Source organism: Miscanthus floridulus, chromosome 10 (genome assembly GCF_019320115.1).
Source record: "Miscanthus floridulus cultivar M001 chromosome 10, ASM1932011v1, whole genome shotgun sequence".
NCBI classification, from domain to species: Eukaryota; Viridiplantae; Streptophyta; class Magnoliopsida; order Poales; family Poaceae; genus Miscanthus; species Miscanthus floridulus.
In genome coordinates, this window is record NC_089589.1 from 41,583,834 (window position 1) to 41,655,922 (window position 72,089).

Consider the following 72,089-nt stretch of genomic DNA (forward strand, 5'->3'; position numbering starts at 1 on the left):
TTTGCTTGCATTTCGGCGAAAAAATCTTCGCAGTTTCAATCGTGACGCGATTATGCGTAGTTCAAGTAGCGTCCAAATAGTTGGTTTGCTACTGATCCCTATGGCCTTGGCCTGCCCATAGTCCATAACATTGAGCGCGGAGCCCGTGCACGTGTAGGAGTACCAGGCGTGACCCAGGAACCATAGCCGACCACCCATGACACAGAGCGCGGAGCCCATGGCACGTGTAGGGAGAGATCGGTGGCTGGGTCTTCTCCATAAAAAATAGTGAACGTGTGTTGCTCGGCGGTTGTTGTACGAACTTGGAGATAAAGGTAGCATAAGCGGCGTCCGAGCAATGTATTCTATGCTAAACTCTCGGCCTTGGCTGACCCATAGTCCATAACATCGAGCGCTGAGCCCGTAGACGTGTAGGACAAATAGGTGTGACCAAGGAACCGTAGCCGACCACCCATAACACAGAGCACGAAGCTCGTAGCATGTGTAGGGAGAGATCAAAGACTGGGTCTTTTCTAAAGAGAACATAAAAGAAAGTATGTTGCTCTCTGATCGGCGAAATATCCTGGAGATGTGGAGAAAAGTGTTCGGCAATTTGGAGAAAACATGTTCGGCAATAACGTTTGGAGAAATCGTGTTCGGCGCTAACGTTTGGAGAAATCGTGTTCGGCGCTAATGTTGGAGAAAATGTGTTCGGCGATTTTGGAGAAAATGTGTTCGGCGATTACGTTGGAGAAAATGTGTTCGGCGATTTTGGAGAAACGTGGTCGGCGCGGTTATGGCGATTACGTATTGGAGTTCATTATGAAGTAGCATGGAGCTCGGCGACCGCGAGTGGATGTTAAACCACAATAGAGACAAAACGGAGACAAGTTATGGAGACCAAAACTTTACTCAATATAAAAGTGGAGAGTACATATCTGGAGTGTTTCAAGGATAGAAATGTATAAGGTGTTCGATGTGCCACGAGTTGGGAACATCGACTCCTTCTAAGTCACTTAGGCGATAAGACCCTGGTCGAGTAACCTCTTTGACAACATAAGGCCCTTCCCAAGGGGAAGAGAGCTTGTGCATCCCTTCAGTTTTATGTTTTCTGCGGAGAACGAGATTGCCGACAGCAAATGAACGACCTTTGATGTTTCGGTTGTAGTACCTTTGGAAGCCTTCTAGATATTTAGCTATGCAGACATAGGTGATTAGGCGTTCTTCCTCGGCCCTATCGACGTCCTCTGACCGAACAGCTGCGACCTACTCTTCATCATAGTTTTCCACCCTAGGTGCTCGGAAAGTAATGTCCACTGGTAGTATAGCTTCTGAGCCATAGACCAAGAAGTATGGAGTCACATCATTGCTGCGACTAGCTTGAGTACGCAGTCCCTAGACTACAGCTAGAAGCTCCTTGAGCCATCTGCCTAGGTGCTTTTCTTCTTTCTGATATAGTTGCTTTTTGAGGGCATCAAGGATCGTGCCGTTCGCCTATTTGACCTAGCCATTGGCTCTTGGATGGGCAATGGAGACATATTTGATGGAGATGCAATGGTCTTCGCAGAAGTCCCAGAAGTGATGGCCAGTAAACGTTGTTCCGAGATCGGTGATGATGTTATTCAGTAGACCAAATCTATGGATGATATCTTTGAAGAGCTTGACAGCTTTCTTTGCAGTAGCCGAGACGAGTGGTTTATATTCAATCCACATGGAGAACTTGTCGATGGTGACATATACATACCAGAAACTACCTGGTGCTGGTTTGAAAGGCCCGATCATGTCTAGTCCCCAACATGCGAAGGGCCAGGAAGCTAGGATGGTTTGCAGCTCTTGCGTCGGCACGTGTATTTGCTTAGCGAAGAATTGGCATCCTTCACAACGTCGGATGAGGTCTTCTGCATCAGTGATGGCTGTGGGCCAATAAAAACCAGCTCGAAAAGCCTTACCGACCAATGTTCTTGAAGCCGTGTGGTTGCCGCAGGAACCAGAGTGAATTTCGAGAAGTAGCTTTACTCCCTCCTCTGGGGTGATTTATTTCTATAGTATCCCTTCCTTGGCACTTTTCCTCATCAAGTTGCCATCCACCAGCATGTAAACCTTGCTTCGATGAACTAGGCATTCAGTTTTAGTCTTGTCGGCGGGTACTTCGACGCTGGTGAGGTACTTGATGAATTGCTCCCTCCAATCGCCGACCGGCGAAGGTACCGCAAGTACCAACTGCTCAGCAGGGGGAACTTCTTTGACTTCCTTATCTTCTTTGATGGATGGCGCCAAGAGATCTTGAACAAAGACCCCCGACAGGATCACGGCGTGAGAAGAGCCTAGCTTGGATAAGTGATCGGCGAGTTGATTTTGGTCGCGTACCACATGGTGATACTCGATGTTGTAGAATTTTCCTTCGACCTTCCTGATTTTGGCGCAATATGCATCCATCTTCTTGCTGGAGCAAGACTAGTCTTTGTTAAGCTGGTTATTGACCAGTGCAGAATTGCCGTACACCATGAGGCATTTGATGCCGAGCTCAATGTCTATACGGAGTCCATGGAGACATGCTTCATATTCAGTGGCGTTGTTGGAGGCCAGAAAGTGTATCTAGAGAACATACCGGAGCTTATCCTTGGTTAGCATAATAAACATAATGCCCGCTCCAACACCATTGATGTTAAGGGCGCCGTCAAAGTACATCACCCAATGCTCAAGGCAAGTGGCAGCGATAGGCTCTTGAATCTTAGTCCACTCAGCGATGAAATCAGCGAGCGCTTGTGACTTGATGGTAGGCCTACTTCTAAATTCGATGGAGTAAGTACCGAGCTCAACAGCCCACTTGATGATGCGGCCATTGGCCTCCTTGTTGCAGAGAATGTCCCCTAGAGGGAACTCAGTGACCACGGTGATCTTGTAATAGTCAAAATAATGTCAGAGCTTGCGCGACGTAATCAGGATTGCATATAATAGCTTCTGTACCTGAGGATAACGAGTTTTGGGCTCATTAAGTACCTCACTTATGAAGTACACTGGACGTTGCACCTTGTAGGCGTGCCCGGCTTCCTCGCATTCGACGACAATAGCTGTGCTAAGAATGCGGGAAGTGGGAGTGATGTAGATCAATAGAGTTTCATCTGGTCATGGCGCTGTCATGATCAGAGGCTTTGTTAAGAACAACTTGAGTTGCTCGAAAGCTATGTCTGCTTCCTCCGATGAGGAGAAGCGCTCGAAGGCCTTGAGGTGCTTAAAGAAAGGTAGCCCTTTTTCGCCAAGGCGTGATATGAAGCGGCTTAAGGCGGCCATGCAGCCTGTAAGCTTCTATATATCCTTGACGCATGTTGGCCGTTTCATGTTGGTGATGGTGGAGACCTTGTCAGGGTTAGGTTCGATGCCTCGAGCACTGACAATATAGCCCAACAGTATACCGGATGGAACTCCAAAGATGCACTTTGAAGGGTTCAACTTCCATCAGTATTTGTTCAAGTTGGTGAAGGTTTCCTCAAGGTCGACGATAAGATTATCAACGGCCTTGGTTTTGACAACCACATCATCGATGTAGGCTTCGACATTGCGGCCAATCTATTAGTCAAGGCACATCTAGATGGCCCTTTGATAAGTTGCTCCGGTGTTCTTGAGTCCGAAGGACATAGTTTTGTAGCAGTAAGCACCGAAGGGCGTGATGAACGATGTCTTGATCTGATCTTCTTCCTTCAGGGAAATCTGGTGATAGCTGGAGTAACAATCAAGGAAGGAGAGTAGTTCACAGCCAGCGGTGGAGTCTACAACCTCGTCTATCCAAGGTAGGCCGAAGGGGTCCTTAGGGCAATGTTTGTTAAGATCAGTATAATCAACACACATTCTCCATTCTGTATTCTTTTTTCGAACGAGAATAGGGTTTGCTAACCAATCTGGATGATACACTTCTTTTATGAATCCGGTAGCTAAGAGCTGTTTTATTTCTACCCTAATAGCCTCCTTCTTGTCTGGCGTGAATTGGTGGAGTTTCTGCTTGATCGGTTTGGCGGTCGGTGAGACATTCAAGGAGTGCTTGATCTTCTCCCGTGGTACCCCCGGCATATCTATAGGTTTCCAAGCAAACACGTTGGTGTTGGCACGTAGGAAGGAGACGAGCATGCTTTCCTATTTGGGATCAAGGTGAGCCCTAATCTTCACGGTCTTGGAGGGATCATCGAGGCCGAGGCTGACCTCCTTGACTTCCTTTGACTTGGTAGAGGCATGGAGAGGCTCAAGCTCTAGGATCTCCAAGTCTTTGGCAGGCACTGTCTTGGCTTCGGTGACCACGCTAGCCATCTGGATGGAGAGGTTGGTAGCTTCGACGAGAGCAAGACTCTCCATCTTGCAAGCATAGGCGATGGTGAGGTTGGCCCACAGGGCCAAGACTCCAGCAGGCGAAGGCATCTTCAGCACCAGATAGACGTAGTGCGGCACGGCCATGAACTTGGCCAGAGCTGGCCGACCAAGTATGGCGTGGTAGGCGGTGTCGAAGTTGGCGACGTAGAAGTTGATATGTTCGACGCGGTAGATGCCTACCGTGCTGAACTGAACTAGTAGGGTAATCTCTCCAAGCGGTTTGGAGTCCCTACCTAGCACCACACCCCAAAAGGTGGAGTCGAAAGGTGTGAGATCGGACAAACCAAGGCCCAGCTCTTTTAGGGCTCCGACAAAGAGGAGATTCAGAGCACTCCCACCGTCAACGAGCACTTTTCTAAAGAGCACATTCTATATGGTTGTGTCGAGGACAAGGGGAAAACACCCCATGTAGGGAATATCCACCCACTGGTTAGCCCTGTTGAAGGTGATGGGGACCTCAGACCATGGGCGATAGCTGGGGTTAGCGGTGGCGTCTTTCATAGTAACGGAGAGCACCCGCCGTGCTACAAGCTTCCACTCTCTTCTACTCTTAGTGGAGGCGAGGCCCCCGAAGATGGTGGCGACCACCTTATCGTGGTCCTAAAAGGCATTGTTGTTTCCCCTAGGTGGTCGGCGACCTCTAGCTCCATCGTTGGTGTCGTCATTGAGCCTCTTGTCCTAGAACTCCTTAGCCAAACCAATGCAGTCCTTCATCTTATGTTTGGCGTTCTTGTGAAGAGGGCACGGGCCATCGAGGATCTTTTAGTACTATTCATCGTAGTTGCGCTTGGCGCGAGGTTGACTGACGGCGGCGATGATGTGTTCTATCCAGCGGCGGTGATTTTGGCCAGGCCTGTGTCCTCATGTCCGATCACGGCCGCTGTCGCGATGGTAGCTGCGGTCGTCGGGGCGATGGTCGCTGTGGCGCTGGTCATCGGGGCGGTCGTCGTAGCAGTGAGACGGGCGATGAGTGCCTACATCCTCATTGAAGCGCACCTTGGCTTCCTCAGCGTCGTCATACTAGTTGGCCATTGTGATCATCTCTCCGATACCGGTGGGCGGCTTGCGGTTGAATTTGGAGCGAAGCTCGCGATGGTGGAGTCCTCGGATAAAGGCGGTGATGACTTTAGCTTCCATGATGTTGGGAATAGAGTTCCTCATCTCAGAGAAACGTCGGATGTAGCTACGGAGGAGCTCGAATGGCTTTTGGTTGATGCGGCTGAGATCATGCTTGGTGTTAGGTTGAGTACATGTGTCCATATAGTTGTCGGTGAAGACTTTCTTTAGCTCTTCCCATGATTCAATGGAGTCTGGCGCAAGGCTGGTAAACCAGTTCATGGCAGGTGGCATGAGCATGATGGGGAGATAATTTGCCATGATGCTGGTGTCTCCTCCGGCGGCGCGGATAGCAGTGGCGTAAGCCTATAGCCACTGTGTCGGGTTCATTCTTCCTTCATAGGGCTTGACCCTAGTGATCTTAAAACCACGGGGCCACCGAAGTGTTTGAAGCGCCCTTGTGAAAGCTGGTGGCCCCTCAAGGTTGTTGACACCGTCATCTGCGGCGTTGCGGTCAGGGATAGGCTCGAGGGCTGAGTTCGGGTTGCCATACTCCTAGCGGCGACGCACTTCGTCTTCTTGGAGGTTGTCGTACTCCTAGCGGTCACACATCTCGGAGGTTGCTGAGATGCACTCGAATGTCCTGTTCGACCTCCTGGTCGTGTTGGTGATTGTGTTTGGGCGATGGCCCCTGGCTCCCCCCAAGAGAGGTAGCGACTGGTCGATGAAACGACTTTGACTGGGGCGGCGATTGGATCTTAGCGTAGCTGATCGGTGAATTGTGCTCATAGAGCATGATGGTCTCTGATCCTCGCAAATCTCATTGACCTGATAGTGAGCTGCTTTAAGCATGGCGGCGATCTTGGTGAGCTCGGGTGTTTGAGGGAAATGAGCGAGCTCGTTGGCAGCGACTGCCAGATTGGCGCTTGGAGTCTTGAAGATGTCGTGGCCGTCGACGTGGAGAAATTCTTCATCGAGGTTGCGGTGAAGCGGGAGCGGTCTTCCTTGTGAATCAAGCTGATTATCCCAAGCAGCCTCGGCCCTTGCAATGGCTGCCTCATTTTCTCGGCGCTGTGCATGGTTGATGTTCCGGTTCTCCCGAGCAACGCACTCCTCCTCAGTTTCGCCGTTCCAAGGAGGGCTGTCGATGTTGACGTTGAAGATCACACCACCCCGGAAGGGTGGAAGGAGGAGTTGCTCAGAGAAGGTTTCGGCGAGGGTCTCCATAGAGCCCTGAGACTTGGAGGCTAGAGTTTCTTCTGGGATGGTCTGGAGGGGCACCCCAGGGCTCTGACCTAAGTGTAGCATGTTGACGGCTGGCGGAAGCTGGATGGCGACCTGGTCGGCGAGTAGATGGGCACAATCCACCTGGTCGGCGAGTTTGCCCCTCAGGGCATGTTGGCAAGCGGCGACGACGTTGGTGAACCCGAAGGGTAGGGCCATAACCCTATAGTTTCCTGAGCAGCCTCCGATAGATCTGGATTGGAGGGTGGTAGGGGTTGAACCAGAGTGTCCAGAGTCGATTCGGTGATGGAGAGACAATTGGTGAGCTTTAGTCTGACCCAATCGATGGATTCGATCAGATCGTTGTTGTTGATCTGCCTCCTCTGGTAGCGAGGAAGCGGACAACAAGTCATTGTTGAAGGAGACCTTAGAATCAGCTCCAAGATCGGATCTATAGTTGCAGGTGCGGGGGTGGTCGACACAGAACCGATCTGCCCTAGCTCGAGGAGCTCTCCGACTCTGTCAGCGTTAATGACCCACGAGATGGATCCGACCGTGAAGATCTGGCCGGGCTGTGGAAGGGACGAAGAGCCTACGGAAAAAGGAATCGTGTTCGACAAGGAAACAGCACGCACACCCCTACCTGGCGCGCCAACTGTCAACATAATATCATCGGTAGTCCTCCGAGGGGTATCTCACGAAGGTAGATTGATCGGCGGAGGAGCGTGAGATCAAGAACAAGAAGGCAATAGAGACATACGAGTTAGACAGGTTCAGGCCGTCAGTATGACGTAATACCCTACTTCTGTGGTCTGTTAGTTTGTATTAGCTATCGTATGATATTGCGTGAGTTTGGAGGGGGGGGGGTCCCTGCCCGCCTTATATAGTCCGGGGAGCAGGGTTACAAGTCGGTTAGATCTGAGAGATAACCGAAAAGTAATAACTAATTACAAGAATCTTGGGATCATACATATCCTAATAGATATCGTAGTATCTTCAGGATATCTTCCCGGTGTCTTGCAGGAGGCGCCGAGCAGAGTCGTGCCCCACAAGGCTTCATCTTGTGGGCTAGGCCACCCCCAGGGGCGCAGCCCATGTGGCCTACCGTGGGTATTCAGGGTCGTACACCCCACAATGGTTGTAGTTGAGTACTAACATCATACTACCCAATGCAATAACCCATAGGCATCAAGGTACAAGGTAACATAGTACTAGAAAATCCTTAGTGGCAGACAAGCTAGACACATGCAGTGTGAATTAAATGATTAAAGGTGTATAGGACAAGGAAGATCCCATGCTATATTTGCCTTAAAACTCATGTCCTTCTTCTACTGAACTGTAACCTCCAAAGGACTTCTTCTCGATAAAATGAATTATTTTAATATTTGGATAAAATTTACCAAGTTTAGTTTGAGCTAGCGCAAATTTAGTTATAGGAAAAATGTGAATTTTCAAAGTTTTCTAATTTTGACGGGCATTTGGATGATATGATATTTGCTTGTTGCTTCTTTGTGTGTTGAGAGTGAGCAAAGTCTTTAAAATACGTTAGAAAAAGCTAGAAAAATTTCTAAGAAGTTTGGAGAGATTGATTGACGGATGGGGAAGGAAAATCGACCTACTAACGTATTTTAAAGACTTTGCTCACTCTCAACACACAAAGAAGCAACAAGCAAACATCATATCATCCAAACGCCCATCAAAATTAGAAAACTTTGAAAATTCACATTTTTCCTATAACTAAATTTGCTCTAGCTCAAACTAAACTTAGCAAATTTTATCCAAATATTAAAATAATTTATTTTATTTAGTGTTTTCTATGCACAACCCAAAATCGGAAATTTTGGGGTGTGACAGATAGTTTACATGTCCAAATATTCGATATAATTTCTTGGATCGGATTTGAGACGGTTAACAATGTTGAATGAAGGCAAATAGTAATCGATGAGATCTACAATTTTGTAATTAACAATTTTTTCGTTTGAAATCATTTAGAGTGTCAATTGACAATATAGAATTTAGAATTGTGTAGTTAAAAAAAGAGCACATAGCTAGTATGGATGCCTGAATGAGGTCTTGAGTTCGAACGTTGAAAACATATATTTTTTATTGTAAATTATCACTGCCGGATTTAGAACTGTCAGGATTTTTTTATTTTTTATCACTTATCACAGCCATACCTAGAACTGGAAGTATTTTCTGATTTTTACAACTTATCAGTTATCATTATCGGGTCATGGACCGGCAGTTGCCCTAACACACTGTGTGATCTGAATCCAGCGGTGATGGGCCTAATCCGGCGTAGTGGAAGTATTTTACCCCCAACAAATTCAATCCACCAGTTCAGCTTTGAAGTATAGAATAGACATCCATCCAATACTATCTATACCAGCAAACTGACTTCGATTGTAATGTAATAAGGTTTTTAACAACCAACGCGTACGTGCTCAGTTGGTTAGATTTATAGCGATACGCAACACTTGTGTGGCAATAGCTTGTATAGTCAACTATACATGATTATACTAATTGATGGCATGAAAAATAGACGACGCCACATCTTATGACTGGGGTAACGATAAATTAAAACGTGATGCTGAAATGGCCAGAGCAGGGAGTGAAACAATACTGATGCAATGCAATGTTCCCCTTGAATCACTGTATTTTGCGCGGTCCTCCGCGTACAATTCTTCTCGTTGGACCGCTCCGGGGACGGGGAGAAGACAGGGCCGGAAGATCCGGCGGTGGCAACACAGCAGTCGGTACAGAGAACACCACCGGCGAAGTAGACGGGCCGGTTTCGTCGCGGTTGTTGTCGCCGCCGCCGCCGCTACCGCTGCTGCCTGGTCGTCGAGATGGAACCGTAAAAATGTTTGTGTGCCAGCCTGAAACCCCCAAGTAATCTGCTGGTTTGAGTTCATACCTTCTGCAGAAAATTCGCCCAGTGCAATTTGCAGATGCTTCTTCGTGGGCTCCATGTTGTTTCTACATAACAAACAATTCGTTCGTTTTCTTAGTACGTACTTACTCCAGCTTAGATTTGATCTCTCTTAATGATCAGAAAAAGGAGGACTAGTTACTACTGCTCTACAGGCATCTGTTTATCAATGGAGAATGGAGCCTCGCTGATGAACAGCTTAAATTAATTGTGCAAGCGAGGAACTCGGACGGTGTTACCTGACGGCGAGGAACACGAGGCACTGTGCCCGGAGCTGCTTCAGCTGCTGCTCCGTGAACGCCGGCGATGACTGCGAGGGTCGACAGGACGAAAGCATGCCGGCCTTATTATTCTCTTATTATATCATCAGATGAAGTGGAGGCATCAGGTCCCTGTTTCTTCTCAGATGTATTAGTTATATATGCAATGTCATGGAAGTTGCCATTGGTGCATGATTTGTCTTCATCTAATTTGCAGTTACTATCTGATGCAGACGGGTAGTTATAATATCACGGCACGATTGATGCCATTTGTAAATTGTTTACCTTCTCTCAGGCTTATGCTGTCCATTTGTTTACCTTGGACGTCTTCTGATGGTGCACGGCACAGGAAGGTACGTGTAGTAGTAAACATAAACAAGACCTTTTTTTTCCTCATGCAGGGGGAGTGCGTCGATGCAGACAAAATGCAGGACAAAAGCAGGGAAACTTGTATGCCTGCGAACCAGAGAATACCTCTTTCACTATGGACAGCATAAGCAGTCGTGTAAGCAGTGCCAAAAGTTTCTATGTCAAAAACTACCAAGTAGAAATGGACAGCGTTCACAGTCCCCTCATGTATACAGTTAACTAAATGCTACCAAACAAATATTTTGAATGGTTTACTCTCTTGGAAAAATGGTGACAAAGAAATCTAAACATAAAATACACTACCGGAATCCTCAAATTTGCCAAGTGTTTTTATGTTTGCCGAGTGTATTCCCTCGGGCACTCGACGAACAAGTTCTTTGCTGAGTGCTGCGCTAAAAACACTCGACAAAAAAAACACTCGGCAAAGAGGGGGTTTGCCGAGTGTCAAAAAAAACACTCGGCAAAGAAATAAAATCTTTTTTATGAAAAAGAAGAAAAATAAAAAAAAAATAAAAAAACTTTGCCGAGTGCTCAGATCTAGAACACTCGGCAAAGAAATTTTGCTATAACACCCCAGCCGTCCTGCTTTGCCAATTGCCAGTCATGTCAGCACCTCTGGCATTTAGCTAAATGAAATGCAAGACCTTTCCACTACTGTTTATAACATAATCAATGGTGAAGCATGAGATGTGAAGAATTAACCTTAGTCTTCTGAAATACACCATTAGGATCATTGGTAACAATCCATCCAAGCCGCCATCCAGGCACGGCCCATCTCTTTGATATGGACCCCAGTGTGAACGCTGGAACCACTGCCCCAAACACACCCATTGGTACAAATTTCCTCTCTCCAAATGTCAAGTGTGCATATACCTCATCTGTTATAACAAATATGCCAAGCTTCCGTGCAGTCTCAGCAACCTAGAAAATCATGGACAGAAACTTGGCGTTCAGATTATTCGCCAAGAGCTCATCAACTATTGCAGAACCATGAACCATTAAAACTTGCCTTGGCTAGGTGCTCATAAGAGTACACATTGCCACAAGGGTTTCCTGGGTTGACAATGACCATGGCAACGGTGTTCTTGTCAGCATTAGCTTGGACGCTATCGATGTCAACCTCCCAGTCTTTTCCAGGTAGAAGATCAAAGTATCGGGCTTCCATGCCATTGAAGACAGGCCTTGGAAGCAATATGTTGGCACCAGGACGAGCTAATACAGAGCAGATTATCCCAATTGCTTGAGCGCAGCCACTTGTGAGGTAGACATCATCTGGTGATAATTCGTATGGCAAATCATGGGATAAGTGCTGCGCGATGGACCTGAAATTCAATTTGAATTTTAGGTTTTAGGCCATCTTGACTTAACTATGTTCAAAGTTGTGACGAAAGGAGGCATACAATTGAATCTGTAAACCATAGAATTTTTCAAAAAGAATCAGTGTCCAAGCTCCGAGATATCAAGAGGACTCAATGCCAATTGACTGCATCACTGAACTGAACACAAAGCACTAGACCACAGGTGCAGGATTCAGTCATGAAAAAAAAATTCTCTTTCATGAAACATGAAAAAAATGACATGCTTAACACAACCTAGGGAAGGGAACCTTATAGTTGGAACATGAAGCATAAGGGAAAGAAATATTTTCCTTGTAATATAAATACTGGTGGCTATAACAGTAATTTGACCAAGACAAGAGTAGTTTTCTTCAAAGCTTTGTATCAACTCCATGTATTGCTCCTGAGAAAGTAATAAAAACTTCCTTTATCAAAATGAAAAAAGAGTGGAAGATGAACTTCTCAAGTCTTAGGGTGATAAGAAGGTCAACCTAATATAAGGTTCAGTGTTCCCAAAAACAGAGCATAAACTTTGGTAAATAGAACTCGCTATCAAAAGTACACCTCTGATTTATAAATCTAGGGAATTAACAACATGTTGATTTCAGATATAATGAGTTAATGGTGTACTATCCTTTTCTGATAGACAATCGTTTTCAACAAGATATTTTGAATAGGGTAAAACATATTTTTCAACCTTCAAGTTGCACGTCAATCCAATTTTCAACCTCAATTAAACTACCAAACCGGATAACCATCACCCTCCAAACGTGAAAACTGGACAAATTTAGTTTTCTTACTGGTGCTATTCTAGTTTCTTAAAATAATAAAATTCTAGTTTGATCTCTAAAAAATCATAGGGAATTACTAGCGTCCGGACGTCCTGATGCTACTCCAAGTATCAGACGATTCCGTCAGGTGACAGCGCGCACGGCCCGCACAACCTTTCAGGCCCGCCCCAGTAAATTACTATTATAGACATGTACACATTGTCTCACGTCACCCACTTGCATCAGCCTCATAGATCCATGGTCGCTCCTCGCGTCGTGCCGTCGTTTCTCGCACCGTTTCACGCACCCATGCGGGGGCCGTACCACCTTGAACGTCGACAGCATCGAGAAGAGGGGGAGGGGCATGGCGGATGCCCAACCGGCGCAAGGAGGAGAGGAGACACCGAGACGAGGCAACAGAAAGCGAGGAGGGAGATGCAACACCCGATCTACATTTGAAATATCCTCATACAACGCTTGTAACATCCGTCTGAAGGCAGATGAAACACTTGAAATATGTATCCGGAACACTTGCAAAAATACCTGAAAAACATTTAAAAACCATTGTAAAACATACGCAATATCCAAATAAAACACTTGCAACATCCAATAAACACATTTGTTACATACGTTTGGAAAAACGGATGAAACATTTGTAACAGATACTTGCAACATACGTGTACAACCATTGCAATATATGCAACATCTCGATCTACTTTTGCAACATCTGTATGAAACACTTGCAACATAACTCTGAAATAATTGAAAGAAACACTTGCAACATGTGTTTTCAAGTGCAATATCTACTTGCTGCTCGAACAAACGGAGGCTCGTCGATGCGGAGCTCGATACTGAAGTAGCAGAGTGGGGGATGCCAGCGGGTGGGCGGCGGCACCGTGGCCCCGCGAGTGGCTGCGCGGCTCTCAGTGATAGGGCAGGCAGGTACGGTCCCCGACGCGCCACTGCGGTGGACACGGCCCGTGCTCTCCCGGGACAGGGTCCAGTGCATCACCGTGGAGCAAGCCGCCGCGATTAGCACCCACGCGGCCGCTGCCTGCCCACCTCCTCTTTGTCCTCGCGCCCGCAAGATTTGCCCCCCATCCTTTCCTCTGCCTCCGCGCTCCCAAATCTACAGCCGCTCCTCCTCTTTCTCCTCCTTCCCACCATATGCTCGCCACCCACCCAGAACTTGAAGGAAGCCTGGAGACTAGAATCAAGTGGCACGGGAGAGTAGGAGACCAGAAGGAAGCCTGGAGGCCTGGAGAGGGAAGGACGGTAGGGGCGAGTCATGGTGCAGGGGCTTCTCAAAAGAGGCAAAGCTTTCACGAGTCCCTAGCGTGACAGCTGCCTTAAAATAATTACCCCTACGACTAGCTACTCGCAGGCAGGCGTATTGGGCCGGTCCACAGCTCAGGAAGTCCACGTCCGGACGGACGGACGTCTTGAGTAGAGCATTTTCAAAAATGATAACTAATTTGTTTCAAATAGGAAAATATGAAACTGTTCTATTTTTTTCTATAAAAATGTTATCTACTCCGTATTTGTTGGTGCTCTATTTAGAGTTATTTTTTCAGACAGTGAGATTTTCAAAAGTTTTTTTTGTCTGATTTTGGTCAAACGCCCTTGTGACAGGAGGCAGTACTGACAGTTGCTTAGTGAATCATGCCGCTCACAACGAATGAAAAACGGAATTTTTTATTGTGGAATGCCTGTGCCAGTCTACTACTCTACTCATCGTATTATTTCAACATCAAGTAGTTAGTTTTGCATACAAATGAATTTTTTTTCTTATAGCAGATAAATAATATAACTTGTGCAAGGAAAGCGATAGTTGTTCAAAAAAAGAAAAACTTTGCAGCCATGACGTCGACGTCACCTCCGTGCGGGCTCAAGGCCGACGCAGGTGGGGTAGCAGTTGTGCTCCCCGGACAGGAGCGCGCCGGCGACGGCGTCCACGGCCTCCGGCGCCGTGCGGAATCACGGAAACACCGACGGGTCAGCCTGGGCCATCCGGACCAGCGGCCGCGGGCCGGCGCCGCCGCTGTCGGCCACCATCCCGGCCATGACCCGGCCCAGCACGCCGCGCACCGAGAGCGCCGTCAGGCCCAGGAATGTCTCGTTCGCCGCGAAGTTCCACGAGGCCGGGGCAGCCGCCACCGCCCCATTGCCGGCACCGTTCTCCATCATGGCGTGGTGATTTCTGCGGCGCTGCGCGGGAGGCTTTGGCTCTGTTGGCGCCTTGGCAGCGGCCGGCGGTGGCAAGGGAGAGTCGCTCGTCGAATAGGGTGTTTCAGAGTGTGCGACAATGCTGGGTAGTGGGTACCTGTGTGGACTGTGCTGCTTACTTATAGCACAGAAAGAGAAAACTCCGATGGAAGTGAGTAGGAAGGATCGGAGCTAGCAGTAGCTAAACTAAGAGCAACTCCTATCGTGGATTATTTACTGCTGGCTGGTTTGGTGTGAGAGAAAGACACTGTTCCCGGCTGGAAATTTACGATCGTTTACGAGCAAGCGAACAGATTGCAAGAGTCTCTTAATTTATATTCTTTCTAGTTAATAGAAATCGAGTTTTTGGTGAAAATACTCTCTAATAGCTTCTTTAATTAAATCTTCAAATATTCTGGATTTTTCCCTAGTTAAATATGGAGAGTGAAGATGACTCTGTGGAGTACCCATAAGATATAAGATATAGAGAAGTTGTGTAAGGGTGAAAAATAGAGACAACAATTCTTTTATTCGAATGAGTCCTCGAATAATGATTTAAAGAGTTAGTTTAAGAAATACCCTAAGAGCTTCAAAGTTCCATCAATAAAGCATTCTCTAGGTAATTATGACTTTCTCGAGTATATGGGAGATCTTAGGATTATATCTGAACTCACCCGTCCTAAACTTTTATTACAGATTACATTTTATTTTTTTGACGTTTTCGTAATACAGTATGGATATATTAGTAATCAAAATTTTGTTTTGAGACCGCTTCGATATCCAACTAAAACAACATTTATTTGTGACTACTAATGCAGGAAAGTAGTTAGGGAACACTTATCAACATTTTCATGATAAAAAAATGTACTAAAAAATTATAAATGAAAGTTGACTGATTTTCTAAATCCTGAAACGGAAACGTGGTTCAATAATTCTGAAACCCGTCAGAAATGTGGCTGTTTCTAAAGTCCAATTCATTTTAGAATCCAAAATGATGCGCTACTTATATTTTGTAATATATCAACAAACAAATAAATATCAAATTTTGCGATATACCATGACACACAATTTTATAAATTTCTAATGTATTCTTGTAACACTTTAACGTGCTAACAGTAGACATACAGCATCTTAGACTGAAAACAAACCTTGTGCAATTGCTGCACCTCCCTGAAACATACTCTGCTTATCTTGCTACAGGCACCAACCACCAAACCTCCACGGTGTTTGTCACTTGATAGCGATTACCTCACGGTCAAAAGGCAACATATTTGACAACATTAACAAACAAAGTGGACAGAATAATGGACGCCGCCGTTTCCATCAAAGCTTAAAACAGCAGATTTAACAATCCATATATTCTTGGTTGTTTGGAACTTGTGCATGGCCCCGTTCGGCTTACCCTATATTCGATTTGTTCGGCTTGTTTTTTCAACCGGAACAGTATTTTTCTCTCACAACAATTCAGCCAGAACAGTGCTTTTCAGCCAGTTTCAGCCAAGATTCAGCAAGCCGAACGGGGTAACAGTATGCAGTAATACATTATCTCAGTTGCCAACTACAAATTGAGCACATGTCATACTCAACAACAGGAAGCAACTGAATGCTAAACAATGCAAGTCATGACAATTTGGAACCCTCCAAGAGAGAAAGAGAAACCAACCATGGCCACATGAAAGAATCCAAACAGTAGAAGGCTAATTTGAGTGGTTTGTCACAGGCGCCACATTTCTTGGCTTGGCGGCCAAGCTAGCAATGAGTTTTGGTGTGAAACGTCTCTCGCATTGCTGGCTGCTATGCAATAGCAAGGAAGCTGCCATGTGGAAATGCAAGTTTAACTTGTTTTCTTTTGGTCATTAAGTCAACCTAAACTCCAATTCAATGAGCTAATTAAAATCTCATTGCATGGGAAATAGAATAGAAATGAACTACCTGACTACTGACCCACAGCCTGTTCGGGAGGTCGTATCGTATCGTAGATTATTTACTACTGGCTGGTTTGGTGTGAGAGAGAAACACTGTTCCTGGCTAGAAATTTACGATCGTTTACGAGCAAGCGAACAGGCTCATCCCTACTTTCATGAGATTGTTCTCTTCTTGTTTTTTTTCCATACTACACTTTATAGACAAAAATGGAGTACATTATGTCTAGAATAATAATACAGTTTACGTACCCGCAAGATCACTCAATTATACCTCATTTAAATTGCTATTATCAAGTGTTGATGTTGTTGTAAGATGGTGTTTGTGGGTTAATGCACTATTTGTTACAATATGGAGATATTCTTGTGAGCAAGATTATAATGGCTACAAGTAACAACATTTGTCCATTTTGTGCCAACTCATGTGTGACGCTGGTGTACGTATGTTAATTTGCCACGGTTGTAATTTGAATTTCCATTTGTTTCTAAACTTTGTAACTTTTCATACATGAACAGAGACAAACTTCATATGAAAAATGTAGGGTTAAGCAAGATCTTGAGGTCGTCCAAATGTTAAAAAGAATCTAAACAGTGGATAAAATGACATGTCATGTGAGCACAACACAAGGTTTAGATTGGTGTCTTGCTTTTGTATGAAAAATTTAGGTTTAAATGTGTTTTTGTTTTTATTTTGTTCTAGTATGTCACACCCAATTTTAAGCACAAAATCAAATGTAGAATCCTATGTGTGCCCAAGAATCAGTCACATACATAAGACAACAAATGACAACTGTATCAAGAGATAATGCTTTATTATCTAACGAACAACGATATCACATAGAGACAAGATATTTGTCAGAGCAGCGTAAATTACTTAACATTCTAATCTTCAAGTGAAGCCTCCAAACACCATAGGAACAGTTGACTGGGGGTACATACGCCTAGCACTCCTCAAAAACTTTAATCAAGCTCCATCTTTTGTTATCCATCCGAGATTTTGTCCAAGTAATTGAAAATTAAAGCAAGCGTAAGTACATGTCGTACTCAACAAATATAACATGGGGTTCATGAGGCTCAAAAGGTTGACACTGGTTTACTGCGATTAGCTTTTAGTGAGTCATAATTTTAGCAATTGAGTAGCAACAAGTTTAGCACAAGCCCATATAACCACATGATCATGTAAACAAGAATAATGTATAGCAATAAACAATAAGTATAAGTGATCATCTATTCCATAAGGATCCCAAGGCCACTCGTTTCCTTGAGCACAGCTATTATAACAGTTTTACACTCTGCAGAGGTCATACATCTTTACCCATGAGTCATGATTTACCCTTTCGCCTGAGGTGATCAGCCTCTTAACCCACTTCCAACGAAGTTCAGCAGGGTTCACCATGAAGTCTTTCAAAGGTTCTAGTGGATGTAGGGATTAATAGGCTTTTGTAAGTTTGCATAAAAGATTGGCATTTGTTAATGAGAACATGCTCATGAAACATATTTCAATCCCTAAAAATGGTAATTAAAAGTACATGTAGCATGTGAGAACATTATTAAATGATCGACATTATATAGTTCATCTCATCATCAAGTTCAATCATTCTCACTAAACTGAGTCTAGAAGAGAGAACAACCGAACAAAGTCCGTCTGAAGACTTTAGGCTTTCGAAAAGACCTCTGCAAAGGTGTACAACTATACCCACATGGACACCAAATATGAACCACCATACCCATGCCCGGATAAGGGTTGCCTAAAGGTTCTGACCATTCCTCAATGTAGCTCTCAAATCAATGAATGGTCTGAATGGGTACCAGTGAATGGGTAATGATGTAATGATGCTTGCCTTTCATATACCAAGGCTTAAAAAGTATAAACGTAGTCTTTGCTATGTAACCTAGACAATATACATAACCGGGTCAGCAACATATTCATCACCTTCATTATCGACATCATAGGTGATACAAAGACGTACAACTCCTTTTGGAGTGGTGATGGCGTCTAGCCTGTAGCTACTATATATACCTATGTTATATCTGGCTGCTTTGTAAGGATAATGTCAACTACCTCATCAAGGTCATTGGCTATGACCTTGCTAAAGCAGTTGACAATATCCTTACAGAGCGGCCATAACACAAGTATCCAGAGCAGCCATTGTTGTTCCGGCACTGAGGGTTCACTATGAAGTCTTTCAAAGGTTCAAGTGGATGTAGGGATTAATAGGCATTTGTAAGTTTGCATAAAGCATGGTGTTTGTTAATGAGAATATGCTGATGAATCATATTTCAATCCCTAACAATGGTTATTAAATGTACATGTAGCATCTAAGAACATTTTTAAGTCATCGACATTATATAGTTCATCTCAGCATCAAGTTTAATCATTCTCAATACACTGAGTCTAGAAGAGAGAACAACCAAACAAGTCTATGCAAAGACTTTAGGCTTTCGAAAAGATCTTTGCAAAGGTGTACAACTATACCCACATGGACACCAAAGCTGAACCACCATACCCATGCCTAGATAAGGGTTGCCTCAAGGTTCTGACCTTTTCCTCAATGTAGCTCTCATATCAACGAACGGTTTGAATGGGTACTGGTGTAATGATGCTTGCCTTTCATATACCAAGGCATAAAAAGTATAAACATAGCCTTTTCTATGCAACCTAGACAATATATAGAACCAGGTCAACAATGTATTCATCACCTTCATTATCGACATCCTAGGTGATACAAAGACGTATAGCTCCTTAGAGTGGGGATGGCATCTCGCCCGTAGCTACTGTATATACCTATGTTATGTCTGGCTGCTCTGTAAGGATAATGTCAACTGCTTCAGCAAGGTCATAGTTGATGACCTTGCTGAAGCAGTTGATATTATCCTTATAGAGCGGCCATAACACAAGTATCCAAGAGCAGCCACTGTTGTTCTGGCACCGCACCAGCCATGATCATGTACTATCCTTAGCTTTTCTCTTTTGAAACTGTTATAATACCAATAAAAATCAATAGAGCAACATTGACAAAATCGAATGTAGAACCTATGTGTGCCTAAGATCAGTCACACACATAAGATGACAAATTACATTGTACCAAGCTCATAGTTTATTACATATCGAATAATAATCCATACAAAGGAACAAGTATCTATCAAAGTAGAGAAAACTTAAATTATATTCATCAAGTGAAGCCTCCAAAAGCCATAGGGATGATTAATTGGTGAACCACAAATGTAGTAATCCTCGAAAAAGTTAGAATAACCACCATAATCTGTTACCCATCTAGGATTTTTGTCCAAGTAATGAAAATAAACAAGCATAAGTACATCTCGTACTTAAGAATTATAGCATGGGGTTCATGAGGCTCAAAAGGCGACACATGTTTACAACATTAAGCATTTTAATGAGTCAAATTTTGGCATTAGTAGCAACAAGTTTAGGAATGCCCCAATTAAACACATGAAACTGATAACATGATTAATGAGATAGCATCTAAAAACATCGTCGATCATTTGTTATTATTCTATAATGAGTCCAGGCCACTCGTTTCCGTGAGCACGGCTATTATAATAGTTTTTACACTCTGCTAAGGTTGTAGAACTTTACCCATGAGCCTTGATTTGCCCTTTCACCCAAGGTGATCAGCCTCTTGACCCACTTCCAAGGAAGCTCGGTAGGGTTCACTATGAAGCCTTTCAAAGGTTTATCTAACAAGTTAGTAGCCACTAGGTTTTTGTGGCAAGTAGATATAGAGCCCCCCTTTCAAATGGCACACTCACGCAGAAGTACTCATAGGAACAGAGGCTGCACTATACCCATCGTGACAAGCCCCTTTTGCGCCTTTTGGTACCACTAACAAGCTAGAAAAGGTCATCATACTTGACTAAAACCAGAGCCATATATCACTCATGGTTGTACTTTAAGTCTCTGGTTGTCACTTCTAGATAAGTCCTTAGGGAGATAAACTAAAGCATTTGGAAAGTAGCCAGATAAGTCCTTAGGGAGAGAAACTAAACCATTTGGAAAAGTAGCCAAATACTCCAGCATCCTTCTGTCCATGTTTCTAAAAAGCATGTTTTAAGGTTTATTGCATATACCATTAGTCAAGTTATAGATCATGGTCATTTAATTGAGCACTAGCATCGTACTGCCCAATGCATAAACTCATAGGTGACAAGGTACAAGTATAGAGCCAGGAAATCCTTAGAGGTAATCAAGGTAGACACATGTAGTATGAATTAAGTAATTAAAGGTAAATAGGTAACAAGGATGATCCCATGCTATACTTGTCTTTTACACTTGCTTTCCACTGAAGACAATTGTTCATAGAAATTCTTCAAACTTCTGTTCTGCAGCTTTCGGCCTTTGATGCTTGAGTATGGTTCTTCTACTCGTAGCGAACACCAAGCATAGAGAAATGTACAAATAGGCAAACCAAAAATAGCTAAACACATTATTCAAATCATAGTGAAAAGCTTAAAAAAGAACATGCTAAAAGAGGGCTCATTGCTACGATCAAGAGAACGCAAGAAACACCAAAAACAAAGCTACGATTGAAAAGAAACGACTATCGAGAGTATATGTAAGGAAAATAGACCCTAGGCCCATTTACTTTGAATTTTGGTGTTTGATGACCAACACAACTAAATTGGACTAATGGATTTGCAAGTAATTATTTTGTAGTTTAATAGGATGCAAAACATAACTTGGACGAAGGCGATGTGATGATCCAATGATCAACAACTCAAGAAAGACATATGAAGATGCATAGAAGACATACAAGGTCAAGCAAAATCCAAGCACGAAGATTGAAACCAAGCCAGACGCAAGATCACGAAGAAATGAGCCCGACAGAAGTGACAAGACGTGGCCCTATGAGTGAACGGACGCGTTCGATCAGGTGCCAGGAAACAGCACGCGTCGGCAGCTGTGACCGGATGTTGTGCAGCAGTGACCGGACGCTGAGCACAGTAGTGACCAAACGCATCGATAACACTATTCATTGTCATGGTAGAGTTTTTAGCGTGATCAAACACAGCAGACTGGACGACCGGACACACAAAGTGCAGCATCCGATCATTTCCAGAGAGGTTCCAGAGCGGCACTAGTGCGACCGAACACGTTCGGTCGATGATGACCGGACTCAACCCAGAGTCTGATCAGTGCACATGCTCCAACAGTCAGGACGACCGAACGTGTCCGGTAAGGACGTTATCAGCGTCCGGTCAGTAGCAAAAAAGTGGATTTCGTCCCCAATGGCTACTTTATTAGTGGGGCTTATAAATAGACCCCAAGCAGCCATTTGAGATGGGTGGAGCTGAGAAAACATACCAATGGTGTCAATACACCATTTTAGTGATCGCCACTTGCATAGTGCTTAGTGATTCATTAGGTGATTAGCGTAGGTACTTTATGAAGTGCTTAAGTTTATTAGACCACCGCTTATGCGCTTGCTCTAGGTTTAGACCTAGTGTTTAGTGAGGTTTGCATACCTCTTACCACTCGATGCTTGCGCGCACCATTATTGTATATCAGAGGGACTTGTAATCTTATGAGATCACACCAACCGCATTTGTGGTGTGGGCGCCATCTTGCACCGAAGGGAACAAGGCCCGCGGCGGTTTGGCCGGAAGCTTGATAGTGAAGATGGTGGGGAGCGGTCTAGGAGAGGCTTGCCGGAAGGCACACCGGAGACCCACTTGTGAGGGTTTCCTTGCGAGAGTCTCCAACGAGGACTAGAGGAAGCTTGCGCGCTTCTCGATACCTCGGTAAAATACCGGAGTCATCGACGGGAGTTTGCATATCTCTACCTTATTCTTTAGCTTCCGTATTTACATGGTTTGCATAATTCATTTTTTGCGGTAGAGATAGCAACACACTAGCAAAACCGTAGTTGCACATTTAGATAGTTTATCTTTTGCATAGCTTTTGCTAAGAATAGAAAAAGATGTCATAGTTTAGAGTTAGACTTTTAAGTTGTCTAATTCACCCACCCTCTTAGACGTCACGGTCCCCTTTCAGTATAAAAGAGAAGCCTACATGCTTGATTTATTTTAATTAACCAAAATAAGATCAAGGATATCAGAAAACATCCTAAAGTTGAATTAATTTGAATTATGTTTTAATTAGAAAGGATGACGTTAAACCTTAGTCATATTTTAGTTATAAATATTTCATATCAGTTATGCCACTAATTTAGAAACCTAAAAGCGAGTGAGAGCATCTAAGAGAACCATTATTTGTTTTGTGTTTAAACTAAAAAAGTTATAATTAATGAAGAAACATTTGAGTTGGTATTAATCAAGTTAAGTTTGATTTATGAAAACGCCAGGTTGGTGTTAATTAGAAACTCAATCAATTGCATAACCATTAAAAAATTAACATTTATGTTCAAATTCAAAAGCATAGGACATGCTAAACGTTTCTGTTAACATGTAGTTTACATTGTCACGAAGCTAACGTAACAAAAAAGGGTTTAAACGGAGCTACGGTTTGAAAGTTGTGAGCTTTTGAAGTTTGATGGTATTTCTGTAAATAAGTAAAACTCAATGTTGAAATTAAAATAAGAAAACCTGATTTTGAAGAGACCAGGATGGGGGGCATTATTACCGAGAAGTGCAGGGGCTAGATTGGAAGAACGGCATGACTCAGAGAACAATGGATAAAATAGATAAAAAGGTAGGGGCTAGTCGGACAACAGCTCGATTTGACCTTGCTGTTGTGGTATTTACGATGACGTGGCGTGTGCTGATTGGTTGGAATCTGACGACGTGGCGAGCTTTTGACCAGTCATTGACTAGGGTCGTTAACCGGCGTGGGCTGGCTGTTGGTGCAGCTGGGCTGCGAATGGGCCGGCGCGGGAGCGGGGGAAGCGAAAGAGGGAGGCCGGCTGGATCGGGCTGCTGTGGCTGCGGGCCAGAAGCCAGGGAAGGGTGAGGAGTGAAAAAGAAAAGGCTTTTCATTTTTCTAAAAGGGAAACTTGATAGGGGTTTTCACAAATTTGAACTAGTTTTGAAATATAATTGGAAGGCTTATTTCAAAAACAGAGGAGGTCTTAATCATGGTTTGATCGAATTTTTGAAATTCGTTTTTCACTCAACAAGCCAATGCAAAGGCATCAATGCAACAAACATATCACAATAACTTTATAAAAGTTTTATAAAGCCACATTTTCACTTTAAATTGTCAATAAATAAATAAATCTTGGAAAATTTTAGAAAATTTATTAAATCCTTTAGTTTATTTAGTGTTCTCTATTCACAACCCAAAGTAAAATTTTGTGGGTGTGACATCGTATCTTTGTTGGCTCTGGAAACTCACATAAGAGCAACTCAACAAACAAATTCTCTATATCATTTCTAATTTATAAAAATAGAGATTTTGATAAAAAAAAATACCCTCCAATAACATCTTTAATTGGATCTCCGCCCTCTCGGATATCTCGATGGCTCTCTAGAGTACCGACGAGATATAAAAAAGCTGTTGAAGCGTACAAAGATATAAAAAATAATTTTTACTCAAATGATTCTCCACATAATGATTTAGAGAGTAAATATTAGAAAGACTCTCGGAGATGCTCTAAGTGCATGATGCCAAGCAAACAAACAGATATTGTCTCATTATATATTATATTGCGGACTTAAAAATCGTTAGAGACAAGAGCCGTGGCAACCATGCGGTGTGATATAGCACCACAGCCTCCATCCCACGGCACGGAAAACGTAAGTGCTAGTTCAATCTCGTGGTCCCTGTCTTGTCGTGTGGACAGAATCATAGGTGCCGCAAGATGTTTGGTAGTATTTTCATGGGCCACCGTATATCTGATTTTGATCGGAAACAAATAGGCCCATTCTAGGGTAGTGCAAGCATGCCTTAGTAATGAATGGCCAGCTAACTAATAACAAATTTAAAATCATAACAAAATCACAATTGGCCCGATGACTAAAACTGGTTTCGGTAATTGTAGACGTACAATGATTGTATACCATATATATATACTTAAAGGCTCGTAGATAGCTGGTACATTGATATTGCACCGTATTTAAAAGGATGCTTAGATTGCTGTTAAAATGATTTAAGACTTAAGCTATTTATCTGTTGACAGATTTTTTATACTAAATCTGTCAGATTTCGATTGTGCTTTAGGATTTTTGCTCCAGCTGTCACTTTACCGGGTTTGTAACTATTGGGTCACATTTATAGAAAAAAAAATTGACAGATTTGACTACATAAAACCTGTCGATAGACAACCGGACACTCCCATTATTTAATTTACACCATATTTGGATCTCCACATCACACCATACCCAAAGTATATTAGTACTAAACAATATAATTGGATTTGCATATATATCCATGGAGTACAAATATCAAATATAATAAACAATATAATTGGATTTGCATATCCATAGAGTACAAAGGCTCTCTTCGTGTGTGTATATATACATATATATTATAATAATAGACATAGCACTCCTCCTAAGTCCAAACACAACCATGTCGTCGTTCAACAAGAATCTATTGGTGTCTGGGTTCACCTTGGCATTGCTGCTCATCGTCGCGTCGCATCGTAAGTCCCAGAAAAACAACAATATATTCATCGTATGTACTAGATCATTCTTGAAAACTGCCATATAATAAACTTGTTGTGACCGGCTGCATGCATGGATGCAGGCGCGACAGCAGCCTGCGAGTCGAGGACGGGGATCATGTGCACGTCCGACGACATGTGCGTGGCCATCTGACAGCAGAGAGCCGGCGGCTACACCGGCGGCTACTGCTCCACGGAGCACGTCGTGGGCGACCCCTCGTGCGTGTGCACCCCCTGCGCTGCGCAATCGACGACGGCGGCTCTGGCGGAGGAGCAGCGAGCCGGCAACGGAGACGCCGGCGGGATGGGAATGGCCAACTGATTATACGCCGCGCCGGATTTTGGCCGGCTAGGTAGTAGGAGGCTTATCGAGCAATGAAAATCAGGACTTTTGATCCACCGATCTGCTCATGTCTAGCCAATCGCGTCGGAACAAATTTGATCGTTTTAATTTTTTTTTTCTAAATACATACTCCCTTGTCCGAAAATAAATTAACTTCAAAAGTCTTTACTTTGGTACGGAAGGAGTAGTTTCTACTGTACGTGCACATAGCGTATATCTGATCTAGGTAAATATAATGGCTATCCACATTTTGAACGATAATTCACATTAATCTTTGAAAATAAAGAAGAGGCCAACGAATTACTGATGAATGTCCTCGCCACATCAACTACCATGTGCCCATGATGTACACAAAGCCACCACAATTGTCAGGTTTGCTTGGCTGATAAGCTATGGCTGAATGTACTGTTGGCTGATTTATTGTGAGAGAAAAAATATTGTTCGTTGACTGAAAAGTACGGTTTATAAGCCAAATAAATAGGGCGAATATTAGAGTTATGGGGCAACAATATCAATTGAGAATTTTATATTAATGTTTTCAAGACTGCGGGCATTTAATTGATGATTGTACGAAACAAGTTGCTTCGTTTTGTGTACTGTGGTCGAGATGCTTCAAAGTACTATAGTTTATTACTATCTACAAAGGATTTACCACACAGGGCGCTTAGCCGCTTACCACATCTAATCCATTTTATCTCCGGATGGAACCACTACCTCATATAGTATTTGCAGGGGCGGCTCTAGAGATTTTGTAGGGATGGTTTGCTCAACCGTACCTACCCAAGCCTTCTATAAATTATGCATTTGTAGAGGCGGTTTTTAGACCGCCTCTACAAATCGATTTGTAGAGGCGGCTGGTGTTATCAGCCATCCCTACAAATCGATTTGTAGGAGCGGTTGTATATTGAGCCGCTCGTATAAATCAATTTCTAGAAATCACGAAAAGAGGGGCAAATAAATATCAAATTATTTTTTTAATCTGAGGAGGTCTCCACCGGCAGCCACACACCCACTCTATGGTTGCAGCATTTTTACACGATTTTTGCACACTTTGCGTCGGCCAGAATTCGAACCCGCAACCTCTTTCTCGCGCACAAACTCCTCTACCACAACACCTCACGATAACTTAGTCTACAATCCATTTTGGTTCCTCACATATTATACGAAACTGAGTATAAATTGATTGTTTGAGGCCCTAACTAATTCAAATGAAAAAGTTGTCAACTACAAAGTTTTATAACTTTTCGAGATATACAACTTTCACTTTGGTAGTTTCTCCATCTGAGGTCACTTATAAAATTTGAATTTCAAATTTAAGAAATTCGAACATAGTTTTCCATGACAAGATGATTTCAAATGAGAAACTTATCAACTACAAAGTTTCATAACTTTTTAAGATCTACAACTTTTATTTTTACTGTTTGTCCATCCGAGTCCGTTTAAAAAATTAAAATTTCAAATTTTTGGAAATTCAAACGTAGTTTTTCTTGACAAGATGATTTCAAATCAAAAAGTTGTCAACTACAAAGTTTTATAACTTTTTGAGATCTACAACTTTCATTTTGGTTGTTTCTCCATCCGAGGTCGTTTACAAAATTTGAATTTTAGTGCTTAATTTTTAATACTCGGTGTCTATTTGTAGGGGCTGTTCAATATTGAGCCGCCCCTACAAATCTAAGGGCAGCTAGATATAGAGCCGTCTCTATAAACCGGGTCATTTATAGGGGCGGCTGATAACACTGGCTGCCCCTACAAATCTATTTGTTAGGGCGGCTCATTTGGCAACCATTTGTAGGGGCGGCTCAATATAGAGCCGCCCCTACAAAGAAAGGGAGGTGTTGCCACAAATCGTTTTTGTAGTCGTGAACCTAGTGCACACACACCTGTGGTGTGATCGCTGGACCAAGCGTCCCTACTCCAACCAAGCTGTTGACAACCATTTTGTGAAGTTATCAAAATATGAAATGGACATCACCATTGTTTCCTCTCATCGAGATGGTAAAAAAAATATATGAAACGTCCAATTCAAAGTCCGGATGAAGGAGTTACACCCTCGGAAAGATACTTCCGAGAAATCTAAAAAACTTGCTTTGGGTGCCCGACGTCATCCGCATGTGTAGAAGTTCCGATGGGCGTCCGAAGTTCCGATGTTCGGAAGTTCCAACAGGCATCAGAACTTTCGACAGACTAAAAAAAGATCATGTTCGGATCTGGCCTTTTGGATTCTGATTCGAACTGTTATAAACTCTTGAAAAACTTGGAAAAGACATCTTGAAAGGGATTCCTGCTGGGATAACACCACCCCCCTCTATATATACTAGAGGATTGATCATGGCGATTGAGTAATCCAACATCCAATCGAACCTTTTTACATTATTACTCCTTTTTTCCTAATCTCTTCAAACTCATACTTCGATCTGTTCATCGCTTGATCCAACGACCAAGGATGGCGTCCTATGTTTGTCGATCGACCAAGGGCAACCCGACGATGTACTTGCCTCGTGGGCATACTCTTACGGTTTATTTGCTAGTTTGCTCGAAAACTAGCCGTTCTTCGTCACGTAAGAACGTTTGATTATCTTTTGGTGGTTTGCTCATGAAACCTCACCATTCTTCACCATGAAAAGAGTGTTGGTTATCTGCTGCATGTGAGAAAACGAGATCCATTTTCTGGACAAATTAATGGGCATTTAATCCACTTTTGTGCTTTGTCCTAAGCTCGGTTACCCTCGTTCCTTACCTCTCGGTCGCACTCGTTCATACTGCATCCTGTGGGAAACCCTCGGCCTCTCGCCGCGTGATCCTCAGCGAGGGCGAGAGGTCTGGAATGACCCCATAGTTGGCACTATCCGTGGGGACCCCATCGTACCACAAATATCGAACCAATGGCAACTGGGATGAGACGAACCGGCAACAAAAGCAACAGAGATCCTCAACCCTTGCGTGGAGCAAAGACGGTCACGGGAACCTCCGTAGATGGAGGCAGAGGACGGAGGACCCAGTTGACCAAGAAAGGCCTCCCCCAACTAGGGCTGAGGACAATCCTCAGCCTAGCCGCCCAGAGTCGACAACGCAGGCATGGTGCCTCAAGATGATGACAAAGATGCCGAGGCGAGAGGACTCGAAGCCTTGAACCAAATGCACGAAGAGATCCAGGAAAAGAGTCACAGGGTCGAAGCTCACCAGAGACAGGCACACCTACAAGTCATTAGACAAAACGCAGACGAAGTTAGAGAACAACTCAGGAGAATGAATGAATACCTGGCCGCCGTCGAGGCCGACCCAAATCACGCACTAGAGCTAAACATCCACCCACCACCCCTGCCACTTCTATTCCATCCAAACCCTCCACCTTCGCTCCACCAAAACCCTCGCATAAACCAGGTATACCTAGAATATATACCCCTGGCTATCCACTACCAACCACAAAGAAACCCACCCCCGCCAATGCCTTATGACCCAAAATCCCCCCTAACCCACATACTGCAGACAAAAAGTTGGCCACTTGAATACAAGCCACAAAGTCTACCAAGGTATGACGGTAGCGTAGACCCTCGCCAATTCATAATGAGCTACGAGGCTGCAGTGGCAGTAGTAGGCGGGGATGAGTACACCATGGCAAAGTCCTTCGTGATCATAGCACGGGATATTGCCTAGACCTGGTACAACAACCTCCCTCCAGGCTCGATAGATTCCTAGGGAAACTTCCACGAAAAACTATGCAATAACTTCAAGGGTGTTAACCCTTCGACCAACAATCCCATGGAGCTATTCACCAGCACTCAAGCCAAGAGAGAACCCCTTCAAGACTTCTGGCGAAGGTTCATTAAGCTTAGAGCAAGAACCCCAAACATAACATATGAGGTAGTAATCTTAGCAGTGGTCAACGGAGTGAGACCAGGGCTATGTTCCTTGAGGCTCGCAAGAAAGCCACCAAAAACCATCACTGAGCTACATGAAGTCATGGAAAAGTACGAAAGGGCAGACACTTTCTTCAGGTCCAAGACCGAAGCTCAAAGAACCTAGCCACGCCAACCTTCAAGGCCGCAACAATGCAATTAGTACCCTCGCATTGACCCAGTCAATGTGAATGCCATAGAAGCCACACTCCTGCATTGCCAGAAATAGCAACCAAATACAAGATCTCAACAAACCCCCACCAATAGCCAAAATGACAACAGAGACCATACCCAAAATAGACCCACGCCAAGAGACCCAGCAAAGCTCTACTGCCATTTTTGCGGGCCAAGAAAGGGGCACATGACAAAACAGTGCGCCTATTTCGCGAAGGGAAAGGAATACCAAGAGGCGCAGTGGGACGTCGCCTCAGGACCACCAAAACCTATCAACTACACAAGAAGACAACCCACCAACCCCAACCCATACCAATACACACTAATAAACTATGGCATTCCTTCACAACATCCACCCCAACACCACTCAACCTTTGCCAGCTACAATCCCTCCTATCATCACTACATCACCTTAGACAACCCACAAACTTCATTCAACTACCAGAACCGTTCAAACACCCAACCTACTCAGTTACCCACCCTCCCACACCACCACAAATGCAAAACCGACATCCAGCCTTACCACCACCACCTCCACCACCATCAACCCAACCCTCAGCACAACAAATAAAAAATAGAGCCCACAAGCCAACCCAACCAAACAACAATCAACAACCCAACATCAACCTTCGGCATGATACTCACAGTCACTAGAGGGTCCAACGAGGATCACGACAACAAGAGGCAGCGCAAGGAGCACATGAGGTGGGTGCATCACCTCGCCATAGAAGGGCCCCACAAAAACTCAGAATGGTCTCACATCCCAATAACCTTTGACAGTACAGATCTCAAACTGAGGGATTACCCCCACATAGATGCGATGGTCATCGAAACAAACCTGGCTGGCTAGGCAGTAACAAGAATACTGGTTGATACTGGTAGCTCCACCGACATGTTATTCACATCAACATTCGACAACATGAAACTTAACATAAACCTTCTCCAACCAGCTGGACGCCTGTTGTATGGATTCAGGGGCAAGCATGTGAAGGCAATAGGCAAAATCACCCTACCAGTCACCTTCGGCGACCAAAACAATAGTAGGACAGAGCACATAACCTTCGATGTGGTAGACATGCTATATAATTACAACGCAATCTTTGGCCGAGGAGTCACAAACATCTACAGTGCAGTCCTCCACCTAGGCTATCTTTGCATGAAACTACCCTCAGCCAAGGGTGTTATCGCCGTATACGGTGACCAAGACCTCACTCGAGTAGTAGAGGAAATAGTCACTCTAGGACAAAAAAATGTACACAACCTCAACATAGAAAGCCAAACAACAAGGAACCTTCGCCTGACAAGCCAGAATAGCAAATACGGTCGAAGTCAGCAGAAGAAACAAAGAAAGTTCCATTGTTCAAAGGGAACACTACCAAGCAAGTCATCATCTTCGCACTGCTGGACAAGAAAACTGAGAGTGAGCTTATCCATTTCCTGCATGATAACAACACCATCTTCGCTTGGTCCACCGAAGACCTTCGTGGCGTGGACAGATCTATCATTGAACGCAACCTAGAAGTAAACAAGAATCTTCCCCCAGTAAAACAAAAGCTTCGCAAGATGTTTGAAGAAAGAAAGCAAGTGGCCAAAGCGGAGGTCCAATGCCTACTAGACGCAGGGGTCATCCGGCCAGTCAAATACCCAACTTGGCTATCAAATGTTGTGCTTGTAAAAAAGAAAAATGGCAAATGCAGAATGTGTGTCAATTTCACGAGCCTCAATAAAGCTTGTCCCAAAGATGATTTCCATTACCAAGAATAAGCACCCTCATTGACTTAGCCATAGGATGTGAACTCTTATCACTCCTCGACTGCTTCTTAGGCTACCATCAGATCTGGATGAACCAAGAAGATGAGGAAAAGACAAGTTTCATCACCTCTTTTGGGACATACTATTTCAGAAGAATGGCAGAGGGATCACGCAACGTAGGGTCAACCATCACTCGCATGACAGCGGAGGTATTCAAAGAAGACAAGACAATATCAGCCTACGTGGATGACATCGTCGTACAAAGCAAGCTCAAACAAGATCACATCGAAGACCTCCGCAGGGCATTTAGCAACCTCCGCAATGCTGGACTCAAGCTGAACCCTTAAAAATGCATATTTGGCATAAGGGAAAATTGCTCGGTTGCCTTGTCTCAGCAAGGGGAATCGAGGCCAACCTAGAAAAAATCAATGCAATCCTCAACATGGAGCCACCAACATCCAAAAAGCTGGCATAGAGGCTCACAGGGAGGCTCGCTGCCCTGAACAGATTCATCTCAAGGTCTGCAGAGCGAGGGCTCCCATTCTTTGAAGGCTTGAAAAACACGGACCCATTCAGTTGGGGACCTACCCAGCAAAAAGCCTTCAAAGACCTGAAGGTCTACTTGCACAACCTCACAACCCTCACTAGGCCACAACCCAGTGAACCACTCCTCCTTTATGTGGTAGCCTTGCCCCATGCAATCTGCGCTGTGCTAGTAAGAGAAAAGGAAGACGAGCATCAGAAGAAATAGTTACCAGTCTATTACGTATCTGAAACCCTCGATGGCACCAAAAATTTTACACAGAGATGGAGAAGGTGGCCTACACAGTAGTTATGGCCTCTAGAAAACTCAAGCACTATTTCCAAGCGCATAAGATTATCATACCCTCGAGTTTTCCACTCGACAACATTTTGAAGAATCCAGAAGCAATAGGGCGAATTGGAAAGTGGGCAACGGAAATCAACAACTATGTTATAGAGTTCGTCAGCAGAAACACAATCAAATCTCAAGCCCTCGTAGACTGGACACCCGACACACACAACACAGCGGAGGTCTCTGAACCAATTTGGACAGTGCACATAGACAGAGCCTGGGGGTCATTAGGAGCTGGAATTGTAGCAATACTAACCTCGCCATCCGGTATCAAGCTCAGATACGCAGCAAGGCTTGAATTCCAATGCACCAACAATATAGCAGAATATGAAGCAATCATCCAAGCTCTATCAAAGCTTCACGCACTCTTAGCGAGACGGGCAGTAATCAAAACTGACACCCAAGTCATCTCAGGCCACATCGAGAAAAGTTTCAAAGCTAGAGAACCCGAGCTACAAAAGTACTTGCTCACAGTCCACAAAATCGAAGGTTTCTTCCTGGGAATCACAACCAAGCCAATCCCCAGATCAGAAAATAGCAAAGCTGATGAGCTAGCAAAAGCCGCCACACAAGGAACCACCTTACCCTCAGATGTTTTCTATGAGGCAATCAATCAACCCTCTACGGAAATGAACGTAAAAGCACCAAAGCTCATCAACACAATACACAACAAAGATTGGAGGGCACCCATTATCGCCTACCTCAAAGGCTACCACGAACCAGAAACCAAAGAGGAAGAAAAGAGAATGCATCAGAGGGCGCGAGGGTATAAAATTATCAACGATGAACTATACAAGGCCAGCATAACAGCCCTGCTGCTTAAGTGTGTCACATTCAGTGAGGGAAAGCAGATACTGAAAGAGATACACGAGGGTTCATGTGGATCACACAATAGACCCAGAGCAGTAGTGGGAAAAGCATTCGGGCAAGGGCTCTACTAGCCAACAGCAATCAATGACGCAGCCTCTCTGGTGCAGCAGTGCGAGGGATGCCAGCTTTTAGTGACACATTCAAACAGACTGGGGCTGCCAACCACCCTAATTTGCCCCACTTGGCCACTTCAACGATGGGCAATGGAATTGATTAGACCCCTGCCAACCACTCTAGGAAACCTCCTATATGCGGTGGTTGTCGTCGAGTATTTTACCGAATGGATAGAAGCAAAGCCATTAGCAACAATAACCTCGTAGACCATCAAAAAATTCTTCTGGTAGCAAATCATATGTCGATTCAGAGTGCCAAAAGAACCGACAGTAGATAACGGAACTCAATTTAATAGCGAGCTATTCAAAGAGTTCTGCTTGCAGATCGGAACGAAGGTACGCTTCCTCTCAGTAAGACACCTATAGTCCAACGGCCTCATCAAAAGAGCAAACGGCATAATCCTCCAAGACATCTCAAAAAAATTACACGGCAGACCCAAGGGAAAATGGGCAGAGGAGCTCACCTCAGTCATATGGTCACACAACACCTCCGAATCGAGGGCAACCAAATTCACACCATTCAAACTCCTCTTCGACGAAGAAGTCGTCCTGCTGGAAGAACTCACGCACAGGTCACCAAGAGTCATCTTCGCAATTGACGCAACAATCACTCAAGATGAAGAAAAACTAACAAAAGACCTAGCTGAAGAACTCAAATGCCAAGCAGTCAACAAAAGACCTCGCATCTACCAAGCCAAAACCACCCGTTGGAGAGACAAGAAAGTAAACCCTTGCCAAATCAATTCAGGAGATATGGTTCTCATCAGAAAACAAAACACCAAGATGGCTGGCAAGTTTAAACCAAAATGGCTCGGCCCTTACCTGGCCACTCAAACAGCAAGACCAGGGGCATACAACCTGCAAGATAGCGAGGGTAAGAAACTCCCTCACACATGGAACATCGACGATCTTCGCAAATATTACCCTTCGATCAGCGGTGCCTTAGCGCACGCTCGCACTATGTAATTTTCTTTTCTTATTTCGAACATGTAAAAACTCGGCACTGTACACTTTTTCCTTGCGAAGGGGCGCAAGGTTTTTTAACGAGGCAGTCGCCATCCTCCTTAATGTAATATTTATTCCCCCCAAAATTCAACCTCCACTGAAATGGGTGGCCCAAGGCTAACCCACCCTCATTGCCGCATAAATTCAGGTAAAGATTTGTACCGAGTAGGACTCCTCCAATCAATCCCTCGCTCGGTACAAAACATTTAGTAAGAAATCAAAGCAAACCCCACCGGTCCTTAAGACAAAGGACAGACGCGGAGGTCGAAACAAATGAACACCCTCGCGAGGCACGCTAGGGGCTCACAAAGCAAACCCCATCGGTCCTTAAGACAAAGGACAGGCGCGGAGGACAAAACAAGTGAACACCCTCGTGAGGCATGCGAGGGGCTGACTAAGCAAACCCCACCTAACCTTAAAACAAAGGACAGGCGCGGAGGTCAAAACAAGTGAACACCCTCGCGAGGCACACCAGGGGCTCACTAAGCAAACCCCACCTAACCTTAAGTCAAAGGTCAGGCGTAGAGGTCAAAATAAGTGAACAATCTCACGAGCCACGCCAGGGGCTCACTAGACAAACCCCACCTGACCTTTAGACAAAGGGTAGGAATGGAGGTAAAAAACGCGAGCACCCTCGCAAAAGCATGCTAGGGGCTCGTAGGACAAACTCCAACTCTACTTAAGTCAAAGGATATGTGCGGGAATCAATGTACATGAGAACCCTCGCACTAATTCAAAAGGCCCACTGATGAAACCCGAAGCCCAACAAAGATGGCCCACCATTCTCATTTAAAACTCATTACTGCATATCAAACCCCACTCAACTCGCCATTCAATACAGTCAATATTGGCTCACCCACCATCCTAGGAATCCAAATCGGTCTAAAGTTAATGAACCATTCAAGGCGCACACAACCAAACGCCCATTAAGGCGTGCACTATCACCCTCCAACTCAGCCACCCACCCTATAAATACAACCCCAAACCCCCTAACCCACAATCAGGAAACCCAAATCAAATCACTACTCCCAAGGCCCCGACGAGCTAAAATGCCCCGGAAACCACAAAACCCTATCAAGTGGAAAGCCACGCCCAAAAAGCCGCCAGACCTAACCCTCGAACAAACAAACGAGGGTACCGCAAGAACATACGTAATGCCAAGGACAGCTAGAGCAACCTCATCTATGAACCTAGCCAAAAAGGTCCCAAAGCAAAGAGCACTCGGGGGATACCACAAGAAAAAACGTAACATCCCCCCCTCCCGAGTGCTCCCTTGCCGCCGCTCTCGAGCCACAACGCAAAGGGATCGACAACACCTCCTACTGGAAGCTGGTCAGAGCCTGCCGACACCCTCGCTCAGCGGCACGAGTAGTGGAGCTCGCATACTTCTAGCAACACCCGAGCGAGGGTCAGGCAAAAGCAACGTCGACAAGGGCTTCGGCGCCAGCAAACCAACAGTCAAGAGGAGGGGTTTCAATCCCCCCTACCAAAAGTTGGCAGCCAGTCGCACGCCAATGAAGCTTCGCTATGAACCAGAACATGAAGGCGCTCAAGGAGAAACTCATGCTCCAATAAGAGCGGAGCTTCGCCAGGACCAAGCTCTACAGGAAGGAAACCTGTAACCACCACGGCCATCATTGCCAGTATCAACGGGGACTTCCTTCTCGAAGCTAACTCAAAGCACACCTTGCGACACCAAGGTTCATCATCAATCGGCGAGCGAGCCTCCGTAGGCCACATCATCTTCCACTGGGACTGCCGCCCCAAGACCCAGCTCCAACAAACCCTCTGATGTTGAAACAAAAATATCAGTATCGGAAACAAAGCCACGTAGAACCAGCATAGCATTGTAACCTCCGTCATTGACAATAAAGTCAAATCAAAGCATGGTAACATCCGTCATTGACAATAAAGTCAAATCTTAGCATTGTAACCTCCGTGATTGACAATAAAATCAAATCTTACCAATTTCGCTTCATTTGGCTTCAATCATTGAATCCCGTCGCTGCGTGTCAAGTTAAAAAAACAAAATGAGCGAGCCTCAATCAAACAAAAAGGAGGCGTCGCTGCGCATTAAGTTACGAAATAAAACGAGTGAGCCTCACTTAAAGAAAAAAGGGGCGTCGCTGCGCGTTAAGTTACAAAATAAAACTAACAATCCTTGCTTAAAGAAAAAGGGGGCATCGTTGCACGTTAAGTTACAAAATAAAACGAACGAGCCTCGCTTAAAGAAAAGGGGGTGTCGCTGCATGCTGAGTTACAAAATAAAATGAGCGAGCCTCGCTTAAAGAAAAAGGGGGAGTCGCTGCATATTAAGTTAGAAAATAAAACGAGCGAGCCTCACTTAAAGAAAAAGGGGGCATCGCTGCGCGTTAAGTTACAAAATAAAACGAGCGAGCCTCGCATAAAGAAAAAAGGGGCGTCGCTACGCAAACAGTTTTCGAACGAACGATCCTCAAGCGACAAAACAAGAATCAACCACTGCAGTCCAACTTCAAGCTCAAAAGCAGTCATTCATCACAATGACACAAACCCACGAAGAGGTCTTCAACAAATATTACAGCTTTAGCAACCACGAACCCTCGAAGGGGTCTTCAACAAATATTATAGCTTTAGCAACCACGACAAAAACAACACAAACGCCACTTCACATCATGCCGCCCCCCGCCGGCGGTACTCCCAAACATCAGCAATGTCCTCCTCAAAACACACTTTGCACGCGATCTCCCCAACCATCTCTAAGAGAAAATCTTCAAGTACACAATCCACAAGCTCTCCCGCTACATCTTCCATGAACTCAGCCACATCGTCCACCATGACTTGCAAACTTCGGCAACCTTCAAACCCTCGATACTCTACAATAGGCCCCTAGAGAACAGGAGCAGCTTGAACCAAAGGTAGATCACCATCCAAAACCCTCGCCCGATACATGTGCCCATGATCACGCTCACCAAGCTCCAAAGGCTCTGGCTCCAGAGACTTCAAGTTACCTTCGTCATCTAAACTCAAACGCCCCTGCCCAAAAAGATAGTCTATCGCGTCGTCATCATCTACGTCGTCGATTACCCCCAAAACCAAAACCGAACCAAAAATCAACCGCCCAGACTAACGATCTGTCAGATCAGCGTTCCACCAAAATTCACGAGCCTCTTGATTCTTTCTATCATAAGCCCACCAAAAACGATCGGTCAAAACAAAAAGTTGGACTTGGCATGCACCCAAGACGCACCAGAGATAAAAACATCATGTCGATTCATCATCAATGGCAAAATATCAAACACCTCCCACGCAGGCCCCACAGGAACCTACGCGACGAAGGTAACCATTAATCATCCAACAAAAATGCCCCCCACAAGAGAGCACATTAAATCTATCACCATTGTTTTCTCCAAACACCCTTGACGCATGCGTGCGTCAAACCTGCTTTGTAGCATCAACGTCCATAGCTATCGTGGCTTGCGAGCCATAGTCATGTCAACCATCGACGCCTTCAACCGAGCCTTCACCACCACGACCCACATCACCCCTGGCCACGCTCGGTGTCGCCTCGCCCGCAGTAGATAATGCAGGCCTTGCTCTCACGGAGGAAGTACCAGCGTTGCTGATGCCGGTCGTCGAAGGCGAAGGGTCCCAAGGACATTTCAACTAAAAATACAAAAAAGAAACATAAGTCAAAGCCATATCAATTGACAGTAAAAATAACGACGTAAAACCATGCCTCTTACCTCCTGCACACCCGACGCAGCCTCGCCAAATGCCAGAGCCCAACCTCCACCCTCCATCCAGAATTTTTTCAGAAAACGCGCACACACATTCTTGCAAGCCCGATTCTCGGTGGCCCCTCGCACATCGTCAACACTTGGAAAATTATGGTTCACCCGCCCCAACCTCTTAAGATGGTCGCAGCCAGTAGCTTGAAAAGAACGCGCAACAGCGAGGGTAGCACCATAAGCACCGAAGTAAAAAACACTGTCCAGCAGCGGGACCAATTGACCGACCTCTGCCTTAAGCCACACCGAGAACGCCATAGGATCAGCATCAGGCAAATTATCACACGGCTCCGAGCCAGCTTTCGCAAACACTTCATCCAAAGCAACCTTCGCCTCTCGCATGCAATCGAGCAAGGCGGCACGAGAATCCTCTAGCCTCTTAGCATTCGAAGCCGCTAAGCCCTCCACCTTCCTGCAACATTCCTTAACCTCCGTGAGCTTCTCTTGCTTCTCCCTTACCTCCAACCGAAGTTCAATATTACGATTCATCACCCCATCTGCCTCTTCCACCATGTTTTATTCTTGGCAATTGTTGCCTCAAGCGACTCGACCTGCGCCTTCAGCACTTTGTTAGCACCAACCAACCCTTCCTTTGACTTCTCAAGCTTTTCAATCCGCTCAAGCAACTCGGTCTCAACATGGCCACGATGCCGACGAGCAGCCCTCGCAAGCATAATCGCCCTCACGATGGTCGCTTCCAAATCCTCAGTCAAATGATCGACCGACTCATTACTCAGTAAAAGCTCTGCCTCAGGCATGCAGATCCGACGGTACACCCCCGCCATAAAGTGACGCTCCTCGTCGGTTCCAACCAAACGACAACCACAAAGATCCAGGCTGGTAAATAGCTCTATGTCAGGCTCATCGGCACCACAGGCAATAGCAAAATGCCTCAGACTACCACGACCAGCATCGCTCAACGCCCGCTTCCCACTAAAACCTTCGTCCTCATCTTCGTCAGTAGGGACCTCGCGACCCTCGCGCATTATATGAACATGACGGCGGTGAGGCATCGCACCAACATCCACAGCACGAGAGTCAACCTCTCGGTCTTCACCCACACCTTCACCTTCCAACCCAAGCTCCGCCAAATCAACCGCGCGAGGGACCCCTAAGTCCTCAACCAACACATCCTCATCTTCATCATCACCGTCACCGCCACCATCATTAGAGTCGCCACTCCCACTGGAGGAACTCGACCCACCACCCTTATGGTCACCTGAGCCCTCGCTCACCTCCTTCTCCTCGTCCTCCTCTTCATCCTCTTCATCAAAAATAATTTGCAACAGCGGCAAAGTAGCGAGGGTCGGCATCTTCCAGGACGGACGAGCCCACCCCCCCCCCCCCCCCCCCCCCCCCCCCCCCATCGGACCAGACACCGGCGCAACAGCCGACACAGATTTCGCAGTCATGTCTTGAGTCCCTACAGAAAAAGCTGCCACCTTACCAACTGCAACCCTAGCGGTCGCTGACACGCCTTTGCGCCCACGACCACGCCCACCCCGCTTAGATGTGCCAGTAACCTCGCTAGCCGCATCGGACCTCTTCCTTTTCTGAGCAGCACCACCTTTGCCACCCTTGGCTTTAGTCAGCTCCACCTGCGGCTAGTCTAGATACGTCAACCCAAGTGAATCAAAGGCTCGGTTCACACAGTGGTGATCAACAAGAGTAGCCCTTATCGCCTTATTTTCTGTGCTGCCAAGAGCACCGATAAGCTCCTCAGTTGCCTCGGCAACCTTCTTATAAATAGCCTTTACTCCAGCTACTGGAGGGCTACACTTCTGAAGCACCTTCGACCACGCTTGCTTAACATCAATACAAAGCCCCTTCAAACCGCGACCACGATACCTCTCATCATCCTTGACCTCAAACCACGGCTGGTTGGCCCTTAAAGACAGCACCTTCGCACAAACAAACTGTCACCATCCTCAACCAAATCCAACACGAAGAACAACACAGTAACACAATTCGACTATCTAGAAGATACTGGAATGTTCTGGGTACATCAACCGGTAGTTAGGAGGAAGAAGAGAGGAAAAGGATAAGAACTCTAGCCGCAGCTAGCCTCGAGCAGAGCTCGCGTCGGGTTCTGGTCTGGTCTTTCAATGCCTCTTGCTGACGGTACGGTGGTGTTCCTTGTTTATACTGTCTTCCCTTCCTGCTTGGCCCACAGACTGTCTTCCTTCGGTCTTGGTCCAGCCCATATATCCTTTCATCGGCCCAGCCCATAGTATCTCTAGTAGGATCATTACATACTTCCCTCCTTGAAACACGGCTTGCCCCCAAGCCGTGCGTTGCAATGTTGGAGATTTGAAGAACTTCAGAGATGCCGGGATCCCAAGGCACTGGGCTTTGTGATGCTGAAACCACATGTAGCATGCTGCATGGTGTGCCACCGAGTACAAATAGCTGTAGTACCATCAGTCTTTCTTTCACTCTTGGTGAAGAACATAGCAACCTGCACCACTTCATGTTCTCAATGCTGATTACCAGATCCCACGGCACTTTGCTGTCCTCAATGCTGAGTGTAATCTTGTGCTTAGTATCTTTCAGTGTCACTGTGGTGCTGATAAAATCCGAGGGGAAAGCATGTTCAGGAATTGTATACAGCTGCAACTGTTTAGCAGTATTCCCTGAAGCATTGATTTGATCTTGGTTCAACCAGGTCCAACTAGGAGCTCTTGCATCAGTCACACTTTTTCTGAATTTTTAGCATTTCCCAAGTCAATATATACCCTACAGGCAACTGAACAACATACCGACAATATTGTTGATCCTGTAGAACTGATTGTGTGAGATGAAACTGGACCAAGCTATCAGCATAGTCATTGTCTCTCCAAGGACAATTATTCTGGCGTGCTGCATCAAGCTGCTCGGCAAAGGATTCTCCAGCATTTGCAACTTCAACAGGGAACCAGGATGTCAATGCTTTGAAGATTAGATGTGCGCAGCATGACTCCCACTCAATTTTGTCCAGGTCAACATTCACCCAACCTCTCTGAGCATAGGCCAATGAATCAGCAACCTTCAGTTCAGAGGCCCATGTTGAAAGCTTAAATGTTGCCAGTGGGCGAAGTAAGTATCCACGTTTCCATGGTCTACATGAGGGTGCAGAATTCATAGCAGTTCCAACAGCGTCAAAATTGTGGGAAGGATGATAGGCATGTGCAGCAATTTGTGACGACGAGTCAACTCTGGAAGCTTGTTTGCCACCCAACCAATTTATGTTTGCAACATTAGTTTGCATAGCAGGTGATGAGGCACCAGCAGAACTAGTCACAGAAAGCTGGCAATAATTCCATCCGCACTGATCAAGAATTCTGCATATCATCCAACAGAGGATAACACATGGTGGTGGCCAAGGTTGTGGCACCAACAATCCAGTACCATTACTGCACTCAAGTGACAGCCAATGAACTGACCAATTATCGATGCCATCGCTCTTACATTCATCTTGAGTTAAAGATGGCCATGAAGATTTCAGCAACTCACCCCATCTTCTTCGGCTGGAAGGCAGCCACAGCATTGGCCTTAACTCAGGAACATGATGCAAGACCCAAACAGCACCCCGAGTGGCAGATGGAAAAACCAAAAACTCAGACAATACCTCAAACAACTGCTGAGTATCACAGAAGATATATTGTTTTGTCGCACTTAAATGCCAAACTAGCTGCAGGTTCATGTTGATTACAATCATCTCATGAACTGAACTGTGCATCTTGACTTGAATACTGGACAATAAGAGCGTCTGAATTTTCCCACTATCCAGTAGCAGTAACCACACGTGCTTGGATGGATCATAATTGGTACTGTCATCTTCTGGAAAAACTAATGACCATGGAGGCTTTGGTTGTAGACCACCACACTCAACAACCAACTGATTTCCACACAGATTGAACAGTTCACCCAAAACTAGAAATGGATCAGGTGGTGGCCATGGTTGTAACAGAAACTTGCCACCATTTCTACAGATAAAATGCAGTGCTATTGGCTTTCCTCTGGATGCCTTCTGTAGTTGCACCGGCGGCGTCATAGATGGTTGCCACTGCACCCACTTCATGCAATCTCTGCACCAAGGTGATACCTCAAGCAGGAACCCACTGATCAAATGCATTTTCCCATACCATGAACGAAACAACCCTGTACCTAGCAGCCATGGAGGTTTTGGTTGCGTATATCCTCGCCCATTCCCGATGTCGGTACTGTCCTCTTGGGGCAGTGTAGAGGCAGGGAAAGCTATTGATGGCGCTGACGGTGCTATGGACACTGGAATACAAGCATACCGGTACAGGCTTAGTGTCGAACACCTGGTGGGCGAGGCGATGAGGAGCTCGGGTACGCCAAACTGGAAGTCGAGAGCCGTGTCTTGGCTAGGAGTGGAGGTTGGGGAAGAGGTGGGCGAGGCCAAGGCGGCCATCACCAGGTTGCTGGTGGTGGGGTTGGCGCAGACGAAGATGGGCTTGCCGGTGGGGAGGCCGAGCACCTGATCAGATGACGGTAGGGAGAAACAGAAGAGGCACATGTTGCGGAACGGCTCCATCTTGCTGACGAGCGGGAGGTGGATCTTCTCGGGGACGGTGGGCCGAGAGGAGGCGGCCTCACTATCGGAGGCGTTGCTGTCGAGGGAGGGGATCAGCAGCGCGTGAAGGCGCACTACCGCGGCATCCGGAAGCAGCCGTGGGGCTGGTACGCGGCGGAGATCCGCGACTCCTGGAGGAAGACGCACGTGTGGCTGGGCACCTACGACACTCCTATCCAGGGTGCCATGTATCTTCTCGCGCGGGTTGGAGAGCGCGACGGGCGCAGGGGCCCTGGTGGCCTCGTGGATGGGCGCGAGGTACGACAGGACGGAGCCGCCGTGGACGGAGTTGTAGCCGGTGCCAGTGGTGATGTCGACCTGGAGCGAGGTGCGATTCTCCAGCCTGCCGGAGCCATAGGCGAAGGGGATCCCACGCACGGGCGCGGACACCTGCTCCGCCGAGTCGTTGGTGGTGACGGGCGGTTCACGGAGCGTGCGGTGGATGTAGGAGAGCTCGGTGACGCCCGACTGGAAGCCGGGATCTACGTCCTGCGGTGGTGCTGAGGACGGAGAAGGGACGAGCGCCGAGGAGATCGTCGCTGCCTCTCGTTCCTTGGTGTCGGCGGTGAGGATGGAGGTCGACGGAGGCGATGGCTGGAGGGGCGATTCGAAAGGCCACGTTGCACGCCTCCAAATCCAACGCCATCTTCGTCACCATGACGAGGATCTGGTCCAGCATCTCCTTGCGTCGTGCCTCTTGTGCGGCATCCATGGCGGAATCTGAGAGCCCACATCACTTTCCTCAACCAAATCCAACACAAAGAACAACACAGTAACACAATTCGACTATCTAGAAGACACTGGAATATTCTGGGTACATGAACCGGTAGTTAGGAGGAAGAAGAGAGGAAAAGGATAGGAACTCTAGCCGCAGCTAGCCTCGAGCAGAGCTCGCCGTCGGGTTTTGGTCTGGTCTTTCGACGCCTCTTGCTGATGGTGGTGTTCCTTGTTTATACTGTCTTCCCTTCCTGCTTGTCCCATAGACTGTCTTCCTTTGGTCGTGGTCCAGCCCATATATCCTTTCATCGGTCCAGCCTATAGTATCTCTAGTAGGATCATGACACAAACTCAACCTAGTCTCGCGCACACTGGTGACGCGATAAAGCCCTGAGCGCATCCACGGTAGCGACACAACCATTGGTCATGACAGCATCCAAAGTAACATTGTCAAGCTTCGACAACTTCCTGGAAAGGCTCGGTTCACCTTCCAACTTCATGTAAAACCAGTTCTCCGTCCAAGGCGAGGACCACTTGTTTTTTGCGCCTAAACCGGAACTTCAACACCATGACAATAAACGAACGTGTAGACGCCAAACTGCCCCAAAACAGTCTTCCCTTCGACAGTCATCCCGCGAGGCTGCGGGTGAACTTGGTGAAGGCATATAAAACCCTCGAGATCCAGCTCAACACCTTGCAACTTACAACCCCAAACACACATACTAAGTTTCACAAAGCTAGACGAGTTCAGCTGGTGAAATTTAAGGTTGAACCTCTTCAACACCTCGACCACAAGAGGATGTGGCAGAAACCTCAACCCTGCTATGAAGAACTCCTTGTAAACAACAACCTCATTGTCACGAGGGTCTAGAACTACTTCCCCTTCCGACAGCCTTGCAAGATCATGAGGGAACCAACGCATCTTCACGAACTCATCCAATTCTTTCAAGGAGACCCTCGAAGGGCCAAACTCAAAACTCACAGCCGCATCCAACGAAGAATCAATAGCCTCAGAGCTATCAACAGGCCTCGCAGGCCTGTTCACACGAGCCATCAAGCTACAAAAATAAAAACACAAAGGACCATCAGCACAAAAACAATGAAGTACACATAAAACATAAAACAACTAGCACTCACCCAAAAGTCTAAAAGGAAGCAGCTGAAAACCAAGCAAACAAAAAACCTCCGCCCAAGACGCCAACCTTCGCTCTAGCGCGACCGTCGCTCAAAGGAATCAACGTCAACAACTGGCCAGCAAGCAAGAGACAACAACGAAAACCCAAAACCTAACACAAGTATTTATAGGCACCCAGCACCAGCACCAAAGGAAGGTGGGCATGACATATTCCGAGAAAACAGGAAATAGAAGGGCGCCGCAAATCCGGAGGAAAATGGGGAACACTCTCCGACAATCATGTGTCAAACCAAACTGCCAACTAGGCCCACAGACGCTACAGCCCATTAATGGTTGAGCACGATGGAGTTGTCGCTGGGCCGGGCCGCAGGCTAAGTACCTTCGCATACCCCCCTCCTCAAATTTCAATGTTGCTCCTACCCATCATGCTAGGCCCGACACTCGAGGGCTACTGTTGGGGGAAGCTTTCCTGGCACAGCTCCCACCCCGGCACTCGACCCCCTGCTGGCCTGTCTAACCGGCCTCGCTGCGGATACTCACCCCGCCGCGAGGGTTTCTGCTCGTCATGTTCGACCTGTGTGTGCAGGTATTGCGCGTGAAGTCCTGCCTCGCCGAGGGACCGTGACAAGCGAAGCGTTGATCGGCGGCGAAGGGCGGACCCTCGATTGGAACGCGCGAAGGTTTGATGCTTGCCGAGGGAGGCAGCTGTCCTGGCGGCCGCGGCGGCCCCATTGAGCCAGTTAGGGCTCGAAGTGGTTGGCCAAGGGAAGGAGATTACGGGCGTACCCTTGACCATTATACAGCTAGCACTTTTCTGCGTGTAGCCCTAACGTAATTTCACCGCGACCCCAGGTATGGCCTATAAATACCCGGGGCACTCATGTGAGAAAACGGGATCCATTTTCCGGGCAAATTAATGGACATTTAATCCACTTTCATGCTTTGTCCTAAGCTGGGTTACCCTCGTTCCTTACCAATCGGTCGCAGTCGTTCATACTCCATCCTGTGGAAAACCCTCGGTCTCTCCCGGCGCGATCCTCAGCGAGGGCGAGAGGTCAGGAGTGACCCCACAGACGATCTAACTCTAACCGATGTGTGACCAATCTTTACGTTAACACAAGCTAAAAAAATAGTTGAGCTATATATGTCGTCCGTGCACTGATGCTAACGGGCTCTTAAACAGTCTCCTAAAATTGCAAAGCTGATTAAGCATATATGTATGCATGGTCGTAGTTGTTCCATTGTGCCCAATGACGGAGCCAGAAAAAAATTATAGCTGGGGCGAGTTTTAACATGAAAATAAATAAAAAGACTTTTGGCCTAAATCGCATCGTATTAACATACTACAGTCATATAAATTATGACGAAAAAGCTACAATCACACAAATTATAACGGAAAGGTGGATGAACAAGATGTTACCTCAAATCAAGATGTTACCTCAAATTTGCAGAATAAATTGATAATAGTTCTTGACCAGATATCCCATACATTTTGCAAATACAAAATACTTAGTAGGTGTGAACCCGTAAATGTTATGAAAATCAATTAGCCAATAACAATAAAGTGATTGTATCCCTAGCGCCAGGTTCTTGTACCTCATCACGCCCCTCCTCGCTTCATCGCTATCTCGGCAGCTCATGCTCCTCGGCGGGCTGCTCCTGGCGGTGGGCGGCACCTGGCGCCGGCCGGCGGACAAGCAGTGCCGCAGTGGGTCGGCCAGCCGGAGGCTTGCCGCAGGCGCTGGCTCCTAGTGGTAGCTGACGAGTGGGGATGCGGCGACCAGCGAGTGGGGTAGCAGCAGGAGGCAATCGGCGGCTGGCTAGTGGCGGCGGGCAGCGGCCGCCGGCACGCGTCACGTAGATGTGGATGACGGACAGGCGACGGAGTAGCGGATGGCTGTTGGGGGATTGGGGATTTGGGGAACCAAATTGGGCCCTTGCTGGGCTAATCTGAAGTGACCAAAATGAGCCCAGTGCCCAACAAGAGGAACCGGTCATCTTCTTCTATCGGATATCGCCGCTCGCAGCTCGCCCGTCGTTCATCGCCATGTCGCGGCCTCTGCTCGGCACCTCGGGCAATCGGCAGTCGGACCTAAGGAAGAAGAGGAGTCTGGGGATCTGGGACGCCGCCGCCAGTAGGTGGGGCGGCCGCCCCATTACGCCCCTAGGGTAGCTCCGTCGCTGATTGTGCCTACATAGGCTTGAGTGCTTTTGCCGACGTGACACTCGTTCTTACTCTCTTTGTATTGCACGCACCCTAATAAGGTTTCAAGCGAGGCAACGGATGAGACAATCCAAGGTAGTGCTTGATTCAAAAATATTGGGGACGGAGTCGCTCCTAGAAGGAAATATTCTTTTAGGTAACAGAGAATTATCTATTTATCACTAAAATAAATCCGTCTTTTCCATAAATGGCATCCATTTGAGCTATCTCATTTTATCTTGTGTTCAAACCAAACGCTACCAGACAACCCAATCCCCAGGAATCGGAGGGCATCCCTCCTGACGCCGTTCGTCTGTGCCGGCAGCAGGGAAGGGGAGGTGCGTAGAGACTGATCGATGGGGTCCCATGTATGTCACAAGTAGGCACAACAGTCCCATGTGTTTGTGATTAGTGGCTAACAAATAGGCACCACAATTAACGGAAGCTAATTGCGTAAATATGCTCCATCCAATCCATCTTTTATCTTTTTTATAGCTTTATCCCATAGACCAAACGCAGAACAAACATCCAGAGACATCTTAGTCCCCTCAACCAAACATTGAAACCTTCAACAAAACACAGAACAAGCATCTAGGAAACCTTCAACCAAACACGCATCTGGGTGTTTCCGTTCTTGTCCCCTTAACCAAACATAGAACAGAGACGTCCTCATCCCACAAAAGTGAATAAATAAAAGTGAAATGAGCCTATCCCGTCTCTCCTTGTTCCCAAACCAAACACAAAGTGGTCCTATATCAAGTTGGATCACTACCATCAGACGACAGAAGTCAGGGGAATCACAGCTCACAAGAACGGAAACAGATTGCCTTCAAACTAAATATGCTACAGGCAAATAAGTACGGTCCAACTAGCTGGCAATTAATATAGCAGTAGCAATTATAAGAGTCGAAACTTCATCAGGCTCCCTAAGCCATAGATACCTACAGATACATAAAAGGTACAGAATGACTTGCACAACATAACCACAGCACATCGATCTGAACCCACTGTGACGCATAGATAACCTACAGCCCAACGGCATAAACAGATGTCAAGTTAGAAGCAGCAAAACGATATCCAAAGCTTGTGCATCAGGTTAGCCTCTTCAGCCGCAGCCCAGCCAAGACGTCTTTAAACTTACGTTCCGCACCGTTGCACAGATCGTCATACCCGCTAAGCGCTGTCTTGATACTAGCGAGCTCCGCATCTATTTTTTCCTTCTCCTTTGCAATCTTCTGGCTTTCCTGGCGAATGCGCCCAAGTTCTTGCTCAAGCTCTGCTGCAGCTATATCTTTTTCATCAAGCAGTGCACCAGCTCGGGAGGACGAAGCTGTCTTCTCCACAAACTTCGAATCCAGCTTGCCAATTTGTACATGATAACTGGTGAGCTCAGATTTTATCTTGACCAAATCGGTCATGGCGCTCTGCATAAATTGCACACTAAATCCATTTGCCTCTAGATGGGAGATTGTCCTGATCTTGTCCTCGAACCATTCCATGCTGTTGTCTATGCTTGCTTCCATTGTAACCTTCACTAAGTCCGCGAATGACACCATCATACCTAATGCCATTCCTTCACGTAGTAATGGGGCATGTTCTTGGAGTGGAAGGAAATGAGGTTGTTGAGGAAGCTCCTTAAACACATGCATTGCTTCAACTAGATCCCACATAGGTGAGTTCTTGACGAACAAAGCCTGGTCCTCAAAAGGCTGTGGTGAAGGCAACAAGCTCTCAAAAGCAGAGCAGCTCCTCAATGGAGAACTGTCGATGATGCACTGCGAACTCCCAGCATTCTGTAAAACTGACCTCTCATCCACTTTCCCACGGGCTTGTTGAGCCGGACAATCAAGACATAGGATAGCTGTTTCCATGACATGGTTGCTTTCAGCTAATTTGGTAGCAGCATGGTCTGTGCACATGTCACCATTTCCCTTCGGTTCAATAAGGCTGCTGGTCGTACCAGTTGGCTCTTCATCAAATTGAGTATCATGTATGTTAGTACCTGCACACAAAAATCCAGTCATTAATCATTGGTCTGCAACTATCATGTATGTATTCCTTCAATTATGTAGCAAACTATGCGCATGGGTAGATTTTCCACAGTTCATACCTCTCCCATTATCCATTGATTTAAAGCCAGGAGGCACCATCGGTAACAGGTCCTGATTTGATAATTCAGTTATGTTCTGTGCATCCTCCAAAGTTCTATCAAGCTGTTCTTGAGTATCAGAATTCAGACACTCCAACTACATGCAAAATAGTACAAGGGTGAGAAGGTGATGAATAATATAAGTATTAGTTTGCAAAAGAATGTTCTTACTGCTAAGGGACATTCTTCCATTGGCTCTGCCAATTCCTTGCTTCCTCTCTGCTGGACAGTCCTAGTCACATCCAATGAGCTATTTGGACTGCACAGTTCTTTGGATCCTCTCCTGTTAGCCACTGCAGATTGTACGGCAACTGTTATTAGATTTTAATTACCACCTATAAAGATGAATGTGTTCCATAGAAAACACTTACATTTCTTAGAGGCAAGAACCTTTGTACTTGAACCCCTTTTTGTCCCTATTGACACCTAATATAGATTGACAAACAGAACAGAACAAAACACGTGAAAATGAAGACAAAAAGGATGTTTTAAAAGCCAATCATAAGTCTCTACCAGTCTATCTGGAGATAAAATAGTCTGGCCAGCCCCAGAGACACTCAAAGCTAAAACAATGTCTGGAGTAGAGAAATTCATGTTGCCCTTCAACTGAATCTGCACAAGCAAAAAGATCAACATTAACAGAAATAATAAATTATATGCAGGCATCCTTACTCCAGCTACAAAACATAAGGAATGGGACTCAAATTATTAGAGGGACCAACCTTTCCCTGAAGTCCTTGAATAGGGTGCGTTTTCCCCGCTTTAATGTTCGATACACATTTCTTCATCCTGAGTGATTTGACAGGGTTTTCCTGTTTGCGTGTGACAGCACTATTTCTGCGCGCTGAAGCCATTTTCTTTCTTGGTTCAGTAATGGAAAGCATATCATGGCCATCAACACTTCTTCCAGAGACAGGTCCATTAAGCTCACCATCAGTAACAACCATATCAGACAGGATTTCTTGATTGTCCACTGGTGCTGAATGTCCTGGAGATGCACAAAGGAGTCCGTTCATTGGCACCGAATTCACTATCCCATGTGAACCTTGAAGACTGTTCTTTTCAGAGACAGAAGAATTCGGTGAATGAGTGCTTTCTGGTGACTTGCACAGAGCAGACAAAGGAATGTCCATCTCAGAGACTGAAGCATGTCCAGAACCTTTGGCTAATGTGTTCTTTCCTAGACTGTGTTCTTCATCACTGGATGACACCTCAACTGGTGACCTTGGACTATTACCAGACACAGACCGACGCCTCGAGTTAGCCCGTCTCTGCACAAGGAAATATTTAGAACAGATCATACAAGTTGAATGATAAGATGTTTTATTGCTATATGCTAAAATTTCAAAGAGATACCATTCTTTAGCAATGTGCTATATACATATTGCATGCCAATGGTTAAAACAAATGTCTTAAACTCGCAAAACAGCTGACTCGCAAAACAGCTGACAGCTTAAACTTCATAGATACCCATAGTGAAATATTTTCCAGGGTCAAGATCTATTCATGATCAATAATACTATCTCCGTTTTTTTATAGGGCATGTTAAGTTCTAAAAAGTTAACTTCAGAACTCTTGCCTAAGAATCAGTCAAATTATATCCATGCTGTGTGTGCAAAAGTTGTACCACTGTATTCGTAGCCAACATATGTTTAGATACAACATTGAGTTTATAGCAACGACAATATTCAATCTAGTCATAAATAAGTGACTATTCAATCAAAGTATAAATACGCCAGAAACAGAGTACTAGTAAATAGGATACTGCTTGAGTATCATTGAATCTATCACAAAATGTAATTCATGCTGAACAGCCCCCACCCAATTACCAACACTCCCCCAACTGCCCCCACATGGGGATCCTATGATATTGCCCACCATCGTGAAATAAGGAATCAAAGTTAGGGATGAAAGCGGGCTAGCCCGCTAACCCGCATATAGGCTTAATTTTGTAGTTTACACGGTAAACCACAAAATTAAGCCTATATGCGGATTCGAGGGCTAGCCCGCTTCCATCACTGATCGATGTTTGCCTAAAGTCAAACTATCATAAGTTTGACTGAGTTTATAGAAAATAAGAATAATATTTATGACATCAAATTAGCATCACTATCTAGAAAAAGCCAAAACGTCTTATAATTTGAAATGGAGGGAGTAATACTTTTCTCCATAAACTTGGTCAGACTTAGGAAAATTTGACATGGGAGAACCTTCAATACTTATATTTCAGGACGGAAATAGTAATTTGGCATCCTTTATTCATCCTCCTGAGGCCCCCTGTATCTACACAATGCAAGGCGTGCACGGCACTGGTCGACGTGCACCGCAAGATATTGTATAGTACCAAATAGGATACTATCCTTGTAATCCTACCCCTCCAGAGTATATAAGGAGAGGCAGGGGTCATCTCCATTGATCTCATATTCAATACAATACACCAAAGACACAGGACGTAGGGTATTACGTCGATCAGATGGCCCGAACCTGTCTAAATCGCTGTCTCTACGCCTTGTGTCACCATCCGATTCCTGATTACGCGCACCTCCACCGATCAATCTACCTTCGTGGGATACCCCTCGGAGGACTGCCGAGCATCTTTTGTCGACAGTGTGACTACAGATGGAAGGTATTTGTGTGACAGCAAATCCATGTTTTAAAGGCGTCGCCTAGGCGACGACTAGGCGTCCAGGCGAGGAAAGTTTCTGGGCGTCGGGATCGCCTAACTATGTGGTCGTATGGCGTCCGCCTTCCGGTCCTAGGCATCCGCCTTTCGCGTTAGGCGTTCAGGGCGTCGCCAAGGAGGCCGTGGCGGTCACCTTGCGTGCCAGGAAGCCAGCGCGGGAAAGAAGTATCTCCCGCCCGGCACATCCCGCTTCCGCGCGGGAAGGATTCGCGCGCTGGGATCGAGCGCGGATTTTTGGCAAAGAAGGGATAAGAAGGGGAGGAGAGACCGAGAGAAGAAATCCACCGCACCTGCCAGGTTCCGCTACCCTGTGCACTCATGCATCCCACCAACGCACCGCGCACGGCTCGTCGATTTCCACTCAGGAAGGGGGGATTGGACGGACTTGTCAGTCCTGTGCTCTTCATGCTGTCCAGCTTGCGCTTTGCTTGCCTGTATGTCTCTTCTCTCCCTCTTCTTGTCCTCTCTCCTCTCTTGAAGGTCGAATCTTGCCTGCCTTGTTCTCTGCTCCTCTGTTTTCAACCCTGCTCGCTGCTGCTCTGTTTTTACCCCTTCTCCTTGGGTCCATAGATGCAGAGTGGAGTGGACTGCTGATTCCTTTCCACGTGCTGTTCTTTATTAGTTCTTTAATTCTTGTGTTCACAGTTGATAGCACAATGGCAAGTTCAGATCCAGGGTGGAAGTATGCCTACTGGCCAAACCTTTGTAACAGAGATGTAGTGACATGCACCCTATGTGGTCACTCATTTTATGGAGGGATAAAAAGGTTGAAGCAACATCTGGCTGGTGGCTTTGGAGATACAAAAAAATGCACAATGACTACTACTGCAATTAGAAAGGAGATGAGAGATGACTTGGAAACTAGAAGGAGAAGGCCACAACATCCCTAGATGACATTGATTAGAGATTTCAGTTCTGTGCTAGCAGCAGTGCATTACTATTAATTATGTTATATTATGTCACTAGAGACTAGTTTATGGCCATTAAGAGATGAGAGATCTCAGAGTTGCTACCTTACTACTTGATGTTGTGTACTAGTAGTCTAGTAGGACCACTTATTATTGTATTACATGCTAAGAATTGGCAATATTAATGTCTGATTTGCTTTTGAATTTTTAGTTAACTTATATATTAATATGTTTATATGGCGTCGCCTAGGCGGTTGCCTTATTCGCCTAGGCGTCCGGAAGGGGGTCGCTCGCCTCGCCTCGCCTTACCGCCTTTAAAACATTGCTGCAGATGGAAGGTATTTGTCGACAGCGTGACTGCAGATGGAAGGTATTTGTCGACAGTGTGACTACCATGGCCCACAGGTGCAACGAGAATTGCCTGCTCATGTGCCTTACAGGTAGGCAGTGGCTGAGCCAAAGCAATCCATGTCCATAAGTTCTCAATTAATCACTTCATCTCCTACATTTCTAATCAGTAATTACTTCTGCTGCTTCTCGGTTTCGATTCACTTTCTTTCAGAAGTTCTCTACTACTTGTTGATGTGTTTGTGTGACTTTTGAACTTGCGAACTGGTGCTGTGATGTGAACTGGTGCTGTGGACTGCTGCAGCCATGCATTGAATTGGTGGTGTGGTGTGTGGTTTGATGCAGCCATACAGTGCTGTGAAGTGTGAACTGCTGCAGTCCAAGTATTGAGCGCAGTGGTGTGCTTCCTATGAGCTGTGACGCTTGAGACTGTGAGGTAGTGAGTGCTGTGTGTGAACTTGTGATTTGTGAACCTATGCTGTGACTGATATATAGGGTGAACTTGTGAACTCTAAATCAATGCGAGTTCTGTATCCTTCTGTTTCTGTTGAATTTCCGCCCATATTTACTTGTTTACTTCTATCCGTATATCCCATGTCATCCCTGCTCCTGGATATCCTGTTCCAGCTCCCATTCCCATTCCTGGTGACAAAATGTGAACATAGAAATGATGAGTGGTTTTCCCACCCATTCCCATCAGTTTTTATCCCTACTCCTAGAGGACCTTATGTAAACATGAGGTTGATGATACCCGTATTCAGGGTCCTATCATACAAAATTAGCAGCCCAAACACGCAAAACACAAATGGAACAGCTTGTCTGAACTTAATCATGTGCCAGAAACTCCATCCTACCCATAAAACAAATAACAATTTGACAGACACAGGCTCAAACTCAAGGAGAGGAAATATTGCCATTTGGCTGAAGCTGGAGCGTACTACAAATCATGCGAAGCACAATATCCCTGTGTCAGTGATGGACTTAATTAGACTAGTTGTACTTATCTCAGACTTGTATTTCTAACAAATTTGTCTTTCTAAGAATAGCTATGGCCTACGGGCAATCATATTCATATATTACAACGACACAATGAAGGAACTAAGATATGCAATAAAGTCAGCAAGGGCTAGTCCCAACAAATCAGCAAGGAACCATGTAGTATCTGCATCTCACAAGTGTACAACAGCAGACAATCAGAAATGAGCTAATAAAGACAGCTATGACAAACAGACAGATCTGTTGCAGTACCTTATGGGTCGCAATCCTCCATTGCTTGCCATTCCACTTATACTGCGGCTTGAGCAATGGCACCACCTTGGTCACCAGCATTTCTGACTTTTTGGCAACAATACCGATCTCATACTCACCCTCGCCAAGGACCCTTCGCACCACACCCGGTGACCATGCCCCATCGCAGTAAGCCTCCACAGCAGCGCCAGGCTGGAGTTTGAACTGGCACTCCCTTGGCGAATGCTCGACAGCTGGCCTGATGAACCACCAATGCAGGTACTCGGTGGCCTTCTCCGGCCCGCCCTCGCCCTCCTCCAGATCGAAGTACTCAACGACATAGCTGAGGTCGTCGACGACGACCCTCACCGTGGCGGGGAACCAGGACTCGCCGTACGCGCTCCGTTGCCTCACCACCTCCACCTTGTCCCCGACCTCGTAGACCTTGACCGCGCGCTTGGGGCGGACAACCATCGCAACCTGGGAAGGGATCCAGTCCCCGTCGACGTAGTCGCTGCGGGGGCGGACGAGGCCGGGCGCGAACTCGATGACCTCGCGGGTGATGGGGAACGCGACGGTGACCCCGGCGGCGCCGGAGCCGGAGCCGGCGGGGGCGTCGGGGTCGGGGGCGGACACGACGATGCCCGACCACCACCCCTCGTTGTGGAACGCCTCGACGATGTCGTGGGTCTGGAAGCGCGGCGGGGGCGACGGGGGCGGCGGCGGCGGGCGCGGGCGGATGTGGGACGGCGCGAAGTGCTCGGCCAGCACGCCTTCGTCGTCGTCGGCGAGGAGGTGCGCGTACTTGACGGTGTACCGCGCCGGGTGGCGGTACCCGCGGGCCGGCGTGAAGTCGAGGACGGTGGCTTCGAACCAGGACCCGTGGAACCCGTCGTCGTCGACGCGGACCTCGACGTCGGTGCCGGGAGGCAGCGGCGCGGAAAGGTCCACCGCGGGGCGCGGGGAATGGGGACCGTCGGGCGACCCGGATGGCGACCGCGTCCACCTCAGGCTCCGCGAGCGCCCGCGCCCGCGCCCGCGCCCCCGCCCGCGCCCGCTCTTGCTCCCGCGGGGGCGGCCGCGCCCCCTCCGTGCGCCGGTGGCGTCCGGCGGCGGCGCGCTGCTGGATGCGGCGGCGGCCATTCGCGATCGGAACGGGATTCGGGGGGACGGGGTTTGGGGGAACTGGGGTTTTGGGTGGGGATGGGAAGGGGTGTCTCTCTGCTGTAGTGGGAGCGCTCCAGGCGGGGCCAGGTAGATGGGCCAGCACGGACGCAACCGGAGGCGGACCCCACGTGTAAGTGCCAGGCGTCACGGCCGTGCTCCGTTTTCTGAGGAGGGAGGGTGTGTGAACCGGGCGGGGAAGCCATTGCAACTAAAGATGGCAACGGGACCCGATCCCCGATTCCCCGCGGGGAATTCTTCCATTAGGGGTGGGGATGGAGGAAAATTTATCCCCACGAAGATGAATTTGGTAGAAAAGTGGTCCCCGTAGGGGATGGCGGGGACGGGGATGGTTCGCTGATCCCCGACCCCGATCCCCGTCGACCCACCCCGCGAAGAAGGCTGTGAGTTGTAAAATGAAACGATCTCATTTCATATTGATTCAAGATGCATTTGTGTGTTGCTAGAACTATGTTGCTAGATTGATTAGACTAATGAGTATCCCAGAATTTATAAATATGTGATCTTTTATGAATCCATGAACCTTTGCTGCTAGATTTATGCAAGTGTGAATCTGTAAACGTTGCAAGATTTATGCATGTGTGTGTTGCTGTATGCGGGGACGGGGATCCCCGCGGGGACAAAATCCCCGCCGGGGATCGGGGATGGTGGAAGAAGGCTCCCCGTGGTTGTTCGTGGGGACGGGGATGGGGAAAATTCCCCCCCGCGGGGACGAGGATGGTGGCTTATTCCCCGACGGGGAACTCCTGTCAGGGCGAGGGAGCCACGTGGCGCGGTGCCGGACAGCTGGCAGGGTGGTGGTGGGACGTTCGCCACTACCCACTAGTCCTCGTTGGAGCACCCGTGCAAGGGTGTAGCTCCCCCTTGATCCGCGTAAGGATTAAGTGCTCTCTACGGGTTGATTCTTCGACACTCCATCGCGGTGAATCATCCACAACCGCTCACAACTTGAGTTGAGTCATCCACAAGCTCTCCGCATGATCACCAAGCTCCCAATTACCACCAAACCGTCACTTGAGTAATAAGTATGAACTCTCACTTGACCACGACAAGCCTAATGAGAAGGGTGGATGCACACTTTGCTACTCTTAATCTCACTAATGAGGGCTCTCTTTGGGATTCTCAAATCTCAATCACCTCACTAGGATCTTGCTCTTCTTGGTACTCTCTAAGGTGTTTCTCAGCTGTTAGAATGAGCAAAAGTATCCCTACACATGAGTGGAGGTTGTATTTATAACACTGGCTGAAAAACGAACCGTTATGTGCCTCTACGGAGTGACCGGACGCTCCAGTCAAGTTGACCGAATGCTCCGATCAGTACACCCCGAACTCCAGTGATTACAGTGTGACCGGACACTGGCCAGCATCCGGTCAGCACTAACCGGACACGTCCAGTCAGCACTAACCGGACGCGTCCGGTCGTGATTTTCCCTCTCTAGAACCTTACTGGAGTCGACCGGAGAGCCAGCGTCCGGTCACTTCACCTCTCAGCGTCCGGTCGCACCAGATGATTTCACATTGGTCAAATGAACTGACCGGACTCTACGCCAGCGTCCGGTCAGTATTTGACCCTCCATTCACTTCCAACTCTCGATCATATATGAATGAAGTTTGCTCCATTTGATCTAAGGGTTGTTTTGGAGCTACCTAGTGCTAGTTTTGATAAGTGTGCACCACACCTAACTCACTAGACTCACCTAGGTCAAGCTACCCGTCCATACCTCCCTTAATAGTACGGCTAAAGAAAAAACAAAGTCCTAAACTACTATAAGTGTCTCTCCAACTCCAAATGACATTTAGAACTAGTCCATTCTTAACCTTGTCGTCTATCCTTTGAAAACCGAAACGATTTTCATCATAGGGGCATGACCACCTTGATTGCCCAATCGATCTCCATTACCATGACCTAACTTAATTGCCTCTGCAAAACACACGTTAGTCACAGTAATCACGCATTGTCATTAATCATCGAAACCCAACTAAGGGCCTAGATGCTTTCAATCTCCCCTTTTTGGTGATTGATGACAATACTACCTCGAGTATGTGAAAGAGATGAGGTTTTTAATATGCTTGGTTCATATAAGCTTTTAGCAATAAGAACAAAAGAGTTGGTCAAGCTTATATGATCCAAGCCAATATAATGTACTCCAAGGATTTGAAATAAGCATGAGTACAAGAAATAGAGCTCATTTGCATCGGAGTAAAACGCGGAAGCAAAAGCAAATGAGCATAGCACAAGTGATATGACATATAAATGATTCAAAGTAGAGAGCACACATGTCATATATCACGATCACATAGATGTCACTATCACATAAATATAGTTTAATGCATAACAAGTAAACACACGACGAATGCATAATAGTGTATCACACATAAAAACTCCAAATGTAATAGATAAACTAATACAATAACTAAGCTCCTCCTAGATATGTCGCTCCCCCTAAGGCTAACATACTCGAACCCTCTCCCCCTTTGGCGTCAAACACCAAAACCTAAGGGTCGGTCGGCGGGGCTACAACGGATGAGCTGGGCGCTGAGGTACGAGGAGCGAGCTGGAACCAGGTGCCATCATCATCTGATCCGGAGCTCTGAGCTGTCTGACCCTCTGTAGCTAGAAGCAATGCTATAGCAGTCTGGGTCGGATCAAAGACTAGAGCTGCTGTAGGCTATGCTGGTATAACTGAAGCAGCCGGCTCTTGTGATGCCACTGAGGAAGGGAGCATCTCTGTAGTCCCGGTAATAAGTGCAACTGTAGAAGGACCTGGGACATGTAAGTATGGAGGAGTGGGCTGCCCTATCAACTCACTGAATGAAGCACCAAGGCTCCTGGACACTGTAGTCTCTAGCATTAGCAGCGAGAAAGTCTTAGCCGGTGTGAAGCCCATCTAAAAAGGTGTGAACTACGGGGCTAGCACTGGCGAAGCAAAATACTAGGACACCTGCTCTGTGGGTGAAGCAAACTATGCTGGTGGCTGTCCCTAACTCTAAAGCCCACTAGGTTGTAACGCTGGAGTCATAGAAGTGGTGGCAGTCTGACCAAGCTGGGGCGAAGGTTGTGGCGGTGGAGCCCCAATAACAGTCACAACATGCTGCATAAATCTAAGAAGCTGCTGCTACATGAGGATCTACTGCTGATGCATGGCCTGCTGCTGCTACTATAGAGCATGTGTTTGCTACTCAATAGCTTGCTGCTGCTAGATCGTCTGCTGCTGGTGCTAGAACTCATCCTGCCGAGTCTGGAACTGTGCAAATGTAGCAGTTGTCTCCTGAGCCTAGCGTGCCTGGTCCTACCTCATTTGCTTAAGTATAGCAAGGAGAGTGGGGTCTATCTACGGGCCAGGTGGCGCTGAACTAGAGCTACCGGCCTCATTATTATGTCATTGTGGAGGCATCTGAGGAATGGGCTGGTAGTCATCATCAAAACCGTCACTAGGTTCACTCATGACCATCCCCTCTTGCTGAGTAAGCTGCTCCTCCTCTGTAGCTATAATGCCCCTGATAATATCATCCTATTGGGCTACAGACTCTGGCATATCGGGATGACGGTGTGGCTGGCTAGGTGCCTATGGCGTGCTGTGACGGATCATCTGAGTCATGTTGTATGCAGGAAATTCTGTCGTAGCACCACTATACTCAGCAAGCATCTCTGGTGGCCTCATAGTAACTACCCTGTGAATAAGAAAAGTGATCCAGTAGTCATATGGCAGCTGCCTGCGACCTCTAAAGCCCTCTGCAATAGTGTCCTACATCTCTGATAGAAGAACCCAGATGTCAAATATCGTTTGCTGCATTAGAGAGTTGATAAGCCACAACTATATGTGAGTCAAGCCCTCTCTGTATCCCATCCTAGGAAGCAATGTAATCCTCATGATAGCCTCAAGCACGCGAGCAGTAGGAGTAAGATCACTGGGGTTCCTGCGCGACCCCTCGCCAAAGGGCTCTGTGAAACAGTGGTGAACCAAGTCTATAGGGGGCACCAAACCACCATGAGAGCGTCTGGGAGGCGTTGTCTGTCCATAGCAAACCTCATGTAATCTGACAGGCTGCTCCTGAAGCCTGAGTATCTCCCTGACCCTAGTGCTCGTCAGCCAATAATCTCTGCCTCTGAATACAAAGTGAATATAGTTATGCTATGGGTCAATCTAGAGAGAAGCATAGAACTAACGAACCCAAGATGGAACATATAATCCGGTCCGTCCAATCAAGTCTGTCAGCCCCGGCAGATATGCAAGGTACTAGCGAATGTGCTCTCCGGCTGCTGCTACAATGGAGTCAATGTGGCACACTCGCTGAGATCTGAATATAGCACCACTGTTAAGATACGTATTGTAGAAATCCTCCTAGAGTGGTGTGTAAAAGCCCTCTGATGCTCTGTCATCCCTCCTTAGTGGGAACCACTGCTCAAAGTCCACAAACCTAAGCTGCTGCACCTGCTTGGCCATGGCAGCCCTCAAGTCCAAGTGTGTCACAGGAGGTGGACCGTGTGGTCTAGGCGGTGGACGAGAACCCCTCCGCTATGTATCTGCCCTTGGTGTGACTGGAGCACGGGTACGACCAGAGTGACAAAGCTGTGACTGAGGTGCCTACTCTGTCTCCTCTGCCTGTTGTCCCTCCTGCGTCTGCTCTGCTGACAGTGCCTGCTGCTGAGACTCCCCCTGAGGCTGACCCTCATCAATGTCAACACACCATCCACCAATCATAAGAGTCCCAGCGAGACCACCATGAAGGCGCTCAACCTGCTCAAGTGTAGCCCTCGCTTCTGGTGAAAGCTGGTCTGCAATGACAACACCACTACGAGCACCTCCTCTCTCGACATGCTCTGCAGCCTCTACAACTGCAGCTGCTCTAGCTATCTCTGCATTTGGGTACTTGCGCTTCTTTGTTGCAGTCTTCTTTGTTGCCTTGCCTTTTGGATCTGCAGGCAAGCGAGGCGGATGCCTCGGATCCTCATCACCTGGACCACCTCTGGCGTTCTTGACACGAGCCATCTAACAAGAACTGCTGCCTCTAACAAAGATCAACTGTTGCTGACACTTTCGAGGCTTGGCCTCAATCCGTACTCACAAGCTTGGCCCCGAGTTGACTGACAACTGCCACTAAGACCTCAACGACACCGACTCACTGCACGATTGAATAGATAGGATATACAAATAATTTTAATTATGCATCTAGAGATATGAAACCCTAAGAAAGCAAGCAATTAGGTATAAAATTGAGACGTGAGCTTGCTACCTGACGAACCGGTGATCCGAGAAGAAAAGAAACGACATGCGGGGAACCACCAAACCATGAGGCTAGGGTTAGGATTCTGACAAGGTGCGACGGCCGAGTGATGCAATGTTGGCCCTGGAGCTTGGTTGTGGCAAGGGTGGCGCTAGGGCAGTGTCTCGATGGTGTTGGAGAGGCTGTGTGTGGGCACGGCGGCGCTAGGGCAGCATAGCACGATGGCTTGGGCTTGGTGGCGCATGGGGTGTGTAGAGCAGCACGACTATGTGGTGAGCAAGGCAGCACGCGTGGTGGAGGCGGCATAGGCGGTGCGTGGGAGTAGCACGGCGTAGGCAGGGTGCGGCGGCGTGGTGGATGCGCGGTGTTGGAGACGGCGGCTTGGGGCGGTGCGGCGAAATCGACGGCTAGGGTTAGTGTCAATGTTTCACCACCAATAGCCTACCACGGGGGTACCCGGGGCAGTATGTTCGGGCTTCAATGTATGCGGAACTCGATGGTTAACGCAAGAGACAGTCGATTTATCCTAGTTCGGGCCCTCGATTGTGATCGAGTAATAGCCCTACGTCTAGTCGGCCTTAGCCTTTGCGTTGGATTGATTATCAAGTGTCGTACAGTATTTGTTCTCTAACCCCCCGATCCAAAGAGCTCTGCCCTCCTTTATATAGTCAGGAGGCCAGAGTCCTAGTCGGTTTATAATATAGAGTCCTAGTAGGATTATAGGGTAGTATTACTACTAGGATTACATGGAAAGAATCCTAGTTAGACTAGATCTTCTCTCTTCCTTATGGGGTATCTTGTGGGTCCCGCATCGATAAGCCCCGAGCACTTCATGGTTGAAATCTGTAAGCCTCGTCTTGTTCCTCTTGTCGAGTAGGAACAAGGGTCGTCCGAGTGCTTTCTTGAGTGAAACCATGTAGCGCTTCTTTGGATCTTCGAGTGGTGTGTGCTTTTTGAAAAAAATTCATCCATCTGGGTGTAGCCCCCGAGCCTCTTGCTATTTGGAATAAGGAGCTGGAGGATCTTGTCTTGAAACTGCTCTGTTTCTTCGTTGAAGGTCAAAAAGAACTCGGATATGGCTCGATCCGGGTTCTTTTTGTCGTAAGGTCTTGAAGTGGTCTGCCTTGAAGAAGTCTTTTCTGTGATGTGTGCTTTTTTGAAGAAAAAGTGCACTCACTGAGTATAGCCCCCAAGCCTCTTGCTATTTGGAACAAAAAGTTGGAGGGTCCTGAATCTTTATGTTGTTTGAAAATTCCTATTCTGAAGAAGTCTTCTGAGTGATGTGCGCTTTTTTGAAGAAAAAGTGCACTTACTGAGTGTAGCCTCTGAGCCTCTTGCTATTTGGAATAAAAAGTTGGAGGGTCTTGAACTGCTGTCTTAAAGAATTTGAGTGATGTGCGCTTTTTGGAAGAAAAAAGTGCACTCACTGAGTGTAGCCCCCGAGCCTCTTGCTATTTGGAACAAAAAGTTGGAGGGTCTTGATTCTGGGTTATTTGAAGAATTAAAAACCTTTCCTGTTGCAACCCCCGAGCACATTTCTGGGTTCTTTTATTCAAAAAGAACTTAGATATAGGGTCTTGACATATTCTCTGGTAGTTTGCTGTTTGTTAGGTGTAGTTGTATGGTGGTAGTTGAGTATAAATGTTGTTTGTTCATGAGTTGCACAGTGTTGGTATATTCTTCCAAATATGCTCATTTTCGAGTACTGTTCCTTCACTTCTGAGTCCTCCATTATTGAGTTCTGTCTTTTCACTATGTCTTTTGTTAGGCTTGTTTCATTGGTGCTCCTGGTCCATGTGCACCGCTCCTTCGGTCTATAAATACCCTCCTAGAGTGCTGTTTTGATTCATTGAGCATTTTATTGCTTGTTCTGAAGTCTTTGTAGTCATGGATATGGTAGTTTGTGAAGTAGAGCAGCCCCCGAGCATATTTTGTAGTTCTTGTATATCTTGTTGTAATTGGAGGAAGTCTTGTGATAGGGATTATAGGTGGACTAATCCCACAGCAGCAATGTACCAGGAGGTACGTGGCGGTAGTTGGAGGAAGTCTTGTGATGTGGGATACGTTCCTTCATCTGGCAGTTCTGGGTTGATCCTCGTCGCCTGCCCTTAGACTGTCCGGTGCAGATCAACACCATATCCAGCATCACATCGGACTTGGGTAGACAGATGCCTACCGACCTTCTTTGCTCCATGTTTTCCCACCGTGCTGTTGATTTCCACCTTGGATGCACTGCGTCCGGCCTTTGAAGAAAATAGTGTAGCCGAGTGCGGTTTGTTCTACCAAGTAGAAATTTGGAACACATAGTCATTTCAGAGCTTAGCTATGTCCGGGTTCCTCTTTGCTACCTTGCTTGTCGTAGTACCGAGTTCATTGGGTCTTGTAAGATGTGTAATCTTCTATTTTTTGAAACCATTTATAATGGAAAGAATCTTGTCTTCTGAGTTGTCCTTCTTTATTCTGCTGATGTCCCAGTTGTTTATGAGGTTCCTGAGTTCTTTCTATAAGGACCGGGTTGTTGCATTCCTTGTGAAGTAACCCTTCGTTGCTTCATGGTTGATGAGTTCTTTTTGTAGCAATATGATAACTCCGCCGTGGTGCTGGATGGATAAGTCTGAAATCTGCCCATTGAACTGTACCATTGTGTGGATTTATGCCGTCCATCATTTTAGCTGTGTTAGTAAATAGACTGTTGCATCCTCATGCCATGTTAAAATGGGCTTGGTGGGCCATGTTTTTACTGGTGTAAAATCTATTTAAGGGCCTTTCCTCTTCTTCTTCTTTGCTGCCCTGATTTTCCCTTGAAACCCTAGTCTTCAAACTTCCACTGCCGCCATTGTTGCCGTCATCTGAGCGCTACCATCTGAGCCTTCTCGATTCTTAGTGCCCCATTGCTTTTGCTAGTATATGGGTAGGAAGAAGTCGGCGAGTAAGTCCTAGGCGACCTTTGTCGACGAGAAAGCATCACTCTCCGTTATTGAAAATCAAGAATTTGTGGCCATGAGGGCTGCTCAGAAGATCTGGCCAGCTCTGACTATGACTGAGGACCAGTTGCGCGAGCTCATGAGTGATGGTCTACTCTAGAGCAAGGAGTTTGCTGATTGGAGAGCTCCAGGTGAGCATCGGGTCCCAACTCTAGGTCCTGGTGAGATTATTCTTTTTGTCTCCTTTATCCGTGCCGGACTCTGCCTTCCTGCTTCTGCTTTTCTTCACCGATTTCTCAACTATTTTGGGATTAGCCTGAACCATCTTGCTCCCAATGATGTCCTTCATCTTTCTGTTTTCGTTCATCTTTGTGAAACCTTCCTTAGAATTCCTCCTTCTCTCTCTCTTTCGTTACTTCTTTCGTCTGAAGCCACAACCCTGCCGCGATGACACAATGTTCTTGGTGGCTGCGGGATTCAGTTTCGCCAGGGTCTTAAGAGAAAATTCTTTGACTATGACCTGGTTGATTCTATGAGGGATTGGCATGCCGACTGGTTTTATGCCGCCAATTTGATTCCTCCTTTTTCCGTTTATTCTGGATCTGGTCCCTTGGTTAATGACCGATGGGAAAAGAATCCTATGACGGCGACTGAGCTCTAGGCGATCAAGCCGTTTCTTGAGAGGATTTGTACTCTAAAATAGCAAGGCTTGATCGGCTTCAGGATTATTTCTAGTTTTCTTCACCGCTGAGTTCAACCTCTAAAGGAGCAAAAAAATTATGGTTTTGAGTACTCTGGGGTGGAGGACCCTTCTCGTATGGTCCCTGCCCTTGAGTTGACTGATGAGGAGGTGCTCGAGCATCTTTAGAAGATGCTAAAAGGAGTAAACATTGTTCCGCTTGCTGTCACTGAGTACAGTGCTAACAACCTGCCCCCTACTGTGAGTTGTTCTTTTCTTATGCGGGTACTTTTGTGTGTCTTTTGTTGTATCCACTTTTTTGCTTAATCTTCCTTGTCTTGTTGTTTTACTCTTTTATAGGAATTGTGACGTAATTTCACTGATCCGATTCCCATTGATGATTGCCCTGCAAATGTGGAGGCTGGGGGTAGTCTTGCTGGGGCATCCTTGACTAGTAAGTTTCAAACCACCACAACATTTCCTGGCGTTTCTTCTGCATTTTCTGATGTATATGAAGAGTATGTTCCTCGTCTAGTTCCCCAAGCTCCTTGTAGTGGCGGAAAAAGGGGACGGGCGGATTGTTCTTCCTCTGGTTTTCCTACTTCCAAGAAATCTCGCCAGCCGAGTACTCATCTAGGTACTCTAGTTATAGGTAGCGTGCTCCTAGGTGAGCATATAATCATGTTTTGTCTTTTTGTTGTTTGTTTGTGCCTTTGACCGAGTACTTCTTTTTCAGATGGCGTTGTGGCTGCCTTGTTGGAGACTGAGGAAGATGAGGCTGATGATGCGCCTCTTGTCACGCGTCGGTGAGTTGTTTCCTTACTTTTCTATTTTTGAACACCTCTTTTTGTTCTAACTTTGGGCTTGTTGTGTTGTAGTAAGTGGTCGTCGAGCTTGAGTTCTTCTGGGGCTCCAGTGCCGACCATGCCACTCCCGTCGTAGGGTGGTGGTGATGTTTTTGCTGCTATGGTTCCCCCTGCGAGGTCTTCTTTTGGTTTTATGAAGAAGAAGATAGATGAGTGAATGAATTCTGGTTTTATTTCTTTGCTTCTGTTCTCCTTTTTTCTTATTCTTATTGGCAAGTTTCCTTGTCAACTTTTAGGCCTTCATCTTCCCTGAACCCTCAGTCGACTTCTTGTCAGACCTCTGGTGCGCCCTTGTGTACTGAGCCTCAGGATTCGGAACGCACGGTCGTTGAGGTGACTGTGAGGAGGACAGAGTACGCAGCCATGGATTTGCTGACTCCTGAGGTGACCGTGGCCAAGGTGGCGGATCCATATGAGGGGTTGGCTGTGGCTTCCTAGGAGATTGCCCTGGCCATACCTTCTTTTCATTGGCCAGCTTCTCCTTCTCCTCTTCTTGCTTCTGGTGGTCCGCCTTTGGATGATGACGTGGTTCAGCAATTTGATGCCACTCATCGATTGTCGGAGCTGACTGCTGCCTAGGGAAACTTGGCGACCTTTGTGACTTCTTTTGGGGAAAAACTCTAGGTAAGTTTTTTTGAAGTTCTTTCTTTGGATTTTTGTCTTTCTTCTATCCTTATGTCTTGTTTTTCTCTCTTTCTTTTTGCTCAGTCTTTTTCTCGTGATCATACCGGCTTCTTTTTCTTGTCTAAAACTAAGAAAAAGTTGTCTTCTAAGGTGAGTACCCTAAAGGCAGAGCTTGACCTCTGTCGTGCTGAGTTGGAGACCGAGCGTTAGACACATCAGAAGGAGGAGCAGGCTCTTCGTGCCCGGGTTGTAGAAGCCAAGAAGCAGAGGGATGCTGCTGTCTAGGAGGCCTTGAAGAATGCAGAGGCCGTGAAGAATTTGGAGGCCATGAAGAATGAGTATAAAGGTATTGCAGGTTCTTTTTTATTCTTTCTATTTTCAAGTTTCCCTTTCTGCTGACTTGTTTTTGTTTCATTATCTAGCTCTCTGAGTTGAAAAGCAGAAGCTCTCGGAGGGTATTAAGGAGATGAAGACACTTGTTCGCAGTAGTCAGAATAGGGCCGAAGAGGTAATTACTCATGCTGAAGAAGAACTCGTGCTTGCCAAGTTGATTAGGCGTGGAGCTGATAGGGATCTTGTGCAGGTCCAACAAACTATTGAAGTCTTGACTAGCAAGTTGGCGATGGCTACTGAGAACTGGAATGCTTTGTGGAAATCTTTTCGATCAGTAGCCGACCTTCTCCAAACTCCAGCAGATGATGGCCAATCTTGGGCTCAGTTGATTCCTCAAATTCAGACTCGTTTCCAAGAGTTCGTGAAGAGGTGTGCCCAACTGTGTACCAGAAATGTTCTTGCCCAGGTTCGGGTTCGTTCTCTACAGTTTCCTTTGTCCAAGGTTGCTGATGAAGCCGAGAGTCAAGAATATCTGGATGCTGTTGAAAAGGTGGAGTCTAAGGTTGAAGATTTAGCCAGGAAGATTGTAGATAATCTTAATATTGATATTTCTTCTCCTGATGATGCTTGATGTAATTGACCTTTGTACTCTAGCTTCTGTAATGAGATATTATACTTCTTTTTGAATGAAGATTTTTGTTGACATCTTTGTCTAGACGCCTTGTTTATTCTTTGAATGAGTTGTCCAAGTGATCAGCATTTTTCTGGGTAGTCATTTGTCTGGCTTTCGTCTGTGCCGGGTGAACAACTCGGTATGTGTAGATCGTTATCTTGACAAACTTTCTTGTTTCATCGAGTGCTTGTCTGGCTTTTATCTGCGCCATGTAAACAACTCGGTATATGTAGATTGTTGTGTTGACAACCTTTCTTGATCTTGTTGGTACTGGAAGGTCTTAGGACTAGCGGGTGTTAGCTTATTAGCTACCCTCATCGGTGGGCTCAAGCATCTTTTGAGCTCTTTTGCTCTCGGCCGGAATGCTCAGGCATACTATTAGCCATTTTGCTTTTTGGTTCAGGTGTTAGCTTATTAGCTACCCTCATCGGCGAGCTCAAGCATCTTTTCAGCTCTTTTGCTCTCGGGCGGTATGCTCAGGCATATTATTAGCCATGTTGCTTTTTGGTTCGGGTGTTAGCTTGTTAGCTACCCTCATCAGTGGGCTCAAGCATCTTTTTAGCTTTTTTGCTCTTGGCCGGTATGCTCAGGTATATTATTAGCTGTGTTGCTTTTTGGTTCGGGTGTTAGCTTTTTAGCTACCCTCATCGGCAGGCTCAAGCATCTTTTCAACTTTTTTGCTCTCGGCCGGTATGCTCAGGCATATTATTAGCCATGTTGCTTTTTGGTTCATGAAATCAACTCAGGGAAAGCCATAATAGGACATGTTGTCGATGAACACCTTTATTGATCTTGAATGAAAACCATAATAATACATGTGTTGTCAAGGAACATCATCTCTATTGATCTTTAATGTTGATCTCTTGTGGCTTGTATATATATTCTTCCTTGAGTTATTTTCATGCGTAGAATCTTCTTAGTTGGCTGATGTGCCATGTATTGTTGACTTCTTTTCCATCTTCGGTTATCAGCTTGTACGTACCCGGTCCGGTGACTTTTGTGACAATAAAAGGGCCTTCCCATGGACTGAGTAGTTTATATCATCCATCAGTTTTTTGTATTCTTCTTAGTACTAAGTCTCCGATTTGGAGTGATCAAGGTTGGGTACTCTTGTAACAACCCAGGTGTTTGTCATCAGTTAAGCAATGACTTTGAGCTCAAACATGACAGATCAAGTGGTGTTGAAGATGTCAAATCCAAATCTATAAACATGAGCCCAACTTAAACTTGGATATTGCATCCTTGCCTACATATAGGCCCTTTTCAAGATATTTGCTTGGGTGGTGTGAGTGGGATATCTTCATGTGTCGTGCATCAATACCCATCTATATTGGGCACTAGAAAAGTTTCATGAAGTTTGGAATCAAAAAGTCACATGAAATGATAAGTCATATCCTTGTTGGAATGGTTTTACTAAGTGCTTGGATTGCATTATTAAGTGAATGGAAATATAAGTCATCAACCAAACCTTGAAACCTTGCCCAAAGGACTCTAATTGAACTCTACAACAAAAGTCATGAAAGGTTCATGTTGAGCAAATGTCCAAAAAATGCTCCAATGGATCACAAAGGATAATTTAAGATTTATCATGATACTACATTGGTCAAGTAGAACTATAGGTTCTATACCAGTTTTGGTATGGAGCCCTAAATAAAAGTTGTAGTTCATGATGTGTAGAACAAACTTTGTTTTTGGAGCATACCCTAGTTTAGCATGGAAATAAGTCAAACAGAGGCTCAAAGTTGCAATCCGCTGCTGTTTTTGGACTTCGCAAATTTGGCTAAGTGTTGGAGCTGATTTCAGTTTCAATGTACCCATATTTGGCAAATTTTAGTTTGCAAACCATTTCAAATCTGGCCAAACTCTTTTAATAAAAGTTGGAGTAATCTTGTATCTCTACACAACGGTGTAATCGGTGGAACAAATCGTCGATCGGTTTAGGAGATACGATGGGAGGAAAATGGAGCTTCAGTCGCATTTTTGAGGTGGTATTTCAATCCTTGGCTTCAGACTTTGAAATCGAATCAGCAGGGGGTTTGCCGTGGTCGACCGGCCCTGGACACGCACGCCGCGTGGTGCCCATGCTCCGTCATCGACCCCACCTCCATTGCCACGCGCCGCCCTGCCCTCTGCGCCTTCCTGGAGTAAGCAGCGAGCCCTAGCTCGCTCGCTCTCACTCCCTCTGCCCTCCCTTCTCTCTCCCAGCATTCTCCCTCACCATAGTGCCGGCGAACGGTCGCGTCCGCCATGGTCGCTGGCAGAGCTCCGTGACCACCGCTCGTCAATGTAGCCCTAGCCTCCCTCACATCTGCTCAGCGCCACGGCCACCATCCCCACTTCTCCGCGCCCCTATAGAGCGCTGTAGCCATGCAGCTTCCTTCGCTGTCGCCGCCATGGCCGTCTGTTAGAGCAGAGCTCCCTGGCCACCATCGTTCTTCCACTCGGAGCACCCAAGCCAGCACCACCACCACCTCCGCGTGTTCGCCTGAACCCGTACCACCTATCCCCGGCCTCGCGCGCTGCTGGGAAAGTCGCTGCCACCATACTATCGTCCGCTATGGCCACCGCGCTCGTGGCTGGGCCAACACAGGCTGCCTCGGGTCGGGATGAGCAGCCCCACGCGTGCGCGTCGGCTCCCTGGTGCTCCACCGCCACTTCCCCGACACCGGCATGGCCCCAACGGCCGGAGCCGCGAGCTCCGACGGCCTCCCCTGCTCTGATTCGCATGAGGGGCTGCGTACAACAATTTGAAGAAAGGGAAGGGCCAAACTGCAAACCGTAGACTCATATGAATAGTGCCTTTTGGACCTATTTGTTTTAAATCGGCTAAAAGTTTGGAAAATCATAATAAATCATAGGAAATTCGTAAAATAGCAAATGGAGACTTTTTGGAATCCTTGTGGAATTGTCTATGTAGTAGATCTATAATATTTCATATTTTAGTTTAAAGTTTTAGCTGTGAAAATAGATTTATGCATCTAGGTTTTTAATTCTAGTTGTATTTGTCCTTTTCATAACTGTAGTTGTAGGGCTCCAAATGAAGTGAAATTTTTGTGGCATGCTACTCATGTGATGTTTGATGTGTGGTAAAAATTTCATGGTCATTGGTTGCTGCATGAGTGAGTTATTAGTTTATCTTGCTCTCACATGATTTCTTGCTTTAGTAACTTGTCTTTTTCATAGAGGTTGCTATACATATTCAAATGGAGTGAAATTTATACAGTAGACTATTGAGAGGATATGTGAGCCATTGTAATTTTTGTAGAATTTATTGTATACTTTTGGTATATGTTCATTAAGTCACCTTGTTATCTAAAAGGAAAAAGTCTACTTAACCCCCCACATTTTATACTTGGTCTACTTCACCCCCAACTATGAAATCGTCTGTTTTACCCCCTAAACTTTCTGAAACTGCCTATTTTATCCCCTGGGTGGTTTTTAACAGCGGGTCTGCTACAGTAACGGTGGGTCTACTACAGTACCGGTGGTTTTGAATTTTCTTTTTTTATTTATTTTTGGTGAATTTTTGAAAAATCATAGTAAATCATAGAAAATAATAAAATGAAAAATCTAATTTTGTTGGACTCCATATGAGTAGATCTATATAGTGAATATATAATACGGTATGCTTTAGTACAAAATTTTTACTGTAGCCTTAGATTAATTGGAAAATCTAATTTTATCTGTAATTAATTGGAATAATTCATAGCTATAGCTTCTATGGTCCAATTGTGGTGAAATTTTTATGGTATGCTAATTATTGTATGCTTGAACTATAGTAAAAATTTCGTACTCATTGGACTATGTATAACTTAGTTATAGATAAATTTTAATTAATTACAGACAAAATTGGATTTTCTAATTAATCTAAAGCTACAAAAAAAAATTTGTACTAAAGCATACCGTATTATATATTCACTGTGTAGATCTACTCATGTGGAGTCCAATAAAATTAGATTTTTCATTTTATGATTTTTCTATGATTTTTCAAAAATACATCGAAAATAAATAAAAAAGGAAATTCAAAACAACCGGCACTGTAGCAAACCATCGTTACTGTAGCAGACCCGCTGTTACTATAGTAAACCGCTGTCAAAACCCGCCCAAGGAGTAAAATAGATGGTTTTAGAAAGTTCAGAGGGTAAAACGGACGGTTTCATAGTTGGGGGGTGAAGTAGACCAAGTATGAAAGGTGGGGGGGGTTAAGTAGACTTTTTCCTTATCTAAAATAAATTAAGAAATGCATTAAAAGAATTTATTTGGTCATGGACACTAGGTTTTCTGATGTTCTTTAGTCATGTGTGACATGTTGGTAAAGTTGGTTTTGCCTAATTATGTGTTTGCAACATAAGTTAATATTTATTTTCTTGCAAATGTGGTTTATGGATAGATCTGGGAACTTAGCAAGGTTCTTCATGATAATTTGCTTTTTTGTGAAACTTGTTTATACAAAAGTCGTATATTATTCATGTATCTAGGTGTTGTTAAAATTTGGTGTCATTTGGCCTTGTGGTTTGTGAGTTATGGTTGTTTAAAGTTGGGTTTCAGAAATGGCTGCTCTCTGTCAACTGTGGATCAGTTTCTATAAATAGGTATATTTGACTTAGTTAACTTGAGAATAATGCTAAGATGATTAAAGATGAATTGTAGAAAATTCTATAAGCTTTCCAGATTGTCTTGTTGCATATCTTTTGGATTAGTACAACTCCCGTTATGAGTAAAATTAGCTGCTGCTGTTTGCAGCCTTGACTCTGTGATTGCCGTGAATAACTTATGTGCTTGATATGAGTTGATGTGATGATTTAGATGCTAGGCTAATTAAGATAACTTATTGGTTGTAGGTGCTAGGTCCTTAACTGAAAATGAGCAATTGTATATTAGGTTGTCTAAACTTGGTAAGTTAAAGTGATTTGAATAGAACTTAAGTAAACTAATATGCCATGCTGGATGTACTTGCTATCTCGATGTTTGGTTTGATGTGAATAGCTTGCTCTCTATAGTTAGTTGTGTGATGTTAGTTAAATAGCTATTGGTGTCTATGTCTTGCATAATCTTATGTTACCATTCATACACATGCATCTTGCATCTCATTTAGGTACGCTAGATGAACCACGTGAAGGATGTGATGTGGAGCCGAACCCAAAGACGGTGTATGGTGGACCTATCCTAAAGGTGGAAGGACTAAGCAAGTGCTAGGACTAGAGATGTCACCAAGATGGTACAAGCTAACTAAACTGACTTGTGTCAGATCCTAGGCAAGCCCCGGAGCATTCTAAGTCTCCCAATATTTTACAAATGATTACTTAAGTACTTATGATTGATGCATTAGGTTATAAGAGTTGAAAGGAACCACTTGATGCATATGAATCCCTTGTCCAGATATTACACCTTTAACCTGGTATAGGTCCAGGATTGAGTATATGCTTAGCCCTGCTTAGACCAGTAGAAGTCAGGTGATTTCCTGTCACCTATGAGATATAGGTGGATACCGGAGCACGGTTGACTATATTTGCTATCGTGGAACAGAACCATGGGGTAAAAGAAAATCAAGACCGGGCGGCGTCTATGTGTAGGTTGACTCATGTGATTCCGTCTGTGTCAATTAAGGACCGTACCGTTGTTGGCGCTTCTGACAAGATTGAATGCATGCCTATCACTTAGCTGGCCGGATAACTCGTTCCGACCACGAAGTCGAGTAGCCCAACTCAGGCCGGGCCCCGTTCTGTTGTGCGCTCCTTGCGGGGGGCGATCAGACTGAGCCCAAGGGTAGGCTAGGCCTGAATGTCTTGGCATCTGGTGTCCCAGATTATGCGGCACGGTATGGACCCGCGAAAT

The 72,089-nt window shown here is 46.0% G+C and overlaps 1 protein-coding gene and 2 pseudogenes across 1 annotated transcript; 1 reads left to right on the top strand and 2 right to left on the bottom strand.

Annotated features, from left to right (window-relative positions):
• Positions 1 to 10,203: 10,203 nt before the first annotated feature.
• On the bottom strand, positions 10,204 to 14,470 carry LOC136488480 (nicotianamine aminotransferase 1-like; annotated as a pseudogene).
• Positions 14,471 to 24,901: 10,431 nt separating this feature from the next.
• LOC136487423 (uncharacterized) lies at positions 24,902 to 25,317 on the top strand (annotated as a pseudogene).
• A 21,970-nt stretch (positions 25,318 to 47,287) lies between these two features.
• On the bottom strand, positions 47,288 to 54,917 carry LOC136486538 (DUF724 domain-containing protein 7-like). Its single transcript, XM_066483457.1, has 7 exons — positions 53,766 to 54,917; positions 49,301 to 49,849; positions 49,092 to 49,190; positions 48,950 to 49,004; positions 48,750 to 48,871; positions 48,540 to 48,675; positions 47,288 to 48,431 (listed from the first exon to the last, which is right to left on the bottom strand). Exons 1-7 carry the CDS (start codon positions 54,885 to 54,887, stop codon positions 47,521 to 47,523), a joined length of 2,994 nt encoding a protein of 997 aa, XP_066339554.1. The 5' UTR covers positions 54,888 to 54,917; the 3' UTR covers positions 47,288 to 47,520.
• Positions 54,918 to 72,089: the final 17,172 nt, after the last annotated feature.

Bases quoted from the DNA above. Each gene is read 5' to 3' on its own strand.
- LOC136486538 (XM_066483457.1), bottom strand. From the start codon at position 54,887: ATGGCCGCCGCCGCATCCAGCAGCGCGCCGCCGCCGGACGCCACCGGC. The intron at 49,005-49,091 runs GTAGAGACTTAT...AATCTATATTAG, and splicing joins TTTTATCTCCAGATAGACTG to GTGTCAATAGGGACAAAAAG. The intron at 48,872-48,949 runs GTAAGTGTTTTC...TACAATCTGCAG, and splicing joins GGTTCTTGCCTCTAAGAAAT to TGGCTAACAGGAGAGGATCC.